General features: G+C 39.8%; 3 protein-coding genes across 5 annotated transcripts; all 3 read right to left on the bottom strand.

Annotated features, from left to right (window-relative positions):
* Positions 1-18,877: 18,877 nt before the first annotated feature.
* LOC142367498 (zinc fingers and homeoboxes protein 1-like) lies at positions 18,878-34,255 on the bottom strand. Its single transcript, XM_075449492.1, has 8 exons — positions 33,930-34,255; positions 31,674-32,146; positions 30,790-31,413; positions 29,338-29,464; positions 25,938-27,152; positions 25,591-25,722; positions 24,001-24,425; positions 18,878-21,730 (listed from the first exon to the last, which is right to left on the bottom strand). Exons 2-7 carry the CDS (start codon positions 32,033-32,035, stop codon positions 24,009-24,011), a joined length of 2,877 nt encoding a protein of 958 aa, XP_075305607.1. The 5' UTR covers positions 32,036-32,146; positions 33,930-34,255; the 3' UTR covers positions 18,878-21,730; positions 24,001-24,008.
* A 2,319-nt stretch (positions 34,256-36,574) lies between these two features.
* Positions 36,575-56,891, bottom strand: LOC142367126 (ATPase family AAA domain-containing protein 2-like). Of its 3 annotated transcripts, XM_075449066.1 has the most exons (29): positions 56,818-56,874; positions 56,553-56,737; positions 53,678-53,766; positions 53,081-53,130; positions 52,723-52,816; positions 51,769-51,838; positions 49,304-49,373; positions 49,101-49,223; positions 48,694-48,760; positions 47,902-47,976; positions 46,991-47,081; positions 46,400-46,515; positions 45,983-46,157; positions 45,347-45,435; positions 44,640-44,799; positions 44,283-44,373; positions 43,887-44,201; positions 43,683-43,797; positions 43,329-43,515; positions 42,131-42,316; positions 41,813-41,948; positions 41,509-41,705; positions 40,941-41,100; positions 40,376-40,498; positions 40,136-40,216; positions 39,026-39,454; positions 38,329-38,456; positions 37,085-37,213; positions 36,575-36,819 (listed from the first exon to the last, which is right to left on the bottom strand). In XM_075449066.1, the coding sequence occupies exons 2-29, from the start codon at positions 56,715-56,717 to the stop codon at positions 36,787-36,789; spliced, it is 3,744 nt and encodes a 1,247-aa protein (XP_075305181.1). In that variant the 5' UTR covers positions 56,718-56,737; positions 56,818-56,874; the 3' UTR covers positions 36,575-36,786. The 3 variants fall into 3 exon arrangements, with proteins under 3 accessions (XP_075305181.1, XP_075305180.1, XP_075305182.1); XM_075449065.1 differs by having other exon boundaries at positions 56,553-56,891; XM_075449067.1 differs by having other exon boundaries at positions 53,081-53,109; positions 56,553-56,891.
* Positions 56,892-58,106: 1,215 nt separating this feature from the next.
* Positions 58,107-70,392, bottom strand: LOC142367127 (class I histocompatibility antigen, F10 alpha chain-like). Its single transcript, XM_075449068.1, has 12 exons — positions 70,194-70,392; positions 66,370-66,642; positions 65,906-66,196; positions 64,809-65,093; positions 63,783-63,899; positions 63,042-63,068; positions 62,206-62,238; positions 61,512-61,547; positions 61,385-61,417; positions 60,968-61,003; positions 60,127-60,165; positions 58,107-59,886 (listed from the first exon to the last, which is right to left on the bottom strand). Exons 1-12 carry the CDS (start codon positions 70,246-70,248, stop codon positions 59,816-59,818), a joined length of 1,296 nt encoding a protein of 431 aa, XP_075305183.1. The 5' UTR covers positions 70,249-70,392; the 3' UTR covers positions 58,107-59,815.
* Positions 70,393-71,507: the final 1,115 nt, after the last annotated feature.

Here is a 71,507-nt window from a genome sequence, read left to right as displayed (position 1 = left end):
TCGGTCAAACGCTTTTAAAGCATCTAGAGTCACCACAATTTCTGGAACGTCGGTTGATGAGGGGCTGTATAGCACATTCAAAAGACGTCTTATGTTTGAGAATAAATGCCTGTTTTTAATAAAACCTGTTTGGTCCGGTGATATGATATGTGGCAGTGATTTTTCCAAACGTGTTTAGATAGGATTTTAATATCTGTGTTTAAAAGGGAAATTGGTCGGTATGACCCACACTTAGACGCATCCTTGCCTGGCTTTAACAAAAGAGTTATGGTTGCTTCATTAAGAGAATCAGGTAATTTGCTCTTTGACAGAGCGTCATCAAACATGTCTAACAGCAGCGGGGCTAGTTGCTTATAGAATTTTTTATAAAAATCGATTGGGAAGCCATCCGGCCCTGGAGACTTGCCATTTTGCATGGCTGAGATGGCAGAGCTGACTTCCCTCAATGCAATTGGTTCATCCAGACATTCTCTCTGATTTGAAGATAGGGTAGGGACTTCCAGGTTTTTGAAAAAATTATGAAACAATGTTGTGTCCTTCAAAGATTCTGAATTATACAAATCAGAATAAAAATCTTTAAAAATGTTATTAATTTTTAAGGGGTCTGTTGTGGTGCTTCCTGTTTCATCTTCAATTTCTGATATAATCTGTGCCGCCGACTTAGATTTAAGTTGATGTGCCAAAAGACGTCCTGATTTATCTCCCTGCTCATAATATAACCCTCGAGATCTCATAATAAGTCGTTCCGTTTCAGATGTAGATATTAAGTTGTACTGTGTTTGTAATGATATTCTTTCCTTATGAAGTGATGCATTTGGGGATGTGGAGTTCTTCTTATCTAATTCAACTATGGATTCAATCAACTGTTGTTTTTGTTTCTTTCTTTCCTTATTAATATAAGAAGAATATGCAATTATCTCTCCTCTAAGATAAGCTTTAAGGGTGTCCCATAACAGTGATGGGGAAACATCATCAATTTTATTAGTTTCTAGAAATCTATTTATGGCTATTTCGATTGAAGTGCAGAATGTGTTATCTGAAAGTAGTGTAGTATTTAAACGCCATTGAGACCGACAATCAAAGTTTTGGCAAAAAATGAGGTTCATTATTATGGGGGCGTGGTCTGATTCTACGATGGCTGAGTATTCAACTGCCTCTACTGAATTCAAGAGTCTTCTGTCAATAAAAAAATAATCGATCCTAGAATAAGTGTGATGCACATTTGAAAAAAAGAAAATGTCTTAGTGTGTGGATTGAAATGTCGCCATGGATCCACACATGCAACATGGTTGAAAAATTCGGAGAACCTGCCAGCCATTTTAGAAAGAGTCTGCGCTTTGGGATTAGACCGGTCTAAATTAGGATCCATTACGCAATTAAAATCTCCCCCCAAAATCAACATGTTAGTGTCAAGGTCTGCTAGCTGAGACACAACTCTTTGCACAAATCCTGCATCGTCCCAGTTGGGAGCATAAATATTTACCATCAAGACAGGAGTCTGATAAAGTGTCCCTGATACTATAGCATACCGGCCCTGTGGGTCAGAAATGAAGCTGGAAGCATTAAACTGATTTTTTGTGCATTATTATTGCTGTACCTCTTGCTTTACTGTTGAAACTAGAATGAAATATTTGGCCCACCCAGTGTTTCTTTAAGCGTAGTTGGTCTGAGTTGCTTAAATGCGTTTCCTGGAGAAAAGCAATATCTGTTTTCAGATTTTTAATATGAGAGAGTATTTTACCTCTTTTTACAGGACCATTGAGGCCTTTAACGTTCCAAGATATAAATCTCACGGCTGAGCCTGCGTAATTTGCACAATTATTAGCCATATCCCCATATTAGACACACCAATGCAAATAATATTAACCTGTATTCCTTGACATACCAAACGTCAGTTGTAGGCCTACCTAACACCATTGAATTTAGTGGTACATAGTAAGAAACAAAAAGCTGGCAACCAGCAAAAATACAAATAATATAAGGGGTCCAGTCTACCCATTCATCCCCAAAAAACACAACCCCTCCTAACTCTGCTAAAATAGCAGCACGCAGGATTCGTCCCTCTTCTAAACACTTCCAACAACTCACTTTTGTCATAACCTCGCCCGAGAGAGAGCTCCTGAATAATGACATTAAGAAAAACAAAATAATTGACCTATAACCTGAAGTATTCGTTCACAATGAATGAAAGAGTGAAGACTTAAGCATAAAGATAGCGAACCAAGTGTCCACCGAAACATGACATGTCCGTTCAGTTTTTTTTTTTTTTCTATGCACGTAGGTTACTTTACCCATCGCTGGATATGCTGCGCTCATGTTCCTCCATCAAAATCTCCTCAGTCAGGATGCCTGGGTTTCCCTCAATCTTTAAAGAGTAGAATGCCTCAGCCTCCGCGGGTGTCTCAAACAGCAATGTTTCCTTTCTGTAATAAACACGGAGACGGGCAGGGTAGAGTAGGTTGAACTCAATTCCTTTCTTGTAAAGGGCCGCCTTGACGTTCTTGAAAGCTGCGCGCTTCTTTGAGAGATGCGCGCTGAGATCGGGGTAAAATCTCAGGGTGTGTTCCTCATATATCACTTCGTTCTGCCTTGCCCAGGTCAAAACTCGCTCGCGGTCTAGAAAGCTGTGGAAAGCGACGATGATGGGTCTCGGACTCGTCTTGCCTTTCTTTTTACTGTCGTTACCGCTGTTGCTCCGTAGCGAAACCCGGTGAGCTCGTTCCAGCCTGGGTGGTGAAGGGAAAGTGTCTCCCATGTAATCCTTCAAGAGAGTTGAGACGAACGTGACCTTGTTGTCTGCTTTCTTTTCGCTACCTTCGGGCACGTTAATGATGCGAACATTCACCCTCCTAGACCGGTTCTCGAGGTCATCAAGGCGATCAATCAAACCAGCGTTTTGCTTTTTCAATTCAGCGATATCTTGCTCAGCCTTAAACAGTGCATCAAAGTTGTCACCTGCTGTGGACTCCACCACGTCGACCCTCTTTTCCAGAGTATCCACCGTCTCTTTGAAATTCGCCATAGATGCCTGAATAGACGCAAGTGATGTAGTGATTAGAGATGTCATGTCCATTTTCAGATGTTCGCGTTGTTTTTCCATTTCTGCATCCAGTATCGCGCCGAAATCTTCGGCATTAGTAGCTGCCGCCATGTTAGCTACTTTGCTACTTAGAGTTTGGCTGGACTTCTTCTCAGACTCTTTTTTAGGCATGCTTAGTAACCTAAAACAACCTGTTGTGGTGAATAATAAACTTATGAATCTATGACTTCGGTGTAAAGTCGTGTATATATGTATTTTCAGGCGGTTATAGTCAAAATCTTAGGAGCCCCTCGTTCTCACGTCTCGCTCCTACATGCCCCAAACCGGAAGTGAAGCTGCTCATTTCTTTTCCATTGGAATTGTTCATTTACTTAAACATAAAAAGACTTCAAGTATCGTAGCTTTCTCAAAATTTTCATTGTTTGTATGAACTGTCCTCTTTTTCTGCAAAGAAATATTCATTTGCTTCTAAATGAAATCTGGAACAGTGCATAAAAACTTGTGTCTCGTTCCCACATACCTGTTTGTTCATATGTGAGTCAACTGTAAGTCCATTCATTCCCATGTTGAGAGCTCCATAATCAAGAAAAGTGTGCGAAACATCGCCTTTGCCCTGGATTGTGGAGAGACTGCACCATGAGCCAGAAAGATGAATTCACAAAGTAGCAAGGAATTATTAGCTTGAAAAACTGTGAATACAAACTTCCAGGTCATTTCCCCTCGTTTTCAGCTTTGCAAGCTGACCACCAGAGGACACGCTGTGTTCACAGGGTCACTGAATCAACCAGCCAGTCGGTAATAAAAGTGTCAGTGTGTAGGTCTGACTGGTTGCTCTCAGTTGGTCACTGAGATAAAAGCATTTCTATTTAAAGCTGCGGTGCACGAGCAGCATATATGGAAATCACCTGAGAATTTTCAGCCCATTGACCGGCTGCTCGGCCATTTTCAGAGACGCTTTTTCCTCAGCGTGTTTATGCGCTCATGCGTAACTCTCTGCCTACATTCTTGCATACATAGTGGTGTGCGTGTGTTTAGGTTTCCTGGTGCACTGACCTGAAAAGCTGTGTTGGTAAATGATGGGTTTTAGAGTATAGTATAGGAGTCTCTTCTGACCTGGTAACTCACTGGCCGCGGAGTCAATATATTTTTTTTGTTATTTATTCTTTTAGGAAGGTCATATAGCCTCTGCAAGAGCACACGTGACAGGCTGGTGTGTGTCGCTTCACGCAAACGTGAGAGCGTTGAAGTGCATGAGCCACTGTGTACGTTTATCTGGCTGCTTGGTCTGTCACACAGGCCGGGTTTCCACCACATCACACACAAAAGAGCACACAAATAGAGTTGTACGCTCATGACCGCAGAGGACAGTGAATTACATTAATTTCCTTACTTTAAAACTGAAAATTTAATGATGAGCATTACGGGGACATGCTTTTTGTCCCCAGAAAGGACGCATGCCCCCACATTGTGACTGGGTAAACCGATCTATGTCCCCACAACATTAGTATTACAAATGCATACACACACATGTGTATATCAATACACATATGCCTGCAGGGCTTTCTACTGTGTTACAAGTTATAAATAGTTCAAAACTGCAGTCATGTACGGGTTGGAAACAGATGTTGTCATATACGAGTCCCCAGTTTCACCTTTAGCTGAACTCTGCCTCTGTTGAAATTGCAACAGAAAGTTTTCTAAATCATTTCTTTTTTATGCAACACTTGCACTGGTGCAAGACCTCTCACAAATCAAGGATGCACTTCTAGTCTCTTTTTTTTTGCAAATAGTAGTATTTTGCAATAGGACAATAGAGGATTAAAGAAATTGCACATCTTAAACCATTCGCACTTCGTAACCCACACAAAGAGGTTAATTTATTGTTTGTTTTTTTTTTGGCTATAGCAGAAAGTTTGGGTTGCACTTTGTCATTGTATTACGTAATGTTCATTAAGCTTGAATTTCGAAAGTAGTTCTCCGGCACTGAACTGTGGTTGAAATGTTATCCTAATCCTAACGTTACTATGATGGCGCGTAGGAGGACACAGATTGGCAGCAAATGATTTGTGCCTGTGCACACTCCAGATTTAACTCAATGGAGTACGCTGACTGAAAACTTTCATTGTCTTAAATTGGTCATTTGCACTCTGCTGCATTCAGAACAGAGGGGTGTCAGCGCAGATCAGACCCACTGGTTGTGTTTTTTCTCTCTGTCTGTTTGACTTCAACATTTCATAACTGTCTTCATTTTGCTCTGAAGGCTGACACCTCGCTCTTGAATTAGCAGTGCCACTTCAGCCAGTGTTATGAGGTCAAGAAGCCTACTCTACATGTGGGATCTTCTGACTCTGCAAGCACTTATTTCACTGGGAGGGAATTCTGCAACATACTGTCCCTCCGCAACAAGGGCGCCGCTGCCTCTGTAGTGGTTACAGACTTGCTTCAGGCCTCCAGTCTGCAGCTCTTCAGTGCACAGTCAACACTTGGATATATCGCTAATTGATTAATGCACACTTCTTATTCTGTCAAAATGATGGCTGGCTTTTCAATACATACACAGCAGGGCTCCGCTTGTGGCTTCTTATAGCACAAAGGGTGAAGCTTCGAGCAGTACAGCTCCGTTGGAGTAAAGTAGCCACGTGCGGAGCCCTGGAGTGCGTCAGCCTTTCGGATTTTTATGTCAAAATTTGCAGTTAACCCTTCCCTTATGTCTAGATTGCAAACACTTAGTAAAAAAATCCCACTCTAATATTTTTATGGACCACCTTCAGCTTTGATTACGACACATATTCGTTTTGGATTGTTTCAACAAGTTTACGAAAGGGCATGAAATTAAGTGAAAAGATTGTAATGTTGGAATATGTCCGTGCCATCAGGGAAGACAAAAATCTATTCATTTAGTATATCTACAGAGTCACCTTACTTCTTTTTGGGGGGCACATGTACCAAATGAAGCAGTTGTTAATCTTACATCAAACACCTTTAAGACACTAATGTGCAGAAATAACTTTGCAGAATACTGTGTACATTAACAAAAAGGCTGTACATTTTTTTTCAGCAGTGCTCAACAAACACTTTCCCCGAAGCTCATAAATAAGCACTCCAAGTAAATTTTGTAAACATACAGGAGGTTATGGCTGAAATCACACCAACAGAGAATATGTTTCAGGCAAAACGCAGATATGAGGGAATTGTTTTGTGTTTATATATTTTGACAAAGCACAGGCATTTCAGTTTCCACAGCAGTACATCACAGTAGGACAGACTAAATGTTGATCTCAATTTGCAGAAGACAAAGAGAAATAGCAGATTAGGCAGCTAACATGGAACTGCAATTAAGCGCACCCTATTTGTAAATACAAGCATGACAAAGACAGATGTACTGAAAGAGCCAACAAGACTTCAATTATCTCTTGTGGAAATGAGAGCAAGCAAACTTAACATCTTGTCTGGTTTTTAGGATTCAGAGTCGATCAGTTTGAGTAGCAGTATTATCTTTTCTTTACTGTTGCCCATTATTTCATATAGTCCACAAGCACAATTCAGTTGGTTGGTGGTTGGAGTTTATACCAATATTGCTAATGGTGGGGATTTGAGATTGGGAAATATAAAACAAAAATGTGTGACTGTATTGCTTCAGAACAACTAACCATACATGACAAAGTTCCTGGACTTTAGATTTATGAGGTTACATTGAAATATACTGTATGTGGTCCTTTAAATATCTTTCCAAACTTTAGGAAGTGCTTAAGTGCTGTAATTGGTTACTTCATTTAGTTCACTTATATTTTTCAGATTAATAAGAAGGCTTTTTTTTTTTTAAAGCTTCTTGGTTGCCAGGTTGTGGTAAATGTTCCTCCAGTTTACACTTGATTTATATTAATGTTAGCTCTTTGTTTAATCAGGAACTGCCTTCAAATGCAAAATTTTCTCTAAGATCACATGAGTCTAGTTTAAAAATTTAATTACTTAATCACCTTAAAGTTCATTTGAAGAAAGTTGCTGGTGAATTAATGAGCTCAGACTTCAAGCTGGAGTGTTTTTTTTTTTTGTTTTTTTTTAACAACCTGGCGACTCAGAATTGTCCCTGATGGCTGAACCATTTTAGTTAAAAAGCCATGATGGCGTGGAGGTACATCTGCGCACGCCATTGTTAACCTACATGTCCCTAAAAAACGGATCAGTGAAAAATATACAGGTTTTGAAGCAACATGACATCATCCAGATGTTTTGAACAGATATTGTCTTGACAAAAAAGGCCATGCCAACCCATAGAGACTCCTTAGTTGAATGAGTTGTTAAACTGGCCTGTCAGCAGACAGTTAGATCACTTTGAAACCTATTGGATTTGGTTTCAGGTACTAAAACACTCTGTGGATTCTGTTTCTATTCCCATTTCACACTGTATGCCAACAGGAGAATAAAAAGAATAATATACATTAACATTTTTATACAGCATCTGTATTATAGCTTATTTAGCTCCATGGCTTGTATATATTGGTCAACATTAATGGTGCCTTCACTCATGCTTTTGAACTACATTTTTAACTTATTAAATATGTATGCATATATCTATATTAGGTATAGATATAGATATATAGATGTAGTTTAGCTTTTTAAATTTTTAACTAAACTAGTGTTACAGCTTTTAAAACATGGGCTTATACCACAGCTGCTTTTACTGCCATAACAGAAGTGATCAAACATTGAAGTTTAAACATTTCATTCAGTGTACTGTGTTTCTAGAAGTATGGCCATAAGTGTGAATGCCACCTGTCAGGGTTCATCTGAGGACACGGCAGTCCAGCCATGCGATCCGTCAGAGTTGAGGCATCCAAGACAGGCGGTCATTCAGGGACGGGTGAGTGGGGGCCGCTGGTTGGCTGGATTGACACAGCAAATGTTCCCATGTTATCACAGAACATGGGCTGTCATTTTGTTCCGTTTAAAGACCATATCTCACTGTAGAGGAATATGAACTATTCTCACTGTTTTTTAGATTAATCGGTTAATTGCGTAATTTCCTCCGTCTGAAAGGCCATTTTCAGTTTAAATATCTTGAACCCAGTAATTATATTAAACCTTTTATGTTGCAGCTGTTGATCTTATTCTTCCCAATTAAAAAAAATCAGTTCAGAGTTTGCATGTAAAGGCGCAGCCCTTTACTGGTCCAATCAGAGTACTACAGTTCATGCGACTCTTACTTATAAAGACACATTCATCCATCCATTCATCATTCATTCATACACTCAGAGGCCTCTTTGCACCCAGGGTGGTGTCTGGTGTGGTAGACAGCAGCCTCTATCGCTCTTGTGCTCAGGGCCAGTTCTTGAGCTGCCATGATTTGTCCCTCTGCGCTGTCTGTCAGACCAGCCTTTTCTAGTGACTGATAAGACTTCTGGATATCAGCTGCTTCCTTCAGTTTGTCAGTGGTACATGCCATGCAGAGGCTTATCCTTCCATGATAGTTCCTCCTCTGCTTCCTCCTTCCCCCTGGGTTTCAGCTGCCTGAGACACTCACTTAGCAGTTCATCACTGGGGGTCATGGTCCTGATGTATTCCTGGATATTTGTTGTTTCATCCAGGATAGTGGCTCTGGCGCTCGACCTCCCTTCTTCCTCTTAGTGTACAATCTTAGGGTGCTGGACTTGGGGTGAAACCCTCCGTGCACTGTGAGGAGCTTTCGTGTCTTCATATCAGTGACTTCCACCTCCTCCTTTGGCCAGGTTATCATGCCAGCAGGGTATCTGATGACTGGCAGGGCGTAGGTGTTGATGGCTCAGACTTTGTTCTTCCCATTCAGCTGACTCTTCAGGACCTGCCTTACTCTTTGCAGATACTTGGTTGTGGCTGTCTTCCTTGCGGCCCTCTCATAGTTGCCATTTGCCTGTGGGATCCCAAGGTTGTGGCTGTCCTCTGTTATGGTGCACTCTGGTATTTCAACCCCTTCAGTCATGATCACCTTTGATATAATTTCCCTTACTTGTCTTGTCCAAATGACATCTCAATGTCCTTGCTGTATATCCTGAGGTGTATCAGTGAGTCGATTGCTCGGTCAGTCCTTGCATACAGTTTGATGTCGTCCATGTAGAAGTGGTGGCTGACGGTTGCTCCACTTCGGGACCGGTTTCCATAGCCACTCATTGAGATGATGCGTCTGAGGGGGGCTCAGGCCTATGCAGAACAGCAGCGGGGAAAGAAAAACTTCTTGGTAAATACACGGTTGATGTTAACTTGTGCAATTCAGCTTGAAATTGGCCTCCAGGGTTGTCTTCCACAGTCCCATTGAATTCTTGATGAAGGCTCTTAGTGTTCTGTTGATGTTGTAGAGTTCCAAGCATTCCAGTATCCATGTGTGTAGCCAGGAGTTGTAGGCGGTGCACAGATTAAGATGTCTGATTTTACAGTCTTCAGAGACAATTCTGTCTATCACTAGCTGATGTTTAGCTCCTCTGGCTTTACTTCAAATTACCCTCTGGATATGCATGTATGCATGTATGTATGTATATGTAGAATAAGACGTCATGATCAATCATGTCAAAAGTCACGTGTATATATTTATCCAATTTATATAATTATATATTTATATGTATATATAGGTATGGATGGATGGATGGATGGATATTTGTACAAATATTTGCATGCATATAGAGTATTTGTGTGTGTAATGTGTTTGTAATGTGTGTTTGTAATGTTTATGTAAATGTTTATGTATGTATGAATTCGTGACCTGTCTGAAAGCCAGCAGAGGTGGATTATTTTTTCTCATGCTGGAGGCATTATCAACAAAGAGCCCTGTGACAGTTAATAGAGAACCGGATATTTGGACTGGGGAAAAGACATATTGGTTGGGTATATTTGTTTCCTTTATCTTAAACTGAATAAATAGTAGCACTGCGATGACTGTCAGTGTGTTACCATAAATGATGGCTTCACCATTAATGAGGTATCTGGTGCCTTAAAAAAGAAAATAAAGACATCTCCCACCTATTGTTGCAAGTTGATCAGCAAAAGAAAGGCAGAAAGGGTTTGATCTGACACGTTCAATCAAATATGTCCTCTTGTATGAGGGTTAACATCGGTCCTGCAGTCCCAGACATACATTATGAGTTATTTCATTACAAAATGAGGTTAGTATATTACAGCAAGATAATGCTACACAAATGTAAGAACTTCAGGGTTTTTTAATCATTGGCAAATATCAAAGCTTGGTGATGGGGTCAAACAGCTCATTCACGGATGCTGCTCATTCGCTCACTTTGGCATAACAGAGTGGGCTACAAGTTGAGAGTGGTGGGATTTCACTGACACCAAGACCTTTCTTGATTATGTTTCTGTGAAGTGACTGATCAGCCGAACAAGATCTCTGTTTTTTTTTCTTTTTTACATGCCAACTCACAGTTGGTAAATTGGACTTGGTGATGCGGTTTACTACTTGTCACCCCCTTTTATGACATTACATTAACATAACATTAACTTTCAACATTCAGTCTGAGGCAGCAGCTGCTCCTTTGAGCTGTGGATGACTGTATCCCCAATTAAGAAGTTTGTTCAAATATAGTTAGCAAATCTAAATAGGAAAAATATCCAAATATTCACTTCAGCTGGGTTTTTTTTCTTTCTCATAAAGGAGATTGTTATAGGTTCGTTATATGATATTTTAGAACCTGAGACAGCAGACAAAAGCTCTTTGTTATGTGAAGCTATGATGGTTTAATGATATTCCTACCAGAAAAGAGCAGATTCTCTACATCTGTGAGAGCTGTAATTCCTGCTCACAAGTTCTGTTTTATGGCAGCTTGTCCCCCATGAAATAAGCATTTTCTCTGATTAAAAAGCTTCACGAAAAAGAACGGGAAAACCACAGTCTAACTTTCCAACACACAATACATCTCTCTGAAATCCATCACTAAAGTTCTGACTTAGGTTTTCCTTCTTGTGCTCGAGGCAAAGTCCAGACCGGAAGAAAAAGGAAGGAGGAGTTTTACACACCTCACAAACATGCATCCAGCTATCGGGAAACAAGATGTAAATGTGGGCTTTGTTACCTGAATGTTTAGTTTGTTATTGCACTAATTTTTGTGAGGCATGCAAGAACATACAATTCTTTAAAAACGCTCCAATGCAGCCAACACACGGCTTCAGCCTGAAGTCAAATCAAATGCTTGCAAGTGCACTTCATTGTAACATAAACGTTAAAAGTATTTGACCTCCAAAAAGGATGCCACAAACCCAGAAATGCGGCTGTTTTTTTCAATAGCAGTGTAATTCCACTACTCTTGATACAAAGTTGAATACTAAATGTAATAAATTAATCTCTTATATCTTATGTATGATGTTTTTGACAGACTGACAGTTTTGAAGCATGTTATTAATGTTCTGAGCTGCAGCCAGATCATGCGAGCCATCCCATGCTCAGCCAAAATAAGCGAATGTTTGCCTTTCTAAATATGATCACTGCATGCTCCATTGACATCCTGCCATTCAGTATGCTGTTTTTGTCCTGTATCTTGAAGGAACAAGTAGTCACATTTTCTGGAATTTGGTATTGACTGTGCACCAAAAGTATGTGTCCTTGAGACATCTCTTAAGAAGACTGAGGATAAAAAAAATGTCTCCAGAGCTGTAAAACTTTCCAGTCAGTGCAGTGTTTTCTGTGTGCTCAGCCTTTAAACTCTGTTATAACTACGACTCTTGAAACACATTTCATCATCTCACTGGTACCTGGAGCAACTATTAAATAAATCCATTAGTTGATAAGATGTTATAAAATAGTAAATGTCAGCAAGTCCATCACAGTGAAGAGTCGAAACGCATTTAATTTACTGTCTAAAGTTGAAGAAAGAAAGCTAGAATACAAAGAAAATACTCACATTTGAGAAGGGATTTTACATTGATTTTCTGTCAAGCAGCGAATTATTTTCATTTTTTGTCCTCCCTGTAACTATATGTAAAGTTTCTCTTTGAATTTACCGATAGTAAATTTACCAACCTCCTTACAGACTCTCCTGTGGTAACATTATGTAGTCATAGGCTTGTTTCTGCCAATCTAATGACATTTTTCTGAGATTGAAATGTGTCTCTTTAGTGTAACTGATATGTTCTGACTATATATACATATATGGATCTGCAGTGAGCAGCTTCATTATTCACTGGGGAATTCATCTTTTAAAACATTGCTATGATTTCCACGCATAGGCAGTTTTGCTGCCACAGATGCATGGATTAAATCCATCTCTCTCTCTCACATGATGAATAAAAGAGAGCATTAATAAATGATGGGATGACTAAGCTTCCACTTCCAGAACTGCAGAAAAAAAAAAGCTATGCGTTGATGCCGCAGTGGGCTTTGCATGCGGCCAGTCACCCGGGCGTTTAGATATGTAGGGCAACGCACCAAGCTGGCAGAGACTGTGGCACAACCTGCAAATGCGTGTGGGGGGGGGGAGATATGAGGAAGAGTATAGGAATAGAGATGAGAGGGAGGGTATAGGCAGATGATGAAGAGAACCGCGGAGATGGAGTGAAGGGATGAGGTGAAGCGAGGAGAGATGTCCTCTGAATGACCCGTGCCGGCACCAGACGGCCTCGGCCTCCCTCCCCCCCCAGTCCTAGGCTCTCTTACTCTGTGTTTCCTCATGCTTGCTCTCCCTTTGCTGCGTAATCGACTGGATAAAAAAAAAGAACGAAAAGCTTGGCTGGGATGCCTGCACTCTTAAAAATCCTCTCATAAAAAGGTTCAGTAAGGCACCCTGACGTTCAGCCTCACAAATCAAACACATTCAACCAACTTTGCCCTTTAATTATGTTCTAAACAAATTCACACAAAACTATTGGCAAAAGTGTATTTTGATTGTGTTTAGAGAATAACTTTGACAGCTCTTAACCAAAAATGTATACCTTACATACTAATATATTGTGATTTTTGCATTAAAATAAAGTTGCCAAAGAGGCAGCGGGCACACCCAAAAAATTACCGTTATTTCTGATGAAATAATAAATGCGTTCAATAACCAAGCCACGCCGTCTTCCCCTTTAAACTGAGAGCTGCTCAGCTGCTCAAGCAGCAATATCGTTGTGTCCTTTGCTCTGCTTCTAAGCCCAAAAGTTATGTTCAAATGGTTAAGTTTTGTTGATCATGCGTAATGTGGATACGTTATGGCTCTGTGAGAGTGCATGAGTGTGTTATATTTCTCTATGTGCATCTCATTGGGCACGCAATATCTGTGTGTGTGTGTGTGTGTTGTGTTTTTGCGGTGTTTTTTGAGAACACAAAGTGTGATTTTTGTATTACTTTGTTACTGATTTATTTGAGAGCACGTCAACGTGTGAATGTTTAGACCTGCTGTGAACTATACTGTTGACTATTACTGATGTGAACGCGCACAACGTGTGGATATGTTTTGTGTTAATAATGTTGTATTCGAGAGATACATTCTTTTGAATGTTTGTGGAGGTGTAAACACTCTGCCGAAAATAAATTTGGCACACCCAGTATCCGCTGGTGCACACCCAGTGTCTTTTTCCTGGCTACGCCAGTGTTTCAGATCTTTTTTTTATTGGCCGCTGCCGATCAATTTTAGGTTTTAAAGTCAACAATGGCACCTCCTCAAGATGTTAGTCTTCAGTTCTAATATTACAGACACGATAGTAGCACGTGCACAATTTCTTCACTGGAATAAGAGCAAAGTATGGCAGCAAATGCTGAAGAGATGATTCCGCTCTTCTCCTGACTGTGTTCAAGAGATTTGATTTTGCTGCAAATGGGCAACTGCACTGTTGATACAGTGAAAAATTTGATTTAATTTCTTTTTTTTTTTAATGAATTTCTAGTTTGTTTCCAGCTCTAATTACTGTAGCCTAATATTCAAATTGCTATTTAAGACCCCAAATGTGTGGTCTGAGGTCCCTATGTTGCATTAGGTCCAAATTGAACACAGGAAAAAGACAAATTAATTGTTAAAAAATGAACTTACGAAGGTGTCAGTGCACGCGGGTCAGAGGAGGTGATATGTTAGCAGATGAACTCAGACTGGACTCCCTAACAAGCTAGCTAAATTTAAAAAAAAATAAATAAATAAAACCTCAAACTGAGGCTGAGAACTGAGCAATCAGCCTTGCTATTGTTGAACGCCTCTAACGACTTCCTTAACTGCAGCCACCACTTAGTCAATCAGTGATTCCTGGTTACCTCTGGAGCATCAGTTGCTGCCTTACAATGTAAGAAACAATTCCAGCAGAGGTTCCACTGATCCAGTATCGCACAGACAGTCCACATTGTCAGCGCTGCATCAGAAGGAGGAACACAGCGGGAGGGCTCGTCCACAGCTCCAGGGTGCTTCACTTTCACTGATACTGAACACAAAGCAGCGTCTCCACAGTGAGAGAGGCTCCGTTCATCATACTGTCATGTCTGTTTAATCAGTTTTATCTGAAACTGCGCTTCACATATCCTCCAGATGCTCGGTTCAAGAGTCCCATCACTACCAGTCATCTGTCATGCATTCCTGAAGGTGCTTGCCTCTTTACAAACACTTTGAAACGTTGACTTCCGAGATGGTTCTGTGGAACAGTTCATGAGGTGGGTCACGTTATAGAACAGTTAGTAGAACAAGCAGCAGCAGCGGTTAAATGGCATTAAACTGAGAATTAGCACCATCCACTGTTTATCTTCAACCAACATGTCATATTCACAGAACAGTAGTGGACTGACACAAGCATTAAATAGCTTTTTTTCCCCCTTCCAGTCTGAGCCATAACAATTCAGATTGACCTGATCTAAATATTTAGTCTATCTTTTTAAGAATGAGCGACTGGAATGGAATCATGTTAATAACTCTGATTATCTCATTGCAATGCAACGCAGCGGCCACCCCCAGCAGGACAGTGTTCCCTGATACACAACAAGATCTGCTCACGAACTGATCCCAGTCCATTGATCTGATTACTGGAATGTGTGCGATGTGCTGGACGGATCCCATCACTTGTGACAGTCAGATGCAGCTTCTTGAAGCAATGCCGTGTGAACAGATACAGATTTGCATGAAAAATGAGGCTTAATTTCTGTCAGAATTCAACCAAATTGGCAGAGTGCTATTGCTCACATCTTTCTGACGTATACTCTCAAATGATTTTACCTTGCGAGAACATGCAGAGCTCTACTTAAGTGCAGCAGCTGCCCAAGAATCATCACAGTTTGAAGTTTTCTGCAGTGTTACAGTAATCGAGCGACAGCCGTCAGCTCATACATAAGCAGGCTGATGCCCCTCTCCCGTCCAAAAAAAGGCTTTTGAATGTTTCTTGCTATGAACCCTGTGAACGGTGTCTGTATTTAAACATTTCTGAATGCTTATAGGTACATATATGGGATGCAGAACCCACAAAGGTTCAAAACAGAGCCACTTGTTCTGAGGGTGTGCTCCTAAGATGGAGAGTGTGTGTTTTTTGGAGTGAATTAAACAAGAGATTTAGTGCTCATCAGCCAGCTCTATAGATACAGTCACGTGTGTTTGTGTGCTTGTGGAAGTAGGTCAGTAGTAAAAGGGTTCTCGGCTGTCCTCTAACAGCCTCTGTTCGGCCTGTCTCACAGCTCGTGTCGACTCTAATTTTCTCCTCCTCATGCCTCCTCCCTCTTTGACCCTCCGCCTCCTCCTTCATCCCTTTCTCTCTGCTCTGATTAGGAGGGGAGCAGGTCCCACCCCTGGATCAGATGGGTCTTGCGCAGGTTAACTCTTCAGTCGCCACCTCTCTTTTTGCCCTCTCGTCCTTTTCTTAATCCCTAAAAAATGCAAACTTTCATCCGCTGCGAGGCTTTGCTTGTGTTTTCAAAGAGGCCCCTGCCAGACCATTTGCGGCATATAACTGGTGTTTTTGAGGGAGACGCGATGCCACAAAATGGGGCATTGCTCGGTGTGGTGAGGAAGGACACGAATCAGCCTTTCCCCCTAATGTATCATTTACTCAGGCCAAAAAAAACCCCAAAAAGGCAGAGAAACTGAGGTGGAAAAAAACTCACGGTGGCACTGTGTTTCTAGCCACTCAACTTCCAGGAAGGCTGGATAATTCCCAGATTTGTGAACAAATGGTGTATTACCTAACCTCGGCCAGATTTACATGATTTACAGTATAGTTGGGAGAGGAGGATGTCTGGGCCTACACTGCCATCTGCTGGGAAATAAGACCCAAGAAGAATTTTAAAAAACCTCATTTCACCACACAGATGAGCCAAAACACCCAACGTGGCTCCCAAAAATGCCTTTGGCGATCTCGTGCCCAAACTTGCCCCAAACCTGGGATGATCTTAACAATAACATAAAGCTCAATCTGGTAAAGCGGAAGGTTGAGTGGACTATTCATGGTGGTGACAAACAAGTCGCCTGGAGTGGTTAAAATGGTTTCTATGGTGCTGCTGGTTTCTATGGCACGTCACCAGGCGCTTGGCAATGGCAATGAATACTTTGAATGATTCAGACGGGTCAAAATAGAGCAGAGAAGCAAGACTGAAGAAGAGAAGTAGCTGCTGTTTTATAAGGCAAAGAACAGCTGAAGTCAAAGGAAAGACGTTTTAACGGGATGTTCTTTTAGCAGATGCCGTCACTCCATCAACCGGTATGAAATCAAAGCAGAGCAGAGGTGTAATTATGCAGATTATTCACTGGATATTAGTTCAGTACAGCAGTGAAAAAGCAATCCTGTACAAACTCTAAATGTGTCAACCAAGGTTTCATTTATTTTCAAATACATTGTACATTATTGCAACAGTTGTAAAAATGGCTAAAAGAGTTCATTCACTCTTTCAAAATAGTAATCCCATTCAATCTTTTATTCCTATCACTGAAGAAACACATGCATTAGACACATTCTTCAAAACCTTTTGGATCCTATTTTTTCCCCCAAAGATGCACCCAATCTAAAATGCATCTGTTTTTTCCCATTTTGTAGGAAATAAGCACAAACTAAATTCCGTGTGCCTCCACGGTAATAAGATAGATCAAATTAAATTGAATTATCCTCTATGATTGTTCCTGATCTTTTCATCCAGATAAAATGAACAGCAGCTCCTTTTTAAGTTATAGTGTCGTCTTATCAGGAAATTAAATTTGTCAAAAAAGAGATTTTATAGAAAACTTCAAACCATTGATTTATTTGATTAGATGCGACTGGTTGACGTCAGACAGATGAGTTAAATCTTTCGATCAGGGACTAAACCATACTCAGTTTCCTGTCATTTAATGCAAAAATGATATTATAATTATTATAATTAATAATATTATACGATTATACCATATATTTTGGCCCTCTGGAGGTGAAAACCTGCTGAGCTTTTAAGTTCATTGGGAGATGTTTAAAAGAAGATCAAACAGCTGTTTTTGATTTCTTTAAACTTTTTATCATTTTTGAAAAAATCCTAAATTGTTGGATCAGCCTTTAAACTGCTGTAACACAGTGCTTTACTCCTGTCTCTGAACTTCTTTATGAAAAACTAGCTCTCGCTTCCGTTCAGACCACAAAGGAGCTTAAACCTGCATGTAAAGTCATTCTGAGAAGGAGAAGTGTGTCATGTGACCTGTTCTCTCCACCCTCCTCCTAACTCAAACCTCATTGGCTGAACTCCATCAGGGAATATAACATGAACATTTAGCTGTATATTCTTTTGAAGTACCACTTTCAGGTACTTTGATTATTTCCACAGATCTAAATGATTCCCAAAAAAACTTCTTTATGTCCTTGACTGTAAAAGCGAAGAGCTGCATTATATTTTATTATACTGTATGACATGATTTATCAAAGTAGATGTTATTGTATCGTGTGTCATATGGTGTAACTTGTTAAGACTACATTATGGCATCATACATCATGTCATAGTATAGTATTGGGAGATATTTTCTCAATACTATAGATATTAGAGTAGTATTGTGGGTATTACTGTATTTTGGAGTATTTGTCTCTTTTATTCTGGCTTTGAGAAATGGGTAGATCTGTACTCTGATAGAAACCGGAGGTCACGTGAGCAAAACACCTTAGGTTTCTCCTTAAGTTTGACACTTTCTCAATCTCTTAAAAGATGTCCTCAGTAAGAGAAAACTGTTAAGGTATTTACTTCATTGTTTTACAGCAATAAAATCTGAGTTTCCTTTAACCCTTTATTTATTTGCCGAGGTCGTTTCTGCAATGGATTAAGTCCTAAAGAATTTGTAAAGTGTAATGCAGTATAAAGCAATAAAGAATTTTTTTTTTTACATACCCAACCCATTCAGACATAAGAGATTCTTTTTAAACTGTCCACTAAAACCTTTCATTTCTCAGCCTCTGAAAAGGAAAATATGTGGCAGAAAACTAATCTTAACCATCTTTACCACTTAGTTTAGGTATTTAATGCTGAAAACAAAGTAGATTTTTTAAATGTATCTTTACCACGAAGTGTCACCTCTAACATTTGTGGGGGGAAAAAAAGTATTGATTCTGATTATTACTGCCTCAGAGAAATGAAAAGGAAACATTTTTCATTAAAGGGTTTAAGTAAACCTTAAGGAGAAGAAGAATGTGTAGAAATCCTGTCACATTGTGTTTAAAACCAGCCGAAGATGAAAAATTATACAGCATCGCTATGAAGTAAACGTTCTGATTACTGGGTGTAAATTCGGACATAAACTTTCATTTTATAGTATGATGTGACGTCACATACATACGTTTTTATGTCTTATTTTGTATGATGTAACGAGTTATAATATGATGTTATATTTCATAGCCCGGTGCGATATTTCCATCACTGTTTTCCTCTCCGTAAAGAAGAACTGAGACACAACAAAAACACAAGATTCACATCAAATGTTGTTTTTTCATTATTTTTTTTTACTTGCAGACAAAAACAAAAAACAAACAAAAAAAGATATCCATGAAAATCCAGATACAATAAATAAATTAACTACTAAAAGCTGTTGGCTAATAAAGCAATTTGAAAAATGGCAGAAAAGCTTAACTTCAGCAGAGTTACGGAGCTCACATGAGGACCCCACGTCGCAGATTAAAATCATTACAAACAAAACAAAAAAACCACAGATGAAGGTTTTTACAGTCCACCGCCGCCCAACCTGCTGATTGCTGTTGGTGTGCGCGTTAGAGTCCCACGTCTCCGTAAACACAGGAGGCGAAAGCAAAGTGAAAGCTTTTTTTTTTCTTTTTTTAATCTTTCTTTCCCCCAGATATGAAAAGTTAAAAAGTTAAAAACTGAGCCAAGTGCTTGTGGATTACAGTCCCTAAAATATTGTCTGTAAGTCTTGAAGATAACCTGAAAGATATTGTTTACTAGTTCACCCGTATTTTAGCAAATAAATGCACTAATAACAATGCCTTTTCTAAAGTCATTTACTTACTTTGGTGGCAAGGACAAATTAAAAAAGAAAAAAAAAAAAAAAAGAAGAAAAAAGCCATCTGAAAGACAAAATTGTTACGGTTAACTTGTATTTTCATGCATACAGTATTAAGTTCTGTTGTAAAAACGTCACAATCTTACTGAGTTTGTAGCTTAACTGACTGAGGTAAAGTTGCTTGTTTCCTGAAGGAGAGCAGACATGTCTGTGTTGTTGTTGTGTATCTTTTCTGAACATGGACACAAACAGAGTTGGGGTTAGAGTCCCTTTTTGTTTCTTTATTTTTGATCAACTCCATTAATTTAGCTTACTGTTTAACAAAGAGGAAGCCTTTTCGGGAGCAGAGGGGATGATTTGCATCTAAACTGCCTCTGTAATCGCCTTAAAAACCCAATGAGACGAACCTGAACAGAGCTTTAATGTGTTTGATTGAAAGAATAATTATCTTTTATAGCAAACTTTTCACAATTTGCGATATTACACAAAGGTTTCATCAAGGGATCTGTATTTTTCTTTTCTTGTAACCAGCATTCTTTATTTCAACAGATTACCAATATTTTTTAAATCAAGAAGACATTTGGCTGCACTTTTTCAGTGAGGAAATTTTGATTGGGCCAAATTCGCCATGCGAGATTTCTTTGCAAGACTGTTGACTTTTGATGAAATATCCTGGAAATGTTCATCAACTGTTAGTTGTTAACAGAATAAAACAAATCCATCATGAGTTTTTTTTCCCTTAGTAAAAGATTGATTTGTCAAGTTTACCGCTGTTTTTTTGTTTTGCACTACACTGTACAGTTTGGCTCACATACCGTACCTTGTAATGGAAAAATACCAACAGACAACACGCCAGCTAATTATGAAGAATATTTCCTGACAATCAGCTGCAAAATGTGGGTTTTTCCTATTGTAGCTGCTACTAAAACTGTGCCGTTACAAAGAAGTGTCACCGAGACGATCGGTGACTGTAGGCCATTTCACAGAGACACACCACTCTGTAAAATGGCCTACAGTCTGCAGCTAAATTAATCAACCCCCCATGCAGGGGAAGTTGATTAATTTAGTCAAAAACAGCAGCACAAACTACGCCCTTAAATGCAGAATCCATGAAAGTCAGCACAGATATCAGCAGATGGATTCCATGAAACTGTAGCTCAGAAACGTACGAGCGAGGCAATTTGGAAACACTTGTATAGCTCATCCAATGAAATATTTATTTTTAAATCCAATTTCATCTGAGCTGGAGAGATGTTTTGTTGTGTAATCCGTTAAAATGTTTGTTCCGATCAGCCGGTGTGTCAGCATCTTTAAGACGTGCCTTTGATACGACCTAAAAAGTAAGATTTCAGCTCGTTTTGATTCATGACGACATTGTTTATGATGATTATTCAGTCAACATGTCTTTGGCTGCGTTATGGGCGTTTTGTTTTCATGTGGATTGCCATCTTTATGATCATGTCGCTCTGCTGGGCTCACAACACGCGATTCATCGACTGAAGAGATGTCACTGAAACTGAATGGACCCAAACACCTGCAAATGCGGAAATTATCACTATTTTCAATAGTTTACATGAGAGCATCATAACAGCATAATGGATTTAGCCTCCATTATAATAAAAGTTGTAAGGACTGTAACAAATCCCTTGGAAAAAATACAAAAAGGTTAATATTTACGTTGGCATTCATTCCAGTGCAGTTTCTTTTTTTCTTATTTAAAACAAACTTATAAACAGAATGGCACTAGTTTAAGTTGTCTATTCACAGAAAACAGAGGTTTCAAAAACCTTTTCCTTTAGAACAACATGTTGGGTTTGAGCAGAGGACATTCCCTTAAGAAAAATGTGTCCCGGCTCCTCTGATTTTGAAAAGCAGAAAGGAAACCGTTCAAAGTCTCACCTCTTCAGAAATGTTTTGGATTTTTTTTTCCTTTATACAAACATTTATTTTGTTTTTGTAGGAAAAATGACATAAAAGGCCAAAATAAGAGCCTGTTATTTGTACAGGAGCGACGCGGGAACTCAAGCGCATCGGTTGTGGTGAGAGGCTTTTGTCCTGCACGTTCCCGTTGGTCCTCAAGAGTTCAACAGCCAGAACAAACTGAATCCAAACATGATTTTCTTTAACTCAGCTCCTTCATCTCAGTGATTCTCAGCTGAGTCATGACCCAGAATTCATCTCAAAGGCACAAACTCGTCATTTAACATCACAGGACCTGTCTGAGCTTCCTGCTGCCGTCTCTGGGTCCCCACCCGCCAGCTGAGAAGCACTGACATGCATGTTTTCTTTGTGTCGTCTCCACGTTGGGAAAGTGATGTTAAATCTGTGGATATGAGAAAAAGAAAAGCATGCAGTTAACCAATTAAGACTGAAACTTAAGTTGGCACAAAAGAAAAAAAGACACACATTCACATGTTAAATATAGATGTGAATCCAGTGTGTGAAAACCTATTGAGAGAGGAAATTAGTTATCCAGTGGATTTTGAACTGTTTGTGTGAATACTGAAGTCAAACTTATGAATAAGCAAAATAGTTTTAACACAAATGCAAACTGGACCTTTTGGATGTCGATATAAACAGTTTAAATGAATAAACAGCTTTGAGAAACGGCAGGTCAGTGTGTGAGAGGCTGTGAACGGCAGGTGAACACGATGATCGATTACACAGCAAGCATTTCCCACAGAATTACACTCAACTTGTTGCCCAACTGACGCTCAGCTACATGTCCAGGACCTTAAAAAGAGTCCCCCCCCGGGTTTAAATGAGCAAATGATCTGAGGTTGCTTTAGTTGGTCAAGTCTGTGCCCAAAAAATGAGGTCAGCGGACTAATAGGCATAAAGCTGCGTGTGCACAAAAAATGAGCTGTGCACAAATCTTTCAGTTGTGAAACAATATGCACAGGCACAAACTTCATTTCCAATCCCACTTTTAGTCATGAACAGATGGGGGCACTCCCTCGATTTAAAGCAATACAATGAACTTCTCAAAAAGCCCACTATGGAGCTCCCCCTACAGGCTTGGAGGTAATGTACGGTTACACTGTCGTAAATACAACACCCTTTCGCTTTCACGTTTCACGTTTGTTGACGAACCGGCGAGGAGTCAGAAGGTGCAAGCTATGTCGACCGAGAAGGTAAGAGTAATCAAATGTACCTGGGAGCGTGAGAGGGGTCTATTTGTTTTTGCGGTAGGTGTGCCAGAAAGCAAGTCGAAGTACTTCCGCTCAGCTCCCGGGCCGGTCCAGCAAAGTTACATAACGCAGTTATTCCAACTCAGACCCCCGAAGGGCATAGGAGACAGGCCAATCGTAATATTAAAACTCATTCTAGCCGCACAATTTTTTTTCAAGCTGTTATTTTAAGGTAGAAATGTTACATAGTGCTGCTTTAAACAACCAAACAGGCATGTGAGCAAAAATAAAGTAGAAGCACAGTTTTAACAACTATGAGACATTCAGAGCAGTAGATAAAAAAGAAAATCCCTTTTATTTGGTGATCTCAGCTTTTGCATCGCAAGCAGAACAACGGCTGCTGAATTAAAAAAATGACAAAAAAAGTGGTAAAAAGAAAAAACAAAACAATAATAACTTGGCATCATGAACCGGCAGCTAAAACATGCATCAGCTCACACATCAGGGCAACAGCTGGGGAACAAGAGTTTGATCTGTTTTCCTAAACAGCCCCGTCGGATAATCTTCTACCACAATGATTTCTAAACCTTTGCTTTCTTTTTAAAGTCTCGGTTCAGATTTATTTCCGTAGCGCCCACAACCCTATAAATTAGAGTATTAGAGTATATTGTGAAAATCTAAAAATCAGAAAAACATTTATGTTAAAATGTTGTGGCCTCTCCCTGTTTCCACCTCGTATCAGGGTTACATGGCTATAAAAAAAAAAAGTTTGTGCACACAGTCGGAAGCGCGCGCAAGGTGTTAGTCTTTTACAGACAACAGTTTGTGCTGGGGAAAAAAAGGCATTTGCATGGTTTTTGTATCAAGCTACCATTTTTTTTTCTACCCCGATGACAGAAAAGTGTAGACACAGCAGCGTGTCAATTGTATTCTTTATTTAAGTTCAAACATAACCGTCTTCTCTTCTCTGATTATAAGTTGCGTGTGAAATGTTAAAGTCAGTCTTTAGCTTTCTGTTGCCTCCCTTCACGTGCACACATAAGCCTCGCTGAACAGCCATCAGTCCCCTCTTTCACCAACAGCCACAACGGTGATTCTACAAGTTGAATCGGCTGGAAAAAAAGTGACGCCAATAAAGTCCGACGACGAAGTCCGGGACTCACAACACAACAGGCGTTCACACGTTGCACACGTGCCCGAGCTGAATGATAGCTGTGCGTATAAGGGTTGAGCATTAAGCTTGCTTCTGTAGATGTAACAGACACTTTGCACTTTCTTGTTCAACAAACTGAAACGCGTCGAAAAGTGATCATTTCGTCCGTTCCCAACTCCCGAAGGTGTTGTTCCATCCGTTCAGACATCAATATTACAGGCATGTGTGAATGAAGTTGAGTAAACGCTCTCTGAATATGCTTTTCATGCTGCATATAAAGTATCTGAGGGGCAACAGGAACACACTCACCTGTCCTCTCATGTCTGCTCTTCTGCCTGAGGCTCTGATTGGCTCACACCTTCAGATTCCTCCTGGACTGCTTCATCGTCCTCATCTTCAGGGCCCTCCTCCTTTTCATCCTTGATGCAGTCCTCATCTGATGCCTCCTCCCCCTGTTCCCTCACCTCCATCTCTCCTTCACTGTCCGCACAATCTGCTGCCGCCACCCCCTCCTCCTCCTCCTCTTCCTCTTCCTCGTCTTCCTCCTCGCCCTCTGCCTCCTCCTCACTGAAGGGCTCCTTGCCCTCCTCCACCCTCCTGGCCGTCTCAGAGAACCAGTCTCTCACCTGTTCGTAGCTCATGCTGGACTTTGTCACCAAATCATCGAGGTCTTTCTCGCTCAGAGCTCTGTGCTTGAGGTAGTAGTCCTTCAGAAACATCTTCCCCGACTTAGCCTGGAGGACGGAAACGGTTAAAGAGATGTTTGAGATTTGGCTTTCCTTTAAATATCTACAGCTGTTACTGCACTGAGGTCAGTTTCCAACGAGCAGGACTGAAGGATTACTCATGTGTTACAATTCAGTAAACGTCTAGCTTCTTCCAAAAAAGAAAGGCACAATATGCTAACCAACAGCTGCCTTATTTATAACATCTGCTGTATTCAGCAAAACATTCACGATTCATCCGTATTTGGTCGAGTATGGAAACGTGCAAAAGATGCAAAACATGTCCAAGTGTCTTTCTATAACACATATGTAAAATACACAAGACCAGAATGTAAAAAAAAAAAATACAACATAAATGTGTTAGATGAGTTAATTAGAAAGTCTAAAGATCTGATTTAAGGAACAATAAGAAGGAATGTCTTTGTTTTTATGTGAGATTTTTACATGCTAATGTACAGTCTTTGACTTCTCCAGGGTTTCTATATACATTTCAGCTTTCACTGTTTGTGAGAAGTTTCAGAAAACCACCTGGATTATTAACTACCTGACAAACAGACAAGAGTTTCAGAGACTGAAGGGTTGTGTGTCTGAGAAGTTGTCAGTAGTATGGGAGCACCACAGGGGACTGTGCTCTCACTGTTTCTCTTCACTGTACAACTCAGACTTCCACTACCAGTCAGAGTCCTGTCATCTCCAGAAATACTCGGATGACTCTGCAGTTGTTGCCTTTATCAGTGATGGATAAGAGGCTGAGTACAGGGAACTGTACAGGGAACTGTACTCAGCCTCTTGTCAGGTTTTGACGTGGTGTGGGAACAATAACCTCATCCTGAGCACAAACAAAACAAAAGAGATGGTTGTGGATTTTTTGAAGGACCGGGAATAAGCCAAATTCTATTTCCATCCTTGGGGAAGAGGTGGAGGAGTTCACCTGGACAGCAGACTGAACTGGAAAAAGAACACTTCAGCTGTGTTGAAAAAGGGACAGAGCAGACTAGTTCAAGAAGAAGCTTAAGTTTTTCAGTGTTTGCAGTACGATGTTGCATTACTTTTATAAGTCTGTGGTGGAGATCCATCTGTTTGGGCAGCAGCAACAGAACCAGTGACAAAAAAAAAAAACTGCTAAAGAAGGCCGACTCTAAATGCTGTGCTCTAAATAAATGTAGCCACACACCTTGATGACGCCAACGCCCCCCTCTGGTGAGCGTTTGCAGGGATATGGTCGGCGCGTCCTCCTGGACCATCCACGGAAACGCTTCCTGGACTTTTTCTGGACCTTCGCCCCACCGTTCAGCGCCTCATCCACCTTAAAGCCAGTAGAAATGTTAAGCAACTGCAAGTCAAAGTGCTTTCAAAAAGTACAATTATCATCACGACTTCTGGATTTGTTAACGCTGTACTAGTAAAGAGAATATTAAGTAGAACCGACATCCCACGGTGCCCCTCTGTCATCACAAAATGAAAAGTTCTTTACAGACATTTGCTCAACTTATTTTGCCATGCAGTAATCATAGAAAGCACCTTTCCACTCTGGTAGAGGTAGTACCACTTCAGGTTGCTGTTTTTACAGGCGTATCGTGTGTCACCGAACCAGGTGACAACGTACGTCCTTGGCAGGCCGCAGTCCTCTACTATCTGATCGTACTCCTCCGCCGTCGGCCACTGCGTGCGGACAAAGGCCTTCTTCAAAATGTGGAGCTGCTCCGGTGTCTTCTTCATGCCCTTTCTGCCAACAGGTGGAGTGGTCTGTTGCTCCTGAGCAGAGGCTGGCGATGTAGTTGCTGATTTCACCTTCTCCCCATCGCCCTCGGTGTCACTGTCTTTCAAAGGCATTTTCCGCCTCTCTGTGAACCAAGCGTCCACCTCGCGTCTCGTTAGCTTGGTCTCTGCACGCAGCCGGCTCAGCTCCTCGTCTGCGGGCCTGTCTGATTCCTGGAAGCTGGCCTCCAGAATAAACAGCTGCTCTGGAGTCTTTTCCTTAAACTTCTGTGGCGTGAAGTCGGGAAAGGCGTGGCGGAATTTGACGCGTGGGTCACTCATGGGCCCAGACAAGCCTGGAGTGATGCCAGAGGTCGGGGAGGAGTCGCTGGCGTCGTCGCTGGAGTCGATAATGATGGTCGGGGCGGCGTCGCTGCTGATGCTTTCGTTAAGGCTGGCGATGCTGCTCCTTCCCCCCCGGCCTGCTCCAGACACAGCTGCTCTGCTGGATGAAGTCTCACTCAGAAGCAGGCTTTGATGATCCTTTGAGTTTCTCTGGTTGTAGCGGGTGTCACTGAACCATTTCTTTATTGCTCGTTTGGAGAGTTTAGTGACCTGCATGAGCCGTGATATCTCTGCCTCTGTGGCAAACTGCCTCCTGCCGTAGCTCGCCTTCAGCTCAGCCAGCTGCTCTTTTGACTTCTTGGGTTTCGTTGCTGTTGCATCCAAACTGAGCAACGTGCTGGTTGACGAAGAAGAGATCTCAGTATTTGACTCGGATGATGAAGGTTCTGCGGCTTTGGGCTGGTTGCCGGGGACTCCTGCGACTGTCAGGGTGATTGGAGAGGCCACTGGCACCGTGCTGCCATTACCAGCCACCTGAGTGAGGACGAGACCCGGCTGTCCGACAATCTGACACGTCTGAAAGATGGACTGCAGGCCATTAGCGGCTGCAGCGATGTTGGCAGGGATGACGGTGATGGTCTGAGGGACGGTCTGCACTGTGCCGTTAAACTTCTTCCTCCTCGCCTCCTCCACCTGCAGACAGGAGCAGCCAGCACATTAAAGCGTGATTTCACTCATTTCTAATGCTCAAAAACAAGTAATAGATAAGAAGCATTCCTTGTGTTCCTTTCAGTTGCATGCACACAAAAGGCAGGATGAAGCCTGTCCAGTAGCAGCAGCTTGAGATGCAATCATAACAAATATAATTTACACACACACAACTTACCTGGAAAAACGCAAAGAATATCTTTACGAATCACATAATTTGGAGATAAATTACTTTACATTCACAGAGGACTCTCTAGCCCAAGATACATTGTTTTTCTATAATATCTATATAACCATCATATATGTATACAAATGGAAAAGATCCCATTTGGTTCTGTACTGTAAGAGTGCCTCTGATTGGCTGATCGAGGTTGGCCGTTTGTATGAATTGTGTTTGAAACCATGTTTGATTAAGGAGAGTGATGAAAGATTTTCTGGGCTCTTTCCAAGGAAGACAATAAAACAGGACTCGGATTCCTTTAAAGTGTAATAAGGTGACAGTACAGTCTTTTAAATGTGTTGGATGCTGATGAAGGTTATGCAAAAATATGCTGGAAAGTTTCAGAAAGCTTAGAATATGCCATGTACTGATGTTTCCAAAAAGCAAAAAAAATTAGACATCTAAAAACATCTAAATGAGAACGGTTTACGAGTCCCTCAGTAAACTGAACTACAAATAGCAAAACCAAAATGCTACCAGCATACTTTTCCGGGTGAAGAGGAGCTAAAATGCATTGAAAATCAGGCACCACTTCAACAAGGTCACATAATCAGTAAAGATGACTGCACTGCAGCAAGTCCACAAAACTGAATTTTATGACGTGATTTGACAAACGGTTCAGTCTGCCCGCATGAGGCAGCTCGTTCCAAAGTGCTGGACTTCATAAAACCCGACTGCTTGTTTTTAAGATCGACAATAAAAACCCAAAGCCTTTGCTTTGATGTGCATGATCTTTTTGGAAGGCCAATCAACATTCTTTCAGCATGCACTTCAGCTCAGTGCTAACATGAACTTTATACAGGGTTGCTGCTTCACTGTCACACTGGAAAAAGACTTAAAAAGGGGGATGACAGACCATTTTAGCACTTCCTGGCAATGAGTGATGTCATTCAGGAAGTAAAACAACAGAAAAGTAGTGATGGCCAGATGCAACCAAATGTGTTGGAAAAATTCTTCATTTACTGTGAGTTTGAATGCTTTGTAGTTTCATCAGCTTTGATTAATAAATCTACATTTTGTCCACCTGTAATTACCAAAAAAAGATGTGATAATTACTACAATCAATACAAACTATTGCCATAGAGGCAAAAATTTCCATCTCATACACTACCAACGAATAACCCATAACACGAGATCGAAGCAAAAACTGCCGTCATGGATCATCGATCACGTGATGTCTGGGAGAATGACGTATGCCTCGAATCGGGGCTTCATCACAAAGTGCCCCTCCTGCTTGCTGCATGCATCCCATCACTACAGAAAAGTAATCAGGAACTACACTGACAATCAATTCATTGTAAAAACACAAGACGTTTGGTCGTTTCAGCTTCTTTCACGTCAGGATCTGAAGACGTTCTTTCCAATAAATGAGAGTGAACTGAATCTCTTTGGGTGCTGGACCACTGGCTTAATAAAAGAAGCTGTTGCGACTCAATGTTTGTCAGCTTTTTTGTGAAATTTTAAAGAGGAAATTATTGTGCAGGTTGAGTGATCATAAAAATAAGCTGAGCAGAATATACAGACAACGATGGATTCATGTCAATTTTTGCTGGAATCAACATCTGCTTGTTCTGAGTTTGTGGATCTCCAACTACAGGGGCAGTCATAATGTTTGACTGGAAGTCTACAGAAGAAGAAATGACCAGGCACATGTGGACATAATTAAGACCATTTAATATCTGCTAAGGATTTTCATAGAAACTAAATTCACTGCCCTTAATAACATTTTCCAAGACATCCAGATAGTGTCTCTACCACGTCAGTGAATTGAAATGTCTCATCTTTGAGCGTGTTTCACTGATCCATATCCTCCATCTGAGATAAACTAAACTAAGTTACTTCAATAACTAGATCAACTACGCATCTTTATCTGGATCTTCAGTACAAAAAAAAAAAAGAGAGAAAGTGCAACTCAAGGAAATAAAGTGTTTGTGGCGTTTTTACACCGACCTCTTCAGGTGTCCAGCTGACTCCATGCTTCAGCCTCTGTGCAGAAAACCACACCTTGATTTGCTCCTCGCTGAACTTAGTCTGTGATGACAAGCCCATGATCTCAGACACCGAGGGGTACGGAAACCTGCCATGACAAAAAAAAAAAAAAAGAAGCAGAAACCACAGCAGAATGAAGTTTATGTTGAGTCTTAAGGAGAAAAAAAAAGAGACAAGTAGTCTGGATGAAACAAAATAGGAAGCAAAGTTATGATACGTAGGCAGTACATATACTGCCTGATCCAAATGAAGTCTGATTAATATTTTGGACAACAATTAGCTTTGATCACAGCATACATTGATCATGGCATAGTTTCAATAAATGTATGTAATGTCACAACATTAATGTTGTCTCAAAGTTTTCTTCAACACATCCCAAATATTCTCAATGGACTTAAAGTTACATCAGAGAATTAAACTGGGGCCCCTACACTTGTGGGATGTAAAACCACCGTCATAAAACCAAATCTCAGTGTGAACCCTGCACACGTACAGCCATACACATGACATTTTTGTATTGTCACGTTAAAGAGACAAAAAAGACGTCATCGAAACTCTGCAAAGATGTTAAGCGGACCGTGAAGCTGAACAGTGTGGTGCAGGGCTGGAAAGTTATAAACTATGTGCTTAACAAAAGGCAATGTACTTCAAAATGAATCAGAAGCACAAAGCTTTGAGGTTCACAAACTTATCCAGTGTTGCTGTAAGGTTTATGTGAAAATGATGTTTCATACCTCCTGAACCACCTTTTCACAGCTGAGCCAGATGAACGCTGGCATCTTTTTCTTGGAATATGTCCGTCCCATCAGGAAAGAAAAAAAAACATCTACCGATGGGAAAAACTGGGTCATTCGGACCATTGTCCATTGTTGCTCATTGGAAACAATCTGGCCATGTTGAATGATAGTGCTGTTTTAATCAGTCAAAATGAAATTCTACCACATTAAAAATGAACACTCACAAACCTTAATAAGTACTCTGCAGGTGTGCCTCGTTTCTCTGAACTGAACCTCATGGTACCATGGTACAGGTGCAGAAAATCTTTGAAAATACTTTGATGATAACGTGGTATTTTAAACGTTTGAAAAGTGCTTGAATTTTGAATTTTGCTGTCTGATTCAATAGTTTGTTACATCGATGTAGACAGAATAGAGCCTTATTGTTTTGCCTCAAGCAGAACTACTTGATACCCAATTCATTTTTGGCTGTGATATAACTAACAGGGAATCTGTGATGGACTGGCGACCTGTCCAAGGTGTACCCTGCCTCTTGCCCAATGACAGCGAAGACAGGGTCCAGCGGGTATGAAAAATGGATCGATGTAAACAAAAGATCTCAACAAAAGGTTGCGATTAGTGAGTTATCCAAAAAACAAAGAGTAGAACAGAAAGACTGAACTCCAGCTGCAGTTACCTGTTGTAGGCACTGGCCAGCAGGACGTTGTTGTCCATGGCGGTGTTATAGGTGGGGATGCTGCTGATGGGGATCAGGAGCTGTGTCTGAGTGCTGCTCTGCTGGTTCTGCAGGGCTGACAGAACCTGGGCCAGTGTCCCTGAGGGCAGGATGGCGCCGCTGCCACCAGAGCCGCCTTTGATCTGCAGCATGTTGGCGCTGTTCACCATAATGCTTTGTGGGACAGCCTGAACCTGCATCGACGTGGAGACAGGAATAAGACATGGGGCGGAAGCGGCGGGGGTCATCGGCGCGGGCGACAGCGTGGGCGGCTCTATGTTCTCGTAGTCATCATCATCACTTTCCACTTTGATGACATCATCGACAGCCATTCTGTGCGCGGTGGCAAACTTCTTGTGTTCTGTCCTGCTCCTAATCTTCATGATAGGGGTCTTGCTGAGGGGGATGGCTTTGCAGGACATGTCCTCCGCCTCTTCGTCCTCCACTTTGACAAAGCTGCCGTCAAAAGTGAGGTCATTGACTGTCTGCTGGAAGATGGTCTCGTTGTTTCGTTTCACCATTGTTCGTGTGAAGTTGTCCTCGCCCGGATGCAAACGAGCATTGTGGGCCAGAAGTGAGTCGTAGCTAAACACACAGAATCATGGGTAAAAAAATTAAACATAGTAAAACAAAATAACATAATAGTGTTAAGAGTACAAAAAGTTCACTTTAAAAGAAAGGTTCAGGTGACAGTCTACCCTATTAACATGTACAAGGGATGCAAAATTGGACTGAATTCAACCTTGATAATACAAATTTTACCATTCTGACAATATTAAAAAAAAGTCTAAAACTTTTTGATGCATTGCAGGCCTAAAGTGAATCATGCAGTGTGAGTGTTCTACCTTTTGGTGTGGTAGTCACACTCCATGCAAACATACGAGGCGTTAATGACGACGTCAGGATGCTCCGTGTCCACATGCATGGTGAACAGGTTGAGCTCTGACGTCTGGAAGCTGCAGTATTTGCACTCATAGCCTCCCTCCGCCATGTTCAAATCCAGGTATTGGTCAGTCCCCGGGTCCTGTCTGGAGTCAGTATCTTCGCCTCGGTCCTCCAACAGAGCAGACACCTCAGAGGAACTTGCCACTCCATTGCTATCCTCAGGATCAGCCGTGCCCATGAAGTCCTCCATCTCCTGATCCGAGTCTACAGTTTCTCGTGGAGGAACCATGCAGGGGACGGTGGATTTCCTCCTGCTCGCCATCCTGAGTTTCAGTAAGCTCACAGGAGTATCAAGTTAGTTCAAGCCCTCCGTTTGTGCTTCCATAAAGAAGGATGCGGTCAGTCAAAATCTTTCATCCGTTATCCTTAAATCCTAGGAGGAAAGAAAGTAACAATTGATGAGTGTTAGTGTTGACGTCTTAATCTAGAGCTTCTTTACTCCTAAAACTGCAACTATTGCAGAACAAATTGTTTTTGACAACTCTCAAGAGCTGCAAAATGTAGTTGTTCTGCTCCACGTCTCCCTGAGATGAATACAACATGCCTTAATTCTACAATCTATGAAAAAAAGCTGTTGCAAAACAATCATTTGAGAATAATTTCCAGATTTAGAGAAAAACAGCAAAGCATAGAAACAAATTAAATATCCTTGATTGTGTCTTTTGTCACATTTTTTTCTTTTTGCTGTAAACAATGAGTCTTCTACACACATATTAGCCTAGTAAATTGAGTTCCACCAGTTCTGTGTTAGGACCAATAATTTTCACCTGTAAACAAATTATAAAGAAATTCATTACTATAAAGTTGAGACTCTAATAAATTCATCTGTAAATGTGTCTAAACTGAACAAAATCAAAGATGCCACCAGTTAAATTACAACAGGAATTATCATCTACTGTCAATTAAAATAATAACAAAAACAAAGAGGTGGGTTGTTAATAACAGGGATGATGGCCGTTAATAGTGATGCAGTATCTCTAAAAAGCTTGAGTACAAGGGATCTCAGCCTCTTAACATTATTATTGCAAGTAAAGATTCTGCAAGCTTCAACCATCAACCTTTGTCTTCTGACCAAGACTTGGACAAAGATTATCTGACCACTTTTCTGAATGGTTGTGTTGGCATGCACCAACTTTAAGTCTATCAGGTCATCTACAAAGTTTTCACTCGACAATCCAAGAGGCCAAATACAGGAAAAGGCTGCCCAAGCACCTAAACTTAGCAATAACGTACCTCTTATCACTCTGTTTGCTCCATCTCTCTTTGCTATTTTGTGTTTGTAAAGTAAAGCACTTTGTAAATTTTGTTTTAAAGTCTTTGCTTACTTTTTTAATGGCACTGTCAACTACCAAAGATTCATGGAAAAGATGACTCACAAGCTCCTTGAGTTCACCTTGTCATTTTTCTCTCTCAACAATAGGTGATATTATTGAAATCCTGAGTATAGATGAGCATTTTTATTTATTTACTTATTTTCATTTTCCTGTTTGGGGGGGAATAAAAAAAATGTCAGAATAGTTTCAGCGGCATCTAAGATAAAAGTCTCAAGAATGTCCACGTCTATTTATACCTCTGCTGCCCCACATCTCTGAAGTGAATAGTGTCATTAACACTGAATCTTATTTATTGAGGGTTATGGCTGCTAGTATATTTTCACATGGTGTAATCCAACTAAGGGTACCTATAAAAAAAGTTCCCCAAGATTGTAGAAAGACGTATTTTCTTAGACTTATTAGACTCCACAGCTTTATATGGTCACCCCTTAGAGGGGCCATAGCTTCTAGGTTGGGAAACAAGTGGATCAAACTAATAATACATCACAGGGACATCTGACAGCAGGGTTAGTATTTCAATAATTGATATTTTGAGCTGCTAACAGTAAACTGATTTTCACTTGTAATGGTGGTGCCATCTCTTCTGAATATGTACATCCTGTCCACCACAAGCAGAAAACGGAGGCGTGTTAACTAACCGTGCTCAAATGTCCCGTGTCACCACAGCTAGCTTACAGTCTGAGAAATACCCAAGAGGAACAACATCCTCCAAGCTAATGTTAGCTAGCCCAACTATTTGACAACGAGCCAAGTGTACACGAGTGGCAGTGGGTAGCAAGTACAGGCAACGCCAACTCTGCTGTCAGTTCCGCATGGGTTTACCTGTCCAATCGGCTCATGTTGGAATAAACAGTTAGCTGGCTAGCGGTTATAGCTGTGTAGCATCTCTGGGTCGGTCTGTTGATACGCAGTCTTCCGCCTTTTACCCAATTTCACCGAGGATCCCATCTGCCTTAACCGGACAGAAACGGCCGGACATGAGCTGACTACCACCCGTTAGCTCTGGATTATGTTAGCCCCGCTTCGACTTGCATCGTTTACGCTGTTGCTTGGCTTAAGAAAAGGAGAGATTCATTTAAAAAAAAAGGCACCGATAGTTCTCCGAATCCAACGATGGCCATTTTTTGTGCCACCGTTAGAAGTTAGCAACGGCTAAGAAGTACATCCGATTTCGGCATTTCAAAATAAAGGTTCCCACAAACGTTTATAAATTACATTAATTCAAGTTAAAACGAGAAAATAAAGAAAAAGACATAATCCCAAAGTACAACAGCCGATATAACAACGTTCCTGTAAAAATACTAGATTAGCTCAAAGAACCATGCATTAACTAGAATAATAGCACACCAAAATCACACATTTCCATTAAGTAACAATCTATAACACACTTTTTCATATGAAACCTAAGGACGAAATGCTTATAATATGCTTCTACGTAAACTATAAAATCTTCAAATAATGTGTTTATATTATTATATGCTTGTTAATTAGTTGTAAGGTCACTAGCTACCACTTTTCCATAGTGTATAAAGGTACGACTAAAATATAAATGAAACATAAGGTATTACAGTTCAAGGGTTCCTACTTGACAGTGAAAATCCATCCATCCATCCATATTCTATACCTGCTTAATCCGTCGGTCGAGTCGTTGGGGGGGCTGGAGCCTATCCCAGCAGTCATCGAGCGAGAGTGGATGGAGTCGCAAGCAGTGTTGGTCAAGTTACTTTTAAAAAGTAATTAGTTACAGTTACTGCTCCCAAAAAGTAATTGAGTTAGTTACTCAATTACCACATTGTAAAAGTAATTAGTGACTCAGCAAAGTAACTGTGGCGTTATTTTTTATGTTCTATAACGCTGTTACGTTCTATAACATCTTTAACATCAAATATGTTTATATTAACCGATTGAAGAATAAAAACACTATATACAGTAATTTAGAACATATTTATTTGAACTCAACAGATTGCAGCCTGCCATATGATGCATATAAATAAAAACATAAATATTGAAAATAAAATGGTGATGGTGGTCACCTGTTTCTGACCCGAAAAATCGAGTGTTGTTTTGTTTTCGAGCGGCTCCGTCTCCTTCGCTGGGGCTAATGCTAGCTGCATTTGGGCTTAGGGTTGGGTTAGCAGCTGCAGAAGCAACAAGTGTTTCATATTCACATGGGTTGATGTAAGGTGCTTCATTAGATTTGAGTTACTTGAGGCAGACGTGGATAAAGTTTTTTTTCCCTAAGCATAGCGTGCATGTTACATACACATTCTTGCCTTTTGAACTTCCCGTGGCTCGTCGCCATTGTCGCTGTCTTGTGTGTGTTTAGTAGTAGTCGTCAGCGCGTGCAGTGAGACAGCGTGCGCAGGTCATCCGCCCACCCAGCCAATCATCATCGCATTTGCAAGGGTGTCATCATCCCCACCCCTGCTCTCTCCAGGCAGCATGCAGCTGATGTGTAGCCGAAAGCCTACAACCACATTGTAGTAACGCGCCACTTTATATTCTCAGTAACGATAACGGCGTTGTAACGATGGGAAAAGTAAATAATTAGATTACTCCGTTACTGGAAAAGTAACGCAGTTATACTTAAACGCCGTTACTCCCAACACTGGTCGCAAGTCCATCACAGGGCTACACAGAGACAAACAACCACACACACGCTCACACTAACCTAACATGCATGTTTTTGGACAGTGGGAGGAAGCCGGAGTACCCAGAGAGAAGACAGTGAAAATGATTATATTTTGGGTTGTTCATATTGTTGTTATACTATATACTTTGCTTGTTCTCCAAAAACAAAACAAGCAACCAAAAATACAAAAGCAAGACCAGCTTCCTAAGCGAGTTCTACAGCTGGTTTTACATACTTTACACGCTTTTATTTTGAAGGCAGCGGTGTAAGGCGGAAACGTCGGTTAGCGTTGCGAGGTGAATTTGTCACATTAATTTGTTGTTTTTTTTTCCTCTACGTCAGCGTCAGGGCAGAGGGTTCATGTGAGTCCTTGCGACAAGCTGACAACAAGAGCGTGCGGCGCTCAAACCGTGCAGTGTCGTAAAAGTAGGCCAACAAACCGCGTCCCGATGGAGCTATGCAGGCTGCTATAGTTACAGACCAAAAACCTAACCTGTGATAAAGAGTAACGAAGAAAGTAATCAAATACTGAAGAAAAAGGAATATAACCATCATTTTTGCAGCTTCCAACCTTTGTATGAATTAGATCTTTTTTTTGCAATGTGCATGATTAAGCTCATCATTAAGAATACTGTACTGGAATGAATTAGCATCAAAATACTTGAACCAACACACAATACGAGTCACTTTACTTCAGTAAATAATATGAAGCTTAATTATCTGAACAAGCTGTTAAAGAAAAAGTTAAATGTGTGGAGGTTAAATTGTAGAGTGCTAAAATTTAACATACAATAAAAACACAGTCAGTGATTTCAGTTAATCCTTCAGAACACTTTTATTAAAGCTACCATCATGATTAAATAAATGAATTAACACTGCATGGTCATAAATACTTCACACAAGAATAAATATAATAAATAGCATCTGACAGAATAAATACTGAGGTATTTTGGAGTTTTTGATATGTTTTGTGAACGTACCTTAATGCAAAAACAAGAGCGTTAAACAACATTACATTTAAATAAACTGAGGTTTTATTTAAATAGCTCAGGAGAAGCTGTCGACTTCTGTCTTCATTTCCTAGAAAACACAAGAAAAAGAAGGAAAAAGTGAGTATATAAACCAGATAAAGAGCTCTTAGTCAGAGCAGCACAGATATTCTACTTATAAGTCTCCTAATCAACCTGTCACAGAAAACTTTATCAAATTAGTTTATAAAGTTAACAAAGCAGCTTACAGCATCATTTAGTTGGAATAAATAAGTCAGACAAAGACTGAGATCAAACAACAGCATCACTTTCAAAAGTATAGTGCAGAAAAGACGAGCTTTGTGTAGTCGATGTACCTTAATGAGCTCCGTCTTGTTGCAGGTGTTTCTGTGTCTGTAGATGCACTGAGCCAGCAGAGCATAAAGCTTCTCCAGTGGCTCCACCTCAGCGCCCTCTGTTTTAGCCACAGCTCTGCTCAGCAGATCCTGAAAAACACAGATAATGACGAGTGGAAACCATATCTACACCTTTTTAATCATTTTCAATTTGATTTCTTTTTAAGTTTTCTAACACATTATTTGTTAAAAACATGCAACATTTTCCACTTGCACAGTCCATGGAATGTAATTCTGTAATGTTGGAGCGGCAGTGACTCTTATTTTAAAGATTTCAAACATTTACTTGTATATTTATCCATAAATTTTAGATGATTCTACTTTCTGGTATATACATTTATCCCACTGATTTCTCATTAATTCATCTTAATTTCATTGTTTTACAAACTGGTATATCTTTCTATTTAATTCTATCGTTATTTTTGTCCCACCTGTACCTTCAGGATTTTAGAAATGAACCGTCTCATCAGGCTCTTGTGGTTCAGGACTTCATATTGAATGTTATTCAGAACACGATTCTTTCATTGTTTGATCGAGTGATTGATTGAAGGCTCAGGCCTCCTGATTAAATCAAATTTCTTCTCCAAAATCAAATCAGACAAAGTGGGGTGAAGAAGACTGTATGCAACACATGTGAGGTCTCTATCCAGTGAAGCAGATATGAAATGTATTATTATTTATTATTCTACGATTTCTTTTTGAAGTTGTCAGGCTCAATATTAGACCGCCTGCAGATAATTTTGTCAGATACCAAAATGTTTTAAATTGTAGACATGAAATACTAAAATCAAATTAGAAAAATGTCTCTGATACGTGTTCTCTTGGATGTGACACAGCGACACCTGCAGATATTTTCCCCACCTGACGTAGGGGCAGCTGATGTTCGCACTGACAGCTTTGACCAAGGTTGGAACATCACAGAGCCAATCAGAGGACACGGGGTGATGTTAAGAATTAAAAAGTCATCTTCCATTACCAGAGCCAGTTAAAACATGGCAGCATGTGTGAGCTGACAAATGTTAAGCGAACAGTTTCCACAAATCATTGCTACCTGGCTCAAATAAAGTAAAATAACTACTTCCTCTTCTGTTTCTTTATTTCTCTACTAACAGTTCTGCACCATCTCCACATCACAAACAACTGCTGTTGTGGAAAACACCTATTTATGCACACAAACTGCTCTTAACACAACCTCTGTGACTCACCTTCAGTTTGTTATGATCTACAACCAGCGTTCCACCACTGAGGACCTCCACAGATCTGTCCGTGCTGAAGAGCTGCATTTGCTCCAAAGTGGCCTTTTTGGCTCTCGTCTCTTGCTTTCCGGGGCTCTCTGAACACGAAGACATGGAGAAGTTTTTTTAATCCTCTGTTTAGTACTTAAATATGGAAGAGTCGGGTTTATCAGGGCCTCTTTAACGTTCACACAATAAGCTAGCAGGGACAACAGTCATACACTACTATATCCCATTTGAGGTGAGTAACTTTTAGCAGAATAGAATAAGAATTCCTTAGAATTCAAGAAAACATGCGTGTGGACGTGTGTAAGTAATATGAAAAGAATGAATGTGTAACCAGTTAAAAATGATTAATCCATTTCAGTTAATTCATTAAAACTTAAAAAAAAAAACTAAAAAAAAACAGTGCTACCTAAACATCCTCCCATATGAAATGTAAACAGTTTCATGCAGAGTAAACCAAAAGACACTGTCGTCTTGAAGTATCTGAAGTGTACATTTCCGTGATGAGATATCTGAAAGCTTGTTCAGCAGCAGAAGCAGAAGCAGCAGTGCTCTAATTTCACAACCTGTTTAACACACTTTTCCTCTGCTTTGAAGCTCAGCTGCAGTCGGTGAAGGCCAGTTAGTAGGTTAAGGCTATGTCTTTGTTGGACATACAGACCTAATTTGTTCAAACGAGTTCCCTTCAGCATCTTCGGTCGGGCTGGAGCAGATTTAGAAGTTCGGGTTTGCTGCCTGAGGTTCAGCCTCCATTTGGGGGCACTGCCAGCGAGCAGCTTGTTGTGGTGGTGCCCGTTCAAGAGGACATTTCTGGTTCCAGTGACAGCGTTTAAGCTGTAACGGTACCTGTTCATGGTAGCCGTGAGATGGGTCTGCTCCCCATCGCTGCTCTCTGACCAGCTGGATGAGCTTGGACCAGCAAAACCAACAGCTCCGTTTTCATCTGCGCTCGAATCAGAATTTGCTTTACTCGACATGGAGGAGCAGGAAGTCGAGGTTTGGACAGGTGGCTTCTTTTTCTTAGGTTTCGGAATGACACCGGTGCTCCACTTGGATTTTCGAGACTTTTTGTAACGCTTTTTCTTACACGCTGGAAAAAAAAAGGATGTTGGGGTTGAAGGTAGAGAGAGAAACAGAGGCCTTAGTGCCTTTGAACTATTTCTTTCTACTTGATTTCCTTGTCTGCTCGTGACTTCTCCATTTCCTTTGTTAACCTTTCTCCTCTCTGTCAGCACTGATGAAGCTGCCTGTCCCTCTCCTGTGTTTATAGACTCATAGCTTCCTGTCCTTGGAGCTTGATCTTTTTGTTTTACGATAGCAGTCAAACGAAACTTCATTTCTGTTCAAAAACTAAACATTTACCAATGTAATCAGGCCTGTGGAAATATACTTTAAAAGTAGAAAATACCATAACCCTGTAATTTAGAGGAAGTCTAAAGTAATCTCTAACATTTTCTTTTATATTATGATGTTGAATATATAATCATTTTCATTCATTTGAAAACTCTGGTGAGTTAGAAATGTAATATTATCAAAGACTGAATTTCATTTTGTGATAATGAGAGTTATAAAGCTCCCCCCTGAATGGCAATAAACTGTAATTTGTATTTTCTTTTTTTTTCTAAATAAAATCTATAAAACAAATGGTAAAGTTTAAATAATTAACAACAAAAAAGAAAACATTGTGTAACTTCAGATGGATTCCTTGGCAGGAAAATAACTGAACATTGAGGAAGCAATAACAGACAACATGCTGTTTCTGTTAACTCACGTTGAGATCCAGGACTGTTTCTGGACAACGCTGATCTATAGACACCATTGGCCTCTTGTCGGCTGGTCCCACATAATAACGCTGCCATCAAAAATGAAAGTTGTGGTTAGTTTTTTCCTTGACAGTGATTTTCTGATAAACAACCGTGTTGTACAGCAGCGTCTGGGCGCTGCCACACTCACACACCAAAATGAGAAACAGGAGGGTAAGAAGAAGAATTTAAGAAGAGGCAGGTTTCACCTCTGTTGATGTGAGACTCTCTGATCTCCTCACAGATTCTCTCAAAGTCTTCGTCCAGCTCGTCTTTGATGATGGATCGAATGGTGTCTTTCAGGGCGCACGCACGGTGACGAATGTGCCGGTCTGACACACAGTGTTAAAATGCATCAAGTTTGAGGTTACACTTTTAATTGCATCATACCGAACACACAAGTCCACTTGTGGCCCTTCCATGTTGAAACAGATGATAACTTTCTACCTCCTGAATACTAAAACATGGTAATAGGTGAGCAACTGATGTTGAGGTCAGACTGTAGTTTAGAATTTCAAATCTCTTCTCCGCTATGCATAAGTGAATTTGCTCGATAAGAGGAATTTAAAAGAATAATCTAAGCTAATAAAATTTGATTGTTTGCTGCTTCGAAGCAAACTGTAACTGTCAAAAACCTCCCGTATCCAGATGGAAAATGAACTAAAGTCTTTAAAACTCACAGGCAATATCAGCCAATTCTACACAGGGCTGTTAATTAGGTGTGCATGTACTGTGAATCCCTCTGGCTCTTTAGGATGTTCATGATTGTCTCACCCATTGGGTCGCTGTCCGGGTTGTACTCAAGAGCGTTCTGCCAGATGAGACCTGCGTCTGACATGAACTCACTCACGGTGACATACTTGTGCTCGTCAATGTTGGTCAGCAGTGTGGAGAAGTCCATGGGCCTCTTGATCACCATGATATAGTCTGGGACCTGAAGGAGATGAAGGACAGGAGATGATGGATTTCTGAAGACGGCTTCAAATCTTTTAGACACTTCCCAAAAGAATATCCTTAAACCTGCATTAACTGAGGTTTTACTCACAGAAACAATAAAGGGGAACAACATTGCCCTGTTTAATCTATTTGCTCTATTTTAGTTTTATTCTAATGTTTTTCAACTCCTGTGAGAAATATCTGGCTCTTAAGTTGATAAATGCTCCATTACAGTATGTTCACCAGCCTGTCTGTGTCTGCTGTTTGCTGCGGAGCAGGTCGTGTACCGAGGTATTTTAGAGATTATTCAGTGAAAACACTTATATACATGTTGGCTTAAATCATTTTTATTCCCCCAACAATGCTCTGCTTGGTGGTTTCAGATGATTGAATAAGATCTACTAACCTCCTCTATGTCGACTGGTTTGGTGAAGGCCTTGAAGCGGCGGTCCAGCATTAGACGCTCTGTGACATTGCGGAGAAAGAGGCGGAGCTTTCTGAGTACATCCTCCTCCTGCTCCTCCAGACGAAGCAGCTCCTGCTCTGACAGCTGGCGGGGGGGAGGCAGTGGGGCCAGAGGAAGGATCTCCATGGCCTGAGTCTCTGAGGGAGGAGTAAGGTGTTAAAAAAGGACAATTTAAATGCTTCAAATTAGTCAATTTAATTAATTTTTTAGCATAATAAAAACACATCTGAACAACGTCACATACTTGCTTTGTTCGTGGAAGGTGGAGCCTCAGCCGCCTGGTTCAGAATTAGATCCTGGAAGAAGTTGGTTCTCTCCTGCCGGGTGGGAACACTGATGGTGTAAACCTCCCCGTACTCCTCCCGAAAAAGACATTGAATCTAAACAACACAAATACCAAAGCACTTTGTTAAAGTTTATCTCTTAGTTTGGTGTTATCAAAAAGGCTTGAATGTCTTGAACGGTCTGTTTAGCTCTGGTGGAAAACAGATGAAATCTACAGTTGATGTGGGGGGAAAAGGTTTCAAACACATTCTGTCTTATTTCTGAGTTCGCTCCTCACCTCTGGGTCCAGTTCCTGATGGGGGATGCTGCAGGTGGCGAGGAGAAGAATAGGGGAGAAAGAGGGGATGCTGCCCAGCAAGCTGAGGAAAGAAGCCCTGAGTGCCGACCCTGCCGTCTCCCACCACTGCTGCATGTGGGGGATGTAGAGGATGCTGGGAGACGTCCGTTTGGCCTCGCAGAACACCTGATCAGGAGAGAGAAATCAACCTCCATTAAACCTAAGTAAAAAAAATATCGAATATCACTTTTTTTATTTGTGTTTCTTTTTTTTTTGCATAGCAGAAATCATGTTGTTCATGCTGCTATTTTTAATTCATCCTCACCTGGTTTAAAAGAAGACAAGCTTTCCAAATATTGAACTGTGTACTTAATCTAAATTCTAAATTTATGTATAAAAATAAGCTTAAATTCACATGATTAAAACAAAAAATAAAGAAAAAAGGTCAGAAAACTTCACCACATGTTAATTGTGTTCCCAAATGACTGAGAGAATCTTAAAAAATGACCCACGGTCATGCAGAAGTGATGATAAAATGTAGTGCTTAGCACAGTTGGATTTACCTCCTGAAGAAACCATGGAACAAAAATGAGTTGAAATAAAAAAAATTGATGAATGGTTAAATTATTCCTTAAGGGAAAAAAATGTTAGAAATGTTCTGCTTTCAGCTTTTTAATTAGAAATATTTGTTAGTTTTCCCCTTTTTCTTTAACTCGCACTTTCTGAAATGTTTGACTGTCAGACAGAAGAGGAATGTAAAACACCATCCTGGGCTTTAGGGAACAATAATGGGGATGTTTCAATGATCTCAGGCATTTTTTCACAGTTATTTTTTTTAGTAATGGGTTGGTTATTTCATCAGATGTATCTGTAATAAAATCAGCTTGCTTGAATGATGAATTTAGGCCTTTATGTCTTGGTTTTCAACAGAGAGTGTGACAGAAAATCTATTATAAATACATTTTATTACTATAGTAATAGCATTATAGTTTGAGTCCTTCAACAAGACTTGGACCACGGGATGGATGATGGTCGACCTCCCTTAGTTCCTGCTCTTCAAAGATCCAAATTTCAAACAAATGTGTGTCTTTTGTGGCTGCTGGGGGTCTGCAGTGCAACGCTGTTTTTGCTCAAGTAGAATGAAACAAAGTCAACTGAAGTCAGTGAAGAATCTATTTGGCCCTTTCTAAGGGCTCACCTGTGCACAGGCTTCTTCTGGGGACGTGCAGCTGACTCCAAACAGCACAGCAGAGTCCAGGCTGTGGACAGTGAAGCGTTCCAAAGCGTGCAGAAGTGCCGGGGCTAGATGGGAGGTCTGGCCAGAGTCAGGACGACCTACCAGGAGCATCCGAGGGCGGTAAGACGTCGGGTTTTTGACTGCACTCCTGCAGGAGGAAGCACAGCAGTGAGAAGTGTGAGTATAAGGTTATTTAGAGTATCAAGTCTTTGGCCAGCACACTTCAATATACATACAGATTTTTGATTTAAGCTGCTTATTGTTTTTATATGTTACCAGGTGGTCTGGTCTTCAACTAATGTTAAGGAGACTCACCTAGCAAAATGCAGGAATTTTCTCCTCTGGGAGATGGAGGGTGCTGAGATGCTGGAGGTCGTAGAGCCTTCCTCTCCTCCGCAAAGACCATCATCAAGGACACCAGAGGTCAGATCTTACATGTAGAAAAGATGATACTGTTTGTGAATAAGATGTCATTTGTTAACCCAGCAGTAGTGCCTCCAGCCCTGAGCTTTGACTAACCTGGCTCTCTCTTCCTCTTCATCCCCTGCTCAGCATGTGGAAACAGCCTCTGCAGGACCTCCAGGATGTGCTGCAGCGCGGCGCCCAGCAGCGGGTGAACCACAGGTGACAGAGGTTTGGCGGGGGAGGCAGCAGAGCGATGTGAGGCGGGTGACATCTTCCTCATGGCTGCCACAAAGTCACAGCTGCTGACGGAGATGGAGGAAACATCCAACAGGAGTTTCTGAGAGGTGCCGTATATCTGTGGGTAGCGACGACGCAGAGCACACAACGCCGCCTCGGTGCACACCGCCCTGATGTCAGCACCACAGTAACCTGAAAGGTGGGAACATTCAGGAGATTAATTAAGCAAAAAATCCAATGAAAACTAAATACTACCATTGCAGTCTCTCTTACCAACACATTTCTCAGCCAGTTCGTCCAGAAAATCTTCAGATGGAGGAGGTTTCCACTGACGGGTGTGGATTTTCAGGATCTCTCTACGAGACTAAAACACAAAGAGCCACACAAACAGATGATTCTGTTTAAATTTAGTCACAAATCAACATACACAGAATAAAGAAGTAAAATTAAAGATTAATCTCAGCAAACTGAAGAAGATTAAGCTCAGCAAACTGAAGAAAAAAAAGTAATGAGCTGTAGCAAACACAATCTTTTAAAGTCAAACAATAGGAAAAAACAGCTTTCTTAGTATGATGGGGGAAAAAGATTACAGTGTGAAATAATGGCAAGTGAAATCAGAATAAATGTCACCTCTCTGTCAGGCAGACCAAAGAGGAACTCCCTGTCGAAGCGTCCAGGACGCCGCAGCGCTGGATCGATGGAGTCCAACCTGTTCGTGGCTCCAATCACCACGACTTCCCCTCGATTGTCCAGCCCGTCCATAAGAGCCAGGAGCGTTGACACGATGGAGCTGCAAATATTGAAAAGCATGTCAGTGATCCTTTGTAGTTAAAAAAAGAGTCTGCATTGTAGAAATGTGGCAACTGGACTTTTTTTAAGTTTCTGAAGGAGACTGATGGAATTTGGAGTAAATAAGTCATCTATTCCAAACTGAACCAACCATCACTAAACAGAGAAGGCAGTCTCTTATAACACTTATCAGTTTCTTCCAATGCAGTCTTAAAATCCCTTCTTAGACAACCCACGATGGTCAGGTAGGTCACAGACATGTGACCTCACCTGCTCTCAGGTACTATCAACCCGAGACTCCCATTCAATCACCCCACACTGAAGACGCCTGTCTGATGAGAGCTAAAACGTCTTCAAGACTTTCAAACAAGTCCAGTTGCCTTAGTTTCAGACCATTACGATAGACCAGGATTTGGATTCCAAACATTCTTCACAGACACATAGAACAGTTTTTTTCTGGAAACAGAGTCTATTGGCTCATGCCAAAAGGATCTTCACATAGTGTGAGAGGAATGCTGATAAAAAGTAAAATATTCTATAAAAAAGACCTGTGTATCTGATCCTGCCTGCTGGACCGAACAGGAGCCAAGCCATCGATCTCATCAAAGAAGATGATGGACGGACGCTTCAGATATGCCTGGTGAACAGATGAATGGGAAAAACGGTTATCAATGTCTTTCTATGTCTGACTTTCTCATTTTGCTCTAAGGTAGTTTTAATGGTGCTTAAACCATCTAAGCTACAGCGCCCCTGCAAGCCTGAACTGGATTAAGTGGGAATAGAGAATGGATGGATGGTAATTAAAGGAAAACTGAATTCTCAAATTCTTTTGAGCTTTTCAGGACCGTCGGATACCCTTCACCAAAAACTGAAATATTCTTTAATTTTCCTATTAAACATTAGTTAATCATAAATTACTGTCATGTCAGAATTATGATAGTGAAACTCAACAGAAGCTTTATTAAATGTGATGGAAAATAATTGCAGTATAATAAAATGTTGTATCACTTTTAGCCATGGTGACTTTTTGATTTGAGCTGCCTGAGGGGGGCTACCTTCAGAAAGTAGTGAAAAGTGTCCAAAGAGCTGAGGTGCTTAATGGTATTAACTCCAATTTAATGAACCCTTGATCCTGATCTGGCCAATAGGGGGCAGCACAGTGGCACAAGAAAGTTTAGAGTTACCTGTTCAAAAAGCAGCCGCAGCTGCCTCTCTGACTCTCCCACCCATTTGCTGAGGCAGTCGGCCCCTTTCCTCATGTAGAAAGCCACTTTCCTGTTGTCATGGCTACACTCATTGGCCAACGCCCGAGCAACCAGCGTTTTCCCAGTCCCAGGAGGGCCATAAAACAGACAGCCTCTGGAGAGAGACACAGACGGATGAATATGGGTGTAACCTTTTCATGAATTTGAAATTAAAGCTACCCTGATGCCTTCGGTCTGTCTTTGCTCAGCATTTTATGCAAAAAAATTCTGTTTCTCTGTTTCAGTTCTATTCACCAACTGCAAACATCAACTATAAGGCTATAAGGAGAATAAGGGGGGCAGATTTGCAAATTGCAAAAAAAAAAAAAAATGTCAGTGTTTTCTCCATCTAAAGACCTGGGAGGCTGGATCTTGAAGTTATCAAAGACCTCTGGGTAGAGAAGTGGGAAGACAACCATCTCCTTCAGAGCTGAAATGTGACCCGACAAACCTCCGATACTGTCGAAACCCACCTGAAAAGGGACGAGTCGAAAAGAAACAAGTAGCAAGAATGCAAGAGTTCATATAGAGTTAAAGAGCATTTTGGGATGGGCTATGCAGTTACTGACGATTCAAAGATTCAAAGTTTTATTTGTCACATGCATAGTTATACAGGGTACAACATGCAGTGAAATGACCTTTGACCGCCGTCCACAAAATACAAACTATAAACGACAGAATATAAACTAGGTAGCAAAGTAACATTAATAGAAAGTTAAAGTAAAATTAAAAATTCCTAAATTAGAATAGTAGAATATAATATTATAAAATATTTATTATCAAATAAAATATGTAAAATAAAATATGTAAAATATATAAGCAAGATTAAAATACAAAATATAGAATATAGAATATACATATATAGATGGAACCACCATGAACTGGCAGGCAGGCAGGCTGCTCACTGGCAGTTTTAACAGTTGAATTTCATGATCAGTTTTAACTCACCGACTGATCAATGGCCATGGGATCAATGTCAGCTAGACCTGCTCCTGCGGCCATCTTGTCTCTGCGAGTGCGCAGACTGAGTGGGTGAGAGCTATAAGAGCAGATTCAAAAACGGCACATCAGGACATGAGGATTAACACAAACACATCACAACACATAAAGCATACTCATTTATGTGAACAAACGCATTTAAAAAAGCTAGAAACGCAGAAAACATGTCCCCATGTCTGCTAGGGTAGTAAAACAGACAAAAACTGTAGGCGCCTGGACAAATTGGTGAAAAAGGCCAGTTCTGTAGTTGGCAGAAGGCCAGACCCTCTCAGTGCTGTGGTGGAGCAACGAATGAGGAGGAACTTATATTCTGTTCTGGAGAACAATAAACATCCTCTCCACAGCATCCTGGCAGGACAGAGGAGCTACTCTGTCTAAAAACTCTAAAATGAAAGCTTGAGACATGTACCAAACTGCTTCTTTGCTAGGAGCACTGGTTTCCAATGCTCTGCTCTCTGTAACAGCTCTAAGCCAAGAAACAATTCATATAAGCCCCAATAAAAATACAGTCTGCTATTTGGTGGATTTCATTAGCTCTGAATGGAGTAAAGCTAGCTGCTTCCAGCCTTTCTGAGAGGGTAAACAGTTATTAGTTGTAACTCATTTAATCCTGATAAGTATCCACTTGGTAACACTGACAGCCGACCAAAAAAAAAAAAAACTAAACTGTGTTCTCCTCTGTAGTTCACAATCTTTTATAGATTATTAGAAATCCTCTTTTTATTCGTCATATTTCACAGTTTGAAAACCTGAAGCACAGGCCAGTGACACATCAGGAAGTGGTTCTTCAGTCTAGTCAAGAGCAGAGCTGACAAAATTCATGTCACGGTCCTCAGTGAAAAGATGAACGGTCTACTGACCTGCTAGAGGCCTTTTCCTCTTCATCATCAGAGTCGTCTTCATCAGACTGATTGGACCACACACTCTGAGTGGATCTGGTGGAGCAAATAAAAATATGAGTGTCACAGGAAGAGGAAAAGGTTGTGTATGTGTGTGAGTGCAAACTGGCGGAAACTTAGTAATGATCAACATCAAATGCTGGAGAATCCCGATTTTATCTCCATCGAATTAGCAGTCAAGTTTATTTTTCTATCTTAAATTGGGCTAATTTGCTTTGAATTCTGTCTAAATTAAAATCTTATTCATTCAAATGAAAATTATTTGCAGAATAAGATATAACTCCTCTGAGAATAACTGATCAAATATAATGAAATATTAAGGGAAATACCCCACAAAATTGACAAAACAGTATCAAATGGGGGTAAAAGAAAGAAAATGACGCAGTCATTTTCCAACAGGTTACCTCAATTTTGGGGGTTTATTTTTGTAAAATCATCTAATGTGTATGAGGCTACTACAGTGGCTCTAAAACCCTTTTCTGCTATGCAGCCCTTAAGAAGCCAGAAAAGGTAATTATCCCTATACTGCAGAATTTAAATCAATTATGTCCGATCATGGAGGAACAAACTGAAAAAGTCATAGCAAGCATGAGTAGCTTTGCCAACACCAGTTTGAGAACCACTGAACTAACTTGAAAAACTTGACTAGCTTGAATACTAGACTGTTCTGACGCTGTAACCCGTTCTAACATCCAACACTGGCCCCACAGCACAGATGACAATGTATTATTTAAGCTGTGTCCACAATCTGACCTGAAGGCTCCTCTGCGAGGCGTGTTTGCTCCTGAGGCACTGATCCGGAAGGTTCCTTTCAGAAGCTCTATCAGAGAAAACAAAACCATCAAAGCTGGAAATTTTCTATTCTCTGCATCTCTGACATGTTAAATAAATCTCAAATCCTTTCCAGCCCTGGATTATCATTCTTTCTCATATCACAAGGATACTCCAAGCTGCAATGATACTCATATATCATATCATTCTGCTAAGCAGAGGCACATCAGCAGATCAAATGTGGTGAACTTGTCACGTATCACTTTGATTTAGTTTGCATTGTAATAACTCTGAAGCAACTGTGGTTAACATGTGCAGATTTAGATTTAGCATTCATTGTGTGGATGGTGAAACGCAGTCCTCTAATATCAGCCCTCTGCGCTACCAACCACTGCTGGGCCCTTGATAGAGTGACGACGCTCGGCTCAGTTTGGGGCCAAAGTTCTGGTTGACACTGCAGTTGCTGTCTTCATCTGCAGTCGCTCCATGCCCGCTGTCCTCGTCAACTGCACCTGAAAATACCAGAGAAGAAGAAAATAAACACACATTCCTTCCTTTTATTCTTCTACTCTGCTACATCCTTTTCACAAACCGTTGTCACTCTCACTGTCACTAAGCTCTGGTGGTACTGGCGTTCTCTTCTGGGCTTTAGAGTAGATCTTCTGAAAAAAAAAAAAAAAAAGGAAGAAGCATTTATTTTCTGAATAAAGGATGTAAAATTACACTTCACAATTTAAAAGTAACCACAAATATAAAAGGTAAGTTTATGGGTGCCGTTCTTAACCCTTTGAACGGCAGCACACACCAAAATGGAAAACTGCATGCCGGGTGCTTTGGTGTCACTTTCGCTCAAGGGAAGAGAGTGCAAACAGGTCCATTTTCAAAATGTCACAAGGCAAAATTTTGGTATGGTGACATAAACATGAAATGCTGCTTAAAAGTTAAACAGAAAAGCTGTGCATGTGTGAGGTACGTCCTGCACGACTCACTGTAACACCATTTGTGTGATTTGCATTAGAAAATGTGAATAAGAAAGGGTGAATTAATTGGGTGAAATAATTGACTGCAGCTCACTTCATCGACCCAAACTGAGGTTGATGATTTTAACCGGGGAAAGCAGCAGATGGGCTGGTTTTACCTGCATCTTTTTAAAATTGGTCTTTGTAAACAAAAAGCAGTCATGCAAGATAAATTATTCTTTATGAATACTTCATAAAACCAGCTCGTCTTGTGGCCATATAACCAAAGCAAAGTGAACAATCAGACTGGGAGTTCACTCTTTAGAGTCTCAGCTGTCAAAATTTGTTAAATAAATAATTGGCCATTCCAAAGAAAAATAATCATTTGTACCATTACTCATTTTTAAGCAAAAACCTTTTCTGTTTTTTTCTGTTGACATTGTCATGATTTGCTTTTCAGAGACAACTATTGATCTGCTTTATCCATTTTGACATCTCGGTGACACATCATGAAAACCATTTTATCCGATAAGGTAAACAATGTGTTGCCGCCCTACAGATGAGTCCAGTACAGCGACTGAAAACCCTCATCTCACTCACCTGTATTCTCAGGACATAAAACTGCAATATTTACATTCCACAGCCATGCCTTTCTCGAATATCGAGATGGGACCTTTGATTACAATAATCAACCTTACACTTCCTCTAACTGTGATTGTTTCCATCAATTTAATCAGACTGACTAAAATGAGTTCACATTTTGTCAAGAGGAAAACCACTGCATGACCAACATCTAAACTGTGTCAACTCTTAAACTTCAAGTGACATCAACACATGCCAACAAAAACACGGGCTGGTGCTCCTCGTGCTTTCAGCTGCCCCCCAATGTGGTAGCAGCTGATAGAGGGGTCGGCCCCCCAACATGAGCTGCGAGCAGACGGCAGGCAAGGTGCATCTGGGTGCACCACCCTCGCAGTGAGCTGATAAGAGAGGCAGTGCCCACCCTGACTGACTGACTGAGTGTTTGAGCACAGTTTGATCTGTGGTTTTGAGGCTGCCCCAGAATGTAAACACAAAGTCTGAACATACAGTCAAAACATCAGCGGCTTCAACAGTTCTGCCTAAAAAAAAAAAAGCTGCTCCCACAAGAAGCTTAAATACACAAATGCATTAAATAAAATAGAATACAGTAAGTGTAGCTTGATGTTTTCTGGCAGAAAGCATGTATTTGGTGGTTTCGGAGCAGTTAAATGAAACTAACAATTTTTGCATTTTTTCTAATATATGTTCATACTGATTTGATCCTTGTAAACATAAAATAACATTGGGTCAGGGACATACTTAGGGACATATCCAGCACTGTGTTGCATCACCTCTTCTTACACTGTTACATCACAAACCTCTGAAGGTATTTGAAAAACAAAAATGTTTTGGAATAAAATATTCCACTCTTGCTTCATAGAGGATGTCAGTTGCTTTGCAGTTTGGGACAGATTTTGCCAGATCTTTTCCTTCTTTTTTTCAAGGTTTTCAAACAGGCCAGTAGCAGTTGGACTCTATAACCACAGAGCCACGCTGGTGTAATACAGGCAGGATGTGGTTTGACATTGTCTTGTTGAAATAAGGAAGGTCTTCCCAGAAAGTGGATGGAAGAATATGCTGCACATGCGCTGATTTTCACTTTTCTATCTGTGCGGGCAGAGCAGCGAACCCATTCCTAGCTTTACTTCTAAAAGATGTGACCACTTTGGGGCCTGTTTCCGATTAACCTGATTAATCAATGTCACATCAGTTTTAATCAATCAAGCTCAATTTCAACCCAAGTCACTTTTGAGTAACACAGACAGAAATTATTCTCCTTGAGCAGCACCAGGCGACACTAAGAGGAAAAAAATATTTTTTTAACGAGTAGAGAAACAAACCGGACGCGGATGCCCGACCTGCAGACATCTAAACCAGCTAAAACCAACTTCTGACTTCAAAATTTCTTCTGACCAAATAAAAGACACTGAGAGAGACTTTCAGATGAAAGTTAAAAATGTAAATAGAGACCAAGAAAACATATGCAGATCACCATAGTTAAAACTGTGTTACTTACTCCTTCTTTATTGTTACTGAGCAGCCTCTCGGTCTTCATGTCCAGCCTCTTTACAACCGACCCTGTCGTACTTCACAGAAAACAAAGTGGAATGAAATAATTTACCATACTGTCACATTCACACGAATCTCTCCCCAATTATGGAAAAACTGAAGATATTGCTAAGGTTAAGCACTAGCTTAGATGTAGCCTCACTGCAGACGTCACATTTCTTCTATCAAACTGACTGGAATAAGTATTTCCTCATTATTACAATATTACAGATATGAATGACAACCAACAAGGATAATATGCCTGAAAATATGCATCAGTAGCATGAATAATTTGATATTTCATATCACACAGTTCTATTTCACAATAATTTTTAGCGCTAATTTTAAACACAACCTGGATCTAGATAAATGAAAATTGATAGATGAACTAAAATTAATAATAATAACAACAACACATTCGAAGTTTCTGGAACAGTAACGCTTAAGATTTTCCATCTATTTAGTTTTATTTTAGAAGCAGGATAGAATAACACCTCGATCTTTAGAAGACAAATACAAAAGGTTTTGATATATTAAAAGACTGTTAAGACCTGCGGATGCTCTTTCATTCATAGAGGAAGTAAAACACCTTTAAATCGATCTTCCAAAAAAACTCAAAAGAGTTCAAGTGATCAACATCTAAAAATTGTGAAAAAAAGGCTTCTTGTGATTTCTTATTAAGTCCACAGCTCAAAAGTGTTTTAAAAAAATACGATGCAATGAGGACTTTTGTGGCTGAAGCATAAAGAAAGTAAAAGTGTTCAAAACCAGCAAAATTTTCCTGCAAAGAATCTGTTTTTTGGGAACCATCAGCATTATGACAGTGCCGAACTCTACAAAAACCCATCAAGTCCAAACTGCATGACAGTTTCAGCTCCAGCAACATCATATTAATTGTGCTTTTCTATGCCACCGATCTTACTTGGTGTTGAGGCCATCAAACTTCTTGGAGGCCTGGTACTTGCTGGTCTGTTTGGTCGGTCTGGTGCTTCTTCTCGGCCCACTTCTCCTGCCACCTGTTACATGTCACACATTGCATGTTTATCATAACAGTTTGATAAGTCTGGCTCCAGGATGATCTTGCTTATTTCGGAAAGACAACGTCAAACTATATTCTGCATATAATATAACAGCATTGCTATAAAGTAAATGAGACCGATTGTGAAAGTAGACAGCTTGCAGTCCAGACATTATAACAAAATAAAAGGAAGCCCAAGACTCCAAAGCTTCCAAAACTTTGTAACTCGGAACTCGCTGCCTGTAAATGTCGCCGTCCTTACCTGAAGGGTTCAGCAGCCTCGGGGATCTCCTGTCAACACGAAACAAACCTCTGCATGAGAAAAGTGAAAGTAGCTGCTGCAGAATGATTTCTGTCACATTACTCACTCAAGCACTACAGTTATGTCCAGGTATTTCAAACCATCTATACTTCTCTGTGTGCTTACCTAAAATATCACCTCTGTGCTAAATTTTTCTACTTTTGTTAGTTGTTAGATGTAAATTATTGCATGCAATTTGTTGTGCAAAAAAATTGGGCTGTGTACTATTCGTTTCGCATACTTCCATTGATCCAATCATGGCCTGCGGCACCTGAATTTACCACTGAAATACTGTGGATACTGACATATCTGTATTAATGTGGGATCATTTATCTGTCAGACAAAGGGCTGGAGGAAGAATATACTTTAAAGGTTCAAGGTTCAAGATTTTACAAATAAAGCACTCGTTTCACACTGTGATACTGGTACTTTTAGTCAAAAACACAATACTGTATGTGGCTTTGTATAGATATACATTTGTCACCAGGAGGGTAGATTTTCTTGAACGAAACAATACGCTAAAATGTCTAAAAGAAAACTTCTAATGTTTTTTCTGACCTGATGACGGTTCTTGCTGGTTTTATATGCCGTACTTCATGTGTTTCTGAATCAGTGTGATCCTGTTCTTCATCCTCAGCAGGAAATCCCTGAAGAGTAATTTAAAAGTTAGTCTTCAAGCAGTAAAGTTCTGTCTATTCATGAATCATTAATCACTGACAACTGGACTGTGACTTAACTGTGAAATGCAAAAGGCTTTTAAATCTTTTAACTAATTATTCTTTGTCAAATCTGTATTTCTGTATATATATTTTTTTTCAGAGGGAGTCTCTTTGAATTTTATGAAACCAAGAAGAGCAATTAGATTCAGTCCAAGCCAAAATAGAAGGATAGTTACATAAAAAACACACATTTTTCATCTATTCATTACATAAAATCACAACAAAAACGAATTTATATTTACCAGGACAAATTAAAAATTTAAAACAAGAGAAGATATTAGGCCAAGTTAACAATGGTTTCTTAATGTAGAACATCTTTAAAAACATTATTACTTTTTCCATTTTTATGTCCTTACGAGATATATTTTATTTTTGCTCCCACGACAGCAACCGTGCCGACACTAATGAATGCATAAAAATAAAAATCACTAACAACAGTTACAATGCAGTACTGCTGTTACAAGTTAAAGATATTACTTGGCCTACTTAGACCCATTTCCACAACAGCTACTAGCAATTTCAGTTTCAAATTTCTAATATACAGTTGAAGCAGAAGTTAGAAACACATGTATGTGTTCCATTTACAACAGAGAAGACAAATGACACCCTTGTTTCACAGAGCTGGATTTATCAATACTTTTGGTACAACTTTATCATTCAACTAGTAAATTGTACAGTCGTGTGGAAAAAAAAAGTATAACCTCTTTCTACTACTACAACTGCTATCGTTTAACATATCAGCGCATATCGAAACATCATTTGTCCCTCACCAGATCTTAAAATTTGTTAAATACAACCTTAGATGAACAACAACACATAACAACTACACTGAATCATTATATTCAATACAAACTAAGCCAAAATGCAGAAGCCGTGTGGTAAAAAGCTTAGCAAACCTTATGATTCTGTAGCTTGTAGGTCCAGCCTCAGCAGTAACTTGTGGCCGCTTTCTGTCAGTCTTTCACATCAGCGTGGATGTGTTCATTGAGACTTAGAGAAAGGTCCCGCCAAAGCTATTCAATCAGGTCTGGACCATTGCAATACCTTGATTTGTTTTTGTTTTTTTCAGCTGTTCTGTTATAGGTGTGTTTGGGATCATTTTGCATGACCCACTTTCAGCCAAGCTTTAGCTGTTGGACAGATGGCCTCACATTTGACTCTAGAATCCTTTGGTATACAGCAGAGTTCATGAGTGACTCAATGACTGCAAGGTGCCCAGGTCCTGTGGCTACAAAACAAGCCCAAATCATCAGCCTTCCACCACGTTTGACAGTTGGTATGAGGTGTTTGTGCTGATATGCTGTGTTTGGTTTCCTCCAAACGTGCTGCTGTGCATTATGACCAAACATGTCCACTTTGGTCTCATCTGTCCAAAGGACATTGTTCCAGAGGTCTTGTGGTTTGTTCAGGTGCAGCTTTGCAAACCTAAGCTTTCTCCTCAAACCTCTCCAAACAAGCCATACTTGTTCAGTCTTTCAACATTTCACAACAGTTCAACATTGAACACGTAGCCCTTGAGTTTTGGCAGTTTCTCTGAGCATTGCATGCTGACCTTGGGATGAGCTCGCCAGGACATCCACTCCTGGGAAGACTGGGAACTGTCTTTAATGTTTCCACTTTTTCTGGAATAATGGACTCCAAATAGTTTGGAAATGGCCTTATATCCCTTCCAAAATTGATATATAGCAACAATTGCTTCTTAAAGACCATTGCTAATGTTTTTCCTCCTTGGCCTTGTGTTAACACACTTTTGAATACTCCAGACCAGCAAACAAACCAAACTTCTGCCTTTGCTGCTAACACTCAATGATGATCAACCAATCACGTCCATTTGATGAGCAACACCTGGCAACTACTTACCCCAGGAAGAACCAGCAGACTTAGTTTTTCACACACTGCTTCTTCACTTTGTTTTAGTTTTTTTTTTTAAATGAATAATGGCACAGTGTATTAAGATATGTTTTGTTAATCTGAGATAGTACGTGCCTAATGATTTCTAATTATGTCCTGTTTTATAAAACCTCAGAACTGACAGGGGGTATAGTTTACACAGTTTTGAAAAGTTAAGCAACCACCTAAACAACTATTAACAACTTTAGGTCAATGTTACTAGTGTTTAATTTATTTGCTACAAATAAAGGTCTTAATCTTAATATCTTTCATATATTATGTTTTAAAATCATCTCATAGCTGCTGTTGAAACCACTGTTTCTTACCTTAAATACCTCTAGGTAGTTTAATATATAACAATTCATAAAATCTCTGTGTGGCTATTAACTTTAACTTGCAGTGAAGTGAAAGTGTAAAGCAGCATTGATAACAATATTTCAACAGTACATGAGTCTGAGTATTTGTGACAAATTTACCATCTACTTCTGATGACAAAAGTTTAAAATACTACGACTTAATATTGTTATTCAATGCATTAGATAGTGGGTACCCTTGGCCGGATAATAGGGTACTGGAAATCCCTGGAAAAAATTGAGGCTGTTTATATTTATTTTAATTTACCTTTAATAATCTAATTAAATATATCATCCGAAGAAGTTTCAGGCAGATTTACATTTCCTCTCCATATTTAACTTTAATTGACCTGATATGTGTTGTCGTTGGCTACAACTTGGTTCGAACATAATGTCTCGAATTAAAACTCAAATGATGCAGCGAAGTCTGCTTATGGAGGCCAACAATGTTCCAAACACAGACAGACTCACATTGGACAGTCCGTGCTCCTTTAACCAGGTCACTGTACTCTTCCTCCGGCCCTTTGGGGGTGTTGGCGGCGGGGTCTTGGAGCCCTTGACCGGTCTATGCTTCCGCTGTGGTCGCCCGCTGCTCTGATCCGCTTTCCCTACGCCTCTGCCGCGTGCCGTCACCATGGTAACAACAAACGGTCAAGCTAACACGGGATATGGTTAATGTTAGCTTACATGTTATTTAACACCGAAAGCGAATTGGAGCCAAGGGCATCATAATCACCTCAAAGTGTTTACGTTTGTTTTGCTGAGATGAACTGCCCGTCTGCTCTGAGTGCCGAGAGAGAGAGCTGAAACTCTAACACACCCAGACAGTTTGATAAGTGGAAATTCTGACTGTCGATTCAAAACGCGTAGTTCTGCCGCCGACTAGTGACGTCACGGCGTAATGTACGTTTAATTTTAAATGATACTGTTAACAACAAAAGCAACAAAGGCCCAACAATGCCCCCTCATATCTTTTTGTTATTGAATTATTTTTATTCCCATATATCTAACGTGTTCTTGATCAAAACGATGGAATAGAGTAAATACTTAATCCATACTAAAGGAAAAATATATTGTTGCAGTCATTTTTTTCTAAACAGTCATTAAAAAGGTGATTGTTTTTAAAGAAGATGTTTTTGTAGGTCTTAATCAATTTCTAGCTTCACCTCACCACCAGTGTTTTAACTTTAGTTTTTCCTTTCTTACCGGTCACGTGCAAATTAAATACAATGCTTGTGGATACCAGTCTCAAGTACCTGAAATTACACCTCAGTAGGCACTTCCTTTGTCTTGTTAAAGGATAAGACCGGTTTTTTGACATTGGGCCCTTGATTTCACATTATAACATGATGTTCTACTCACCCCTGCTTGTTGTTGAACATTTGGAGCTGTTCCGAAGATATTCGAGAGGCGTCTGGCTGCTCTCTTGAGATATTCGGCCATGAAACGGTTTCCTATGGGCAAGCGTATACAGGCACAAACTATGCTTTTTATTATTTATTAATTACTGTACACTAGCGCTGATAACGTGGAGGTGCGTCGCTTACTTAAAAAAATCCGGGTTGTTGTAATTTTGATTTTTTTTTTGTTGTAAAGTGGGTGTTACTGACGTCCTCGTCGTGCTACTACCACAGACAGCCCACATACCTGCTGCCTATTTAATCATTCGGCTAAAATTCAAAATTAGTAACCCGGATTTTTTTAAGTAAGCGACGCACCTCCACGTTATCAGTGCTAGTGTAGAGTAATTAATAAATTATAAACAGCATAGTTTGTGCCTGTATAAGCTTGCCCATAGGAAACCGTTTAATGGCCGAATATCTCAAGAGAGCAGCCAGACGCCTCGCGAATATCTTCGGAACAGCTCCAAATGTTCAACAACAAGCAGGGGTGAGTAGAACATCATGTTATAATGTGAAATCAAGGGCCCAATGTCAAAAAACCGGTCTTATCCTTTAACCTTATCTTACTGTTTCTATGACAGATGGTGATCGTTTTGTGGAGTTAAAAAAAATTATTCTAGGACAATTTTCTTACTTTTTATTAAAGCTCAAAGACATATTTCACTCTACAAACTCAACAAATTGTTTTTCTTGCCTAAAAAATATTAAAAGAAAAGAAAAAAAACACTGCTAAGAACACCTTGTTACTGTGAAATTATTGAGAAAGAAAGCATGGATCACCCTTTTTTTAATCTGAAAGTAATTTGTTTATTTTACAATTCCCCATTGTTAAACATTACAATCAAACAAAAGAGATAAAACATTTTAATAGGTAAAGATGAAGTACTATAAAAAAAATATCCACATCGGTTGTTAAGCTGGGCATACACTGTACACTGTGACAGGATGAGGTAAATCGGCTCGTGCAACTGCTTCAACTGTGCGAGAGCCTCACGAGGGGCGACCAGGATTTCAAACAAGTTTGATTTTCATCCGATCGATTGTGAGGTGGTCGGGAGGGCTTAATCGTTTGTCGTTACCCCATGTATACTACACCATGCGAGACGCACGATTGAGCCAAAACTCGGCCCGATCTCCAAAATAGTCGCACGAGTGAAAATCTTGTCGACATCGGGCCAAAAATCGCACAGTGTATGCCCAGCTTTAGGCAATTGTAGTTTCAGGATTTAAAACATTTTAGACAATAGCTGCAAATATTTCATATTCTTCACAACTGTCTCACAGTGCAAGTGAGGAAGACTTAGAAAACACGGAAGAAGCAAAAAAAACAGAAAATACTGAAGAAATACAGCAGAAATATTTCACTCTATTACAAGATTTAACAATTTTGTCACGACGAGAGCAAAAGTACAATTCATTATATTAAAAGCATCAATGTTAAAGCCCAATGGAATAAAACAAAAACACTAGCATAAAATAAAAACCTAGAATATAAACCATTTGGGAGAAATGGTTAAAGTTTTAAAGAAAAAGTGGTTAAAGTGGTTAAAGAAATCATTAAAGTTTCTTGTGCTGCAAACTAATTCTATGAGCTTACTAATTAATAATGTATTTACAGCAGTACTAATAATGAAAGTACTAATACATCAATGCAGTTATTTGTTGTATATTAACTGCAATTAGTTTTATTAAGTGTCCAAAATAAAAATTCCCCTTAATTATTACTTTACTTTACTTATTTTCCTTACTTATTCTTGATGCAATCTCATTCTACATTCTCTTCATGCATTTTCTCTCTTTTTTTAAAGTTATCTTTACAAGCTCTGACATGTGTTTCACCTTAAAGGTTTCCAAAGCGTAATGTCCAATGAAAAACATTTTCAGTTTGTTGGCCAATTTCTCCTCAGTTCTCACTTTTTTGCCTAGTCCAGAATTTCAGAGTCAGGTTCTGAGTTAAACCACCACCAACCATCTCTAAAATAAATGCACATTGTTCCATTCATCGGGACTTTCAAAGCTCTGAATTGAGGAATTAACATCTGGACATTTTTATTTACAGCTGGGACTGAGGAAAACACTGAAAATACACCAGATTATTTATATCATATTATATCTATAGTTTCCCTCTGATCAAGGAATACAAATTTCACTATGACTTTGAGTTTCAACTTTTAAAAACACGGGAACACAAAGAACCACATTGTTTTTGGCTGATCAATCCGTTTTCAGTGACGTAGTCTTAAAATAACCCTGTTTGTATTTATTGTTCACATTCTTTAGTTCCCACACCTTGCTGTTCATATGTTTTCTTTACTGGTATATCTAGTTCTCCTAAACGACTTGTTGGTTGTCGTCCTCGGGAGTAGTCGCCCTACTTGATGCAGAAACCTGGTTTTCATTGCCTGCGGATTTAACAGCAGTGTTATTTCATATTTACGAAATGAATACTAGCAAAAAGCTTTTCGGCTCTGGTTTGTTCATCAATCTCCTTCCATTAAACTTAACACAGATTACAAAATAATACAAAGCAAGTTCTACATGTAGATTTACATGATTATTGATTATTATTATTATTTGAAACAATAATAATCTGTGGCAACAATCTGTGGAAAGCATTTAAATAAGGCTTAAAAGGTACTTACTGGAGACACCAGAATCGCTTTCGACCGATAGATTGGACCCTGTGAAAGAAAGACTCAGGTTTAGCTTTTGTGTGTTAAAATGTATATACAGCCTGTGCTTTGTGCAAAGCTTCAAGCTTATTTATCAACTATAGGCATACCAGGGCCCTGCACTGAGAAGCTGGTTCAACACATGCGGGGGGTGCAGTTATCTGGCTTCGTTAAACCTTACAATGGAGGTCTCGCTAAGCTTTAAAATGATTCTACTTATCAAACTCAGTAATTCAACACAGGTTTTCTGACTCCGGATTTGTGTGCAAATCAAATGTTGCACTTATGCAATAAATAAATGGTGAGGCAATCTTTTATTTTCCAGGGACGGTTTTTAGAATAAAAAATAATGTTACTTCCAAATCTTTAAAAGTCAGCAGGAACAAGCCGTTTCATCTGTTTTAGGCTACATAAGCGCTCCCTTCTGCCGGCACATCTCATGAGCACGCCTCTTAGTCCATGTGTCCATGTATCAATGTCCGGATCTGGTGGTTTTATATGCGTTAATCTCTTATCTGAAAGGTTTCCAGCATTTACTCACATGCTGATACACCCAGATAAGAAGTTTACCAGCTTTGTGATACTGAAAGCCAAAAGTTGAAGCTGAAGGTTTCTCTCTAAGCCACTAATCCTGCTTCATATTGCGGGATTCAAAGTGTATCATCACACTCCGTTTGACTACAGATCAATAACAATGCCTTGAAGAATTAAATGATGCAACTTTTTATATGTCACTGCTCCACAAAATAAAACCGTACCACATAGTTTAGCTTGCAACATCACTGTGAAATCTTCAGAGGAAAACACTTACCTTTAAGGGGTACAGTCAGGTCATCGCTGGCCTTACCTACACATAAGATTAAGATTAAGATCAGATTTATTGTCATGCAGAAACACGAAATTTGTCCTCTGGGTTTGCACCTGTTGACACACTCATGCTCATGCACAGGGTCACACACTCAGACAGATGTCATACACTGGTGGGCGGTGGGCAGCTATTCACAGCGCCCGGGAAGCATGGGGGCACGGTGCCTTGCTCAAGGGCACCTCGGCCGAGACAAGGAGGTGGACTGACACCCCTCCAGTTGTTAGTTTCACCAATCTTTTTGAGTGGCGAGAGTGGGAATCAAACTACCAACCTTCTAGTTATTGGACGACTGTAACTGTTAACACAAAAGGAAATGAGTGCTTACTTTCATATATATCCAACCAGTTGAAAAATACTTACTGCCGTTGCTAGATGAGGTGTCAGGGGCAGCGCCTGCACACACCAAAAGACACTTGTTAATATAGTTATCTGCTACGACTAGTTAATATGAGTTAGTTGACATGAATGAAGCGCGGGAAAGACTAACCTTTGATGAGAGGTGTGATCACGTTGGAAATATCTCCTGCACACAGAGAAATATTAAGACTAATTGTTACATAGACTTTCTGTACATGTTTGTACACATTTTGACCCCACTGACACCTTGCGTGTGAGAGAATATTTTTAAACAACTAATACTAAAAACACGATTATTTTTACACTGTATACTCCCACAAAACCTTTCTTTCCTATTAACACTGGATTTAGAGCTGCAGTATAAGTCACACAGTAAACCAATCGCCTTGATCATTTTTGTTGTTTGTTCGCTGTTTCAAACTCCTCAAACATGACATCTCAATGCTTTTCTTTCATGTGTGTGATCATTAACAACATAAATATCCTTGGGTATCTTCAGAACTGCACCCTGTCAGTGGAATATTATCCTAGAATTAAATCCTTTTTGGCATGTCATAGATAAAACAATTATTTAGTACATAACAACACTTACTTTTACCATTTTTTCCAGCCCCATTTAAATTTGGTTTAAGCAGACCATAAATCTTTTACTTTAAACTTCAAGCTGACATTATGTTTGCTCATGTGTTCACAGGACTGCATAAAGACTGCTCGTAAGAAGTCCTTGTTTTCATAATAGAAATGTGAATATCTATAATGCACCCAGAATCAGTGAAATTATTTGTAACTTCACAAAATCCTTAGCAGATAAATAACATACTCACCACCAGTGGAAGTGATTACAGCAAGAGGGGCAGCTGTGAAGAAGACAAAGGTAAAACAAAGACTGAAGAGAATCATTTCAATCATTTTGCCATAGTCTGAAGTTTACTGTAGAAATGTTACTGCCTGGGCAGAAGTGTCTTTAGAGATGACAAATCAGCTTTTTTTGTTTTAAATTATAAATTGCATTTAGTATTAAGTATCTTCCACGGAAGTTAGTGTAAAATTTCCCAAATTATGCACCTGCACAAAGCCCCCAGCAAAACACAGCACTCACACATTAACACTGAAGGCGCATTATTTGTACACTCGAAAATTGTTTGAATACCGCAGTTGTAGGAATCTGTTGGTGTCTTTACGTTATAAAAGAAATTCTCACGGACAGAAAAACAGTGTGCTGAGCTGGCGGAACAATGAGGATGTTCGCTGCATCGTTATATCCTCATTTGTAAGTCGCTTTGGATAAAAGCGTCGGCCAAATGCATACACGTAAACATATAATCCCTTTATTTAGTCACCTCAAAAAGAAAGAAAACTCTTGAAATTTCCAAGATCCAAAGGAACGCTACAACACTCTTTCCTAACACAAGGTTCTTTACGCCAGCTGTCTTGCAGGACAGCAGCACTAACAGACTGAGGTGACAGGAACATAACGCTGGGAAATCTACATTTTTCATCTACATGAATCTACATTCGATACATCTTTTTTACCCAATATTGTTTTTGGCCTTGTAACAGGATTCAGTGGGTGTAAGAAAAATAAAGAATAACACCCAGTTGTACATAAGAAAACCTATAAACATCACACTGATTTGATTTAAGAAAAATAAAGCATTACCTTTGCTGTCTGAGCTTCTGCTTGATCCTGTAAATACAGATCATGTCACTGATTACAGATGGTGTCAATTTATAGTCTAAATCTGAGTAGTGGCTAAACTTGCTGATCTTCAGAATACAAAGTTTGAGGACTGATTTGGTTTAAAGAGAATCTGATGCCTGTTATCTACAACACTTGAACACTAGTTTAAAATAATAATCACAAGGTGAAAATATGACTTAAATCCTTCTTTTTAAGACTTAACAGTTTGTAAAATAATCCATAACTTAGTGTGAATAGTCACCAACCTCAAACAATCAGTTATAATGCTGACGTGCATTAATAGAAGATTCATGAAAAAATTTAAATATAAAACCTATCTGAGAGAAGGAAATATGCTGTTTGTTCTCTTCTGTCCAAAAATTAAAAAAATAAATTTTTCTGTTGTGTTTGCATTAGAACCAGAAGATGACAACTGCAGCTAAATAACTACTTTGCTGTTCAATGATTAAAGGATCCAAACCACTCTGCCACATAATGAAAGTAATGCTCAACGTGACCTTTGAGCAGCTCATGAGATCCATAATAAAGTAATACAGACAATGGTTCCTGATAAACAATGATGAGACAACAGAAAAGACTCCTTAGCTGAGGTGTAGTCAATTTCTGAATTACAGCACCTTTCATCATGGACTTTAAACATTACAGATGCATTTATATACATATATATGTATATATATATTCTTTTTTTTCCCCACTTACCAAGTATGCCTTTTTTATACAGAAACACCAGCACACCGACACCAGCACAGACAACAAGCAATAATACGCCTGCTGCTGCACCAATGATTCCCCCTGAACCATCAGGAAGTTTGTGATCTAAAACAGAGAAAATTCTAATTAGTTTATGTTCACTTCACTTTCAGGACACCTGTCTGTAATTCCCATGTCTAATTGCTAAGAAGTTCATTTGTGCAGGTGAAAACCACGATCTTCTGCTTGGTTTCTTTTCTTCAGTTTGGCACCAGGCTGGTTAAAATCTCGATGACATTTTTATTCAAATTACATGGACACAATCACAACAAGATGCAGCAATAACCACTGGTGTAATTTAGAGATATCCTACAAAATACATTAATTTACAAAAGTATCACAACAGGTACTGTGAGGCCCCAAAACAAATTCTTAACCATAAGTTCAAGTCTGCTTACTGTTAAAAAACAATTCTTGTTTAAATAATGTTTCTTTTGTGGTAAGACTGCTGTCCGCCATTAACAATTCGCCAGTCGCTGAGTGAAGCCACTAACACCCACTAATCTAACCTTTTAGATTAACCTTTTTACCTGTTTCTAATCACAGAGATCACGCACTTTAAAGCTTTTACTGCATCATGCAAAATGAGTTGCTAACAGCAGTTGTGGGTACCGGACACAGAGTTGGACTGTAGCCCAAACCACCACCCAATGTAGTTCCAGTGACCCCATATCAATGCATCATCAACGCATGCTGGGTGCTTCTGCATGAAGAGAATGAAAGGCTGTGCACTAGTGTGAGCAAGGCCTTAAATACTTTGCTACACAATGATTTTCTTAGTGGGGGTTTTTTTCACAGAAAAAACAAACAATGGAACTGAAAACACTTTTAGCAGCACTGACACCTTACATACCGGATTCTGGAAGTGGAAAAGAAAAACCTTTCCACCTCCAGACTGAGATGAATAAACAAGAGAAGCAGATATCTGATGGACAAAGAGCATGTGCTGCTCAAATTTCATTAAAAATGTCTTACCCCATTTTTTCTCCACATCCAAGTTGGAGGGTGTGTGAATGACCTCACAGGTGTAAGTGGACAGGTCTGTCTTCAAAATCTCCACATGGTCTTTCCTCTGAAACGTGTCGTCTTCATTTGGAAGAACTTGACCGACATGGAGTCCGTCCATCCGAGTCAGGACGCGGCCATCTCTTTTGATCCGCATGATGATGTCTTTTGGATAGAAGCCTGTGGCCAGGCACGTCAAAACAATGTTGGAGTCCAGTTTGGCATTCTTAGCATACAGATACACATCAGGTGCAGCTGGAAAGAGAAAATACAAAATAATAAGGGCAAGAAAGCTTTTCAACAATTTGCTAAAGAGTATTAGAGATTAAAGAGTATTTCATGAGACACCATTTGGGTCTACTTTGATCAACTTTGTGCTTCGGGTTTTACAAGAGAATCCAGATTAAACATTGAGTGGAATTCGATTCATGACTTGACTAAGTTTCAGTTTTTTTTTTAAGTTTAATAGGAAGTAGTTGTAGCTTACAGGCCTTAACATATGCACCTGTAACAAGATATTGAACAAATAAATAAATGAAAACATTTGTAGAAGCAGCTCTCACACTAAATTTCCTATATTTGGCATCAATTCAAAACCTCTCCATCCGTGTCTGCAGACAGACATCTGTACACATCTTTCGAGCCTAATTATGTGCAAACTCTCCAGTTATAAAAGATTCCCCTGGTCTTTCTGTCCACTTCAAATCTCTTTTCGGATCACTTATGAAGATAATGGACTTTACTGAATTTAACTGGGCTTTAATTGAGTTTGTTTGAAACTAGCTTTGCTCTCCCCTCACTAGAGCATTTGAAAAACTGGATTTGACAACTTAATCCCACTTTTTGACCTGAAGATGTCCAGACTGATGATTTTATTTGGGGAAAAAGGGCCAGAATATCATGCACCTAATGTAAGTTATAATTTTCCTCAACATAAACCAGATAAATGATTTTCTTTAAGCTGCTTGACTTAATGTTTTACAACCTGAGGAACTATTCATTTATTACTGAATCTACAAAACTGAGAAACTGAGAATAAAAGAGAAGGGATTTTACATCATACATACATGCGGACTGTAGCTGTTTTTGCCCATACTCCATGAACTTGCTCATCCATTCAATGCACTCCTTCTCCAGGTAGCCTTTGGTGTAATCTTTCAGGACTGCGACTGCGTCCCACTTCCTCTTAGTTTCCTGTGCTGCATCCACCGGAGCAACCCAAACTTGGTTTGCATCGTCAAAAGACAAGAAGTCGTTTCCATCATAACTGTACATGTCCACGCCACGGAAAAACTTAATTGTGCCGTCAGGCTGAACTTGACCTTCACAGCCATGCATCCACTGAAGAACATGGGTATCTGCAGGAGAAGACATGATTGGAACACTCCAACGAAAACTAATTTACTGTAGTAAATAAGCAGTAACTGTTTCTAAGGCAAGAAAATAATCATTTTAGATTTATTTAAGATAAATTTACTGATTCCATGCTCTCATATATCATTATTAGTTCTTCATATTCCTTTGGGTTTACCTGAATCATTCTGCCGCATTCGCTCCTTCAGGATGTCAATGTTGACCTTGAACCACTGCTGCTTGCTCACCCGGGACTGTGTGCCTTTTACCCAGTATTCTTCTTCAAGTCGATCGTGCATCCATTGCTGTTTGGCAACTTTCTTCTGTGTCTTACTGTCGAAGTAGTCAATCATCTTGCTGTCCAGTAGACCCATGGCAGTGAACTCGTTGATGCCTGGAAGTCCCACGTCTCTGGACAAGGCCGTGTAGATGTAAGTCAGGGAGTGTGTCTCTACAAAAAAAATAATAATAATAATTTAAAAAGTTTTTTTCAAATATGGATAGAGAAACATACTTTAATTTCCTAATAACTGCAGAAGGCTGTATAATCACATGAAATGATAACGCAACAAATATTAGAGCCTATTCCAAGATAAAGCAGATACATGAAAAAGAAACCACATTTAATGTTTTTACTCAGTTTGGCTAATACGCCGCTTTCTTTTTAGAAAAAGGTCAATGTTAAATCTGTGAGTCAAACCAAATGTTTAATGTATCCGTCATGTTCCCAGCAAACATCTAAAGATTGTGTCAAAAACTAAACTTCACACCACTTCTTTTGGGTTTAAACATTCAATTCTCTTGTATGAAACCCAAAGAAAATCTGTAAATCTGCCTGGAAAAGATGCTGGAACTCATGAGCTGAACTCTGTTTGCTTAAGAAATTAAACATATATTCTCTCGTTTTAAAAGCTACAAATAATTAGGCTGTGATGCACAACATCATGTGAAAAGAGCCACATAAAATAAAGTGGAATCAGAATCAGAGGAATTTTCTAATAGAGCCATGCACTCAACGCAAAGCAGTGCGGCGCGGGACACATTTTGAAAGCTCATTGCGGGAGCGGTGATAAGCTGCAGTCCCGCTAAATAAAAACATGTTTAATATAAAAGCTATGTTATTCATTTATGTCTATCACATAGGCTATACAGTAGGCCTACATTGTACTGGATATTTTATTTGGTGGCCTATTTATAAAAAAAATGAAATGTCTACATTTGCGGATGTGTCTAATCTCGCATAGGTTTCCCATTCCGTTCTGCTCTTCCGTAGTGGCGTCGAACAGGGGGGAAAAGTCAGACTGATTCACAGGGTCCAGCCTACAGGGGGGCCCCTGCCGCAGCAGCTGCAAGTGGTGTCAACTTGAGAGAAGGTGAGCCTATTTTAGCTAATGTAATCTTAAGCAGGCCTACGTTTCAGGGTGCCTCGACTTAAAAAGGTTGAGAAACACTGCTAAAACAAGATTATGGATTCTAAACAAATATGAATGATATTTATTTATACCTAGTGATGAAGTGATTTTTAACATCTATAAATATGACACATTTCATTATACAACTGGTAATGTGAAAGATTAGGACATTTTATCATTTTAAAAAACTACGTCTGTTCTGTCATATCAAATAGATTGCATGCTTATATCTGTATGCTATCTGTAAGCAGAGCTACTAAGCATCCCCACTTCAATGTTGTAATGCCTTTTCTGTTGCGATGAGTTAATGGGGGGGGGGGTTGTGGTTGTGGTTGTTCCTGGGGCCCCAAATTTCGTGCTACACCCCTGCTCTTCCGTGTTAAGACTCTTCCGTTCTGCTCTTCCGTGTTAAGACTCTTCCGTTCTGCTCTCCGATCATGGCAGAAGAGCAGAGCTCCTCTAGTTCTAGTGAAGCACACCATGCTTCTGAAGTAAGTGCTGGTTTAAAGGGGCACTAGGTAGCATTTTCACCTAAAATTATAGCCTTCAGGAGTTTAACAAAGGTTAAACAAGTCAATGGTAAGCGAATGAAGCCTGTCTCGCTCCCAACAGGGGTCTGTATGCTGAAAATCCCATATGTAACTTCGGCAGGAGCGACCCGCTTCTGAAGTGTCGTGATGCGCGAGAAGAGTCGTTTGTGTTTACGGCACTTAGCTAGGTACTGTATGCTAGCTGTAGTTGTAGGCTATGTGTTCGCTTGCGTTGAAGAGCCAACACCAAGCGTTTCATATTCTGCCTTTCACAGACTGAATATGAAACGTTCGATGTTGGCACTTCCCATCTTTGTGAAATTTCTCCAAGCGTGATCTTGTTCATCTACCATAGTGACCTGCGTTTTAGATCGTGAAGAGACAGGTGATGACGGTGCTCTAATTCCTCTTGAGTTCGAGTAGTAGCCTAGCTTCAGAAATACACGGACTGACCTGATTAGAATAAGAATAGCGTTTTGATCCGAACAAGAATTGTTATCTACAAATGAAAATTGATTCATTTGTGATTGTAATCGGAATAGTGTAGAGCTAGTCTGCGTTTATTGCGGCGTGTGTTGGTAGTGCCTGCGCACATCTGTCTAAGATGTAACTTTTGTAAGTGTCTGCTAATACAAAGGAATCACTCCACGAATACACCATGATGAGGGAAGAATCCCATTCAAGATCAGCAACAGTCCATCCATACATCCATTATGTGCCGCTTGTCCGGGGGTCGGGTCGCGGGGACAGCAGCCTGAGCAGAGAAACCCAGACGAGCTGTCCCCGGCCACTTCCTCCAGCAACAATATTATAGCATATTATCTTGAGTTCTCTCTACAGAAAATCTCTGATTATAGTATCTTACGTGGGCAGTCTACACTTGTGAATCAGATGACCTAACTGTACTGACTAAATAACACAACGGCAGCATTCGCCACGATGTTTAGTTAGTGGGTGTGTACAGGTGGGGATTTTTACGACAGTGTAGAATTTCAGTTTGACCAATAGAGATCGCTATACTGCCGCTAAACTACCTTGTATCCCTTTAAAGAGAGGTACATTCACTGTTAAAAAGTCAAAAGTTCTAAAATCAGATATTTGCATGTCATTCTCGCTCGTGTAAGACGCAGAGGGAAATCAGCTGCCCTTTGCTTCTTCTGATAAGTGCCAAAATGTTCTGAGTGCCATCTAATGCGCTCCTGTGCCCCACGTGAAGGATCGGGAGCGGGACCAAATATGACAGGCGCAGGCCTCTATTTTCAATCTCTCAACTGTGTGAACGAAGCTGCCAACAGACTCAGGAAGTAATAAAGTTTCACAGTCAGTGTTTGTTCACGGCAGCACTGATCATTGCTGAAATATGCTGGAAATGTTGTCCATCCACATGACATACCATCCACCTTTTGTTGTTTACTGAAACCTCTCTGTAAATGAGTTTGTTACTTCATATCAGGGCATTACAGGTAGTTCAGAGAACTGGATGCAAGTTGAATAGATTCTTTAAAACTATGTTAAAGTTAGCTATAGAGTGCATATATGTCTTATCTCACTTTTACAAATAAAAAAAATAAAACTGCCACAACCCTGGCTAATCTACATTTATTACACACTTTTCTATTTTATCAAGGCAATCTGATGTTTTTCACAGATTAATCGTTCTTATTTCTTTCTTTTTTGTTTAAAATTTAAATCATGCTTTTTATTTCTACTGTTTTAATGTATCTGTAAAGCACTTTGAATCGCCCTGTGGTTGAATTGTGCTATACAAATAAACTTGCCTTGCCATGCCTTGCCTAATCATTTGCATTATTTTTCAGGCTTATGTATCAGACCTTAACAAAAACCCAGCAGTTTATATTTCACTTTAGCTTTAGAGTATCCACATTATTATCTTTTTATTAACCAGTCCAACATGGAATAAGTGAACGTTACTTAACCGACCATGTAGGTTAATAAATCACATAAACATATTGTACAGAAGTATTAATTTTAACGACGTCACAATCTTACTTTCGCTTTTGTCCGACTCAAGTCGGCGTGACAAAAATATGGTAACTTACCGCAATTCACCGTAAATCCTGTCCCCAAAAGGACAAAAACGGTGAGGATGAACATTGTGAAGCCAAATCAAAGCGTCTTTTCTTCTTAAATCCCGTTTTATCCAGCTGTTTGGACCGTAGTTTTTCACCGTGAGCCCGCGACGAGCAGCGAGCAGCAGACTGTGGGTACTTCCTTCTACAGAAACGCATTCAGGTTTGCTCGTACACACTAGAGTCGCCTCCCTGAGTTACAGAAGAGAGGTGCTTTTTTTATTTGATATTTTCAGTCTTGCCAAAATCTTGCAGAAGTGAGTATATACGGAAGAGTATTAGGGCCAGGCATAAGAAAAAATAATAATATTTTGCCTGTCGAGATTAATGTCGACATGTCGAGAATAAAGTCGAAATGTCGTTTATTAATCTCGACAGGCAAAATATTATTATTTTTTGTTATGTCTGGCCCTAATACTCTTCCGTAGGTACAAAATACAAACTGTAGGCACGAATTAGCTTAATTTCACCCATCATCTTCCGATTTTAAGCCTATATACCTACCTGCTGGGACTTTCTGATAAAATCAAAAAAGGAAACCCTCAATACTTGAAGAAATTCGTCTACTCTGTATTTACACAGCATTTTACTCAGTCCTTTTTCAATGAATCTATTCTCATCTCAAACGGCAAAAATAAACACCAACATGTTAATTTGTCAGGAAGAGCTTTTTTAAATGTATTTTATGCTGCGTCTCAGTCAATAACTATACCCTTGAAATGTAATTTTGTGCAAAAAATAAAATGAGCTGATCAATTACTTCTTGTGCAAACAGTTTTAATAGTTTACGCATTTTATGCAAAAAAATAAACGAATAAGTACCTGGATGTATATAAACTTTTTCGAATCAAAACACTTTAATCTTTTCAGACTACATAAAATTGTGGCCCTTTTATAATAGGTTAGCAGCAAGCGTAGAATTTTAGGGCAAACTTTGGAAAATACAAATAAACAAGGATTCGTAAACGCATCACATGCCTGACTTTAGTTCATAGTTTCATTATCGGATGTTTTGACTTTAATAAGTCTCCTCATCAAGTAAAATTTCTCAATTTATGTTATCTGCTTTAATTTCTGAAGTTTTAATCATCGATTATTAGACAAAGTGAAGAGAGTAAAATATTTTTGAACACATATTACACAGTTTTTATCACAAAAAGTTAGGACTATTCTCATTAACTTCGTAAAATGCCCACGAGAGTTTATTCCAGTATGTTAATCTTTCAAATAGGGTTATAGCACAATCTACGAACACTCACTTATCACATAACAACTGGGTTTTTG

This window comes from Odontesthes bonariensis, chromosome 18, assembly GCF_027942865.1.
Source record: "Odontesthes bonariensis isolate fOdoBon6 chromosome 18, fOdoBon6.hap1, whole genome shotgun sequence".
In the NCBI taxonomy this organism is placed as follows: Eukaryota; Metazoa; Chordata; class Actinopteri; order Atheriniformes; family Atherinopsidae; genus Odontesthes; species Odontesthes bonariensis.
Note: the sequence above shows the minus strand (reverse complement) of the source record. Positions and strands in the feature narration are given on the sequence as shown.

What these genes read in the sequence shown, in the direction of transcription:
- LOC142367126 (XM_075449065.1), bottom strand. Translation starts at nt 56,717, where the DNA reads ATGGTGACGGCACGCGGCAGAGGCGTAGGGAAAGCGGATCAGAGCAGC. An exon ending in TTTGATGGCCTCAACACCAA is followed by an intron (nt 51,839 to 52,722) that starts GTAAGATCGGTG and finishes TTTTCTGTGAAG; the next exon opens with TACGACAGGGTCGGTTGTAA. An exon ending in TCAGTAACAATAAAGAAGGA is followed by an intron (nt 49,374 to 51,768) that starts GTAAGTAACACA and finishes TTTTTTTTTCAG; the next exon opens with AAGATCTACTCTAAAGCCCA.
- LOC142367127 (XM_075449068.1), bottom strand. Translation starts at nt 70,248, where the DNA reads ATGTTCATCCTCACCGTTTTTGTCCTTTTGGGGACAGGATTTACGGTG. An exon ending in AGGATTTACGGTGAATTGCG is followed by an intron (nt 66,643 to 70,193) that starts GTAAGTTACCAT and finishes TTTTTTTTGTAG; the next exon opens with AGACACACTCCCTGACTTAC. An exon ending in AAGCGATTCTGGTGTCTCCA is followed by an intron (nt 59,887 to 60,126) that starts GTAAGTACCTTT and finishes TTAAATCCGCAG; the next exon opens with GCAATGAAAACCAGGTTTCT.
- LOC142367498 (XM_075449492.1), bottom strand. Translation starts at nt 32,035, where the DNA reads ATGGCGAGCAGGAGGAAATCCACCGTCCCCTGCATGGTTCCTCCACGA. An exon ending in TGTGACTACCACACCAAAAG is followed by an intron (nt 31,414 to 31,673) that starts GTAGAACACTCA and finishes CTGTGTGTTTAG; the next exon opens with CTACGACTCACTTCTGGCCC. An exon ending in ACCTCTACCAGAGTGGAAAG is followed by an intron (nt 25,723 to 25,937) that starts GTGCTTTCTATG and finishes ACTGGCTTTAAG; the next exon opens with GTGGATGAGGCGCTGAACGG.